This window comes from Rhipicephalus sanguineus, chromosome 1 (genome assembly GCF_013339695.2).
Source record: "Rhipicephalus sanguineus isolate Rsan-2018 chromosome 1, BIME_Rsan_1.4, whole genome shotgun sequence".
Classification (NCBI taxonomy): Eukaryota; Metazoa; Arthropoda; class Arachnida; order Ixodida; family Ixodidae; genus Rhipicephalus; species Rhipicephalus sanguineus.
In genome coordinates this window covers 137,857,870-137,929,958 of record NC_051176.1, presented here as the reverse complement: position 1 = coordinate 137,929,958, position 72,089 = coordinate 137,857,870, and the positions used below count along the sequence as shown (strand labels likewise).

Genomic DNA, 72,089 nt, shown 5'->3' with positions numbered 1-72,089 from the left:
CGACAGCTCGCCCGCCTACGGATCAAGAACCAGCAGACGACTGACAGCCGCCGCTACAACCTTCGACGACGCCACATGGAATACCAACCCGGTGACCGTGTATGGGTATGGACGCCAATACGCCGACGGGGACTTAGTGAGAAGCTTCTTCGACGATACTTCGGACCGTACAGGGTACTTCGACGCCTCGGCGCACTCGACTACGAGGCTGTCCCTGACGGCGTTACGAACTCTCAGCGGCGCCGTGCGCGACCTGAAGTCGTCAGTGTCGTGCGCCTCAAGCCATATTACGCGCGTTAGTGAATCTGAGGACTGTACTTTTGCTTATTGTTTATTGTACTTTCTTGCTTTATTCTTGTTATTTATTGTTGCATGTATTGCCCCCCCCCCCCTGTGTTCTGTTTTAAGCATCGAGGTGATGCTTTTTCAGAGTGGGGATATTGCCACGTGCGTTTCTTATTATCGCTTCTGCTGTATTCGGTTTTCACCCACAAGGACTGTCAGCAACGCTCAGCGCAACCCGCGCCTCATTGTTCGAGAAGCTTCGCGATCATTGTAGATCGTTTTGTTAAGATTGCGCCCAAGACGCGCACACTCGAGCTTATTCTAGAATTTGCACGACAGCCAGCGCTGGAATATTCGACGGCACATGTTTAAATGCCGACGCGCCTCACCGCTTGTCAGTTGATCGACGGTCGACGCTCTGTTCGCCGCTATCAGTGTATTGCTTTTCAGTTTCCCGGCCACAAGTTCGGCCAAATAAACAGTTTCATCTCGGACGTTCTGACTGCTGTCTTCGTCGACGTCACGACCACGTGACAATATTGTCACCAGTGGCGTAGGGAGAAATTTTTTTCGGGGGGGGAGGGGGAGGCACGCCCTTGATCTGACGTGGGGTCCAGGCAGGTAAGTGTGGTCGAGTGTCATTTCGTGCTCTGTAACACACGGCAGAAAAACATTTCGAGGGAGGGGGGCACCAGCCCGGTGTCCCCCCCCCCCCCCTGGCTACGCCACTGATTGTCACGACTGAAAGCTGGCAAGGCAATAGAAAACAACGAAGTGAGGGACACTATAGCAGCAAACACGGCTACTCTGAAGATTAAGAGGTTGGTGCATCTGCTCTTGTGAACTCTAAATATGGAGCTTGACCTTGTCGCACCGTGGTCCGGTGACCTGTTTTTTTCGCGTTGCGACAGCATGTGCTGAGCGATTTATGTTCCACGGATATTTTGCAGGGGAAGGGTAATTCACACAAGCGGGAAAGAAGGGAGGTTCATATATTTATTGACCCAAGTACTGCAGTACAACGATTCGCTTGTTCTTTAAGTTAATGGGCACTAAGGCAAACATGAACACCACACTCGATAACAGCGTACACTGACTGATGAATAGTGCAAACAGAACTGAGTAACGATATCGCGTTGCCTTCCGATTCATGAGGATAACACCACCTTTAGGAAGCTTGGAAACAGCGCACACGAAGCGACCAGCCATTTCGACTCGTTCGGCCATTGCTCCCTGCTTTGCACACTCCTCCGCTACGACCGTTGAGGCGCGGAACAAAGGCCCGGCCACTCCCACAGGGCTGACTAGAGGAGGTTTCAGAGGGAAGACTGAACCATGCACCCCCGGAATTAGAAGCGGACGCTCTACTACTTGGCCACCGCTGACAGTTGCATATTCTGAGGAGGAGACGAAGGAGAGAAGACGCATGCTTCAACCGTTTAAAACGTTTATTGCAAGAATAAACCCCTTTTATAACTTCAAATCATTCTCCCTCCCTCCAAACCGTCGGTGCAGTCGCCTCAATCCCCTCCTGCCAGGGGCGCAGACAGAAATTTTTTTCGGGGTGTTGGGAGAGGAGAGAGAAGGTGAGGGGACGCGCATGCGCTGGCGCTCATCGCGGCGCTGCGCAGGAGAGAATTTCGGCATGTCGAGCCCGCATTTCAGAGGAGTCAACCGAAGCAAGCGCTGGACTGAACGCGCGCAGCGCTCTACCACTTGAAGGAGAGGAGACTAGAGGAGGAGAGTAGCGCATGCACCGCGAGAGCAGAAGCGCAGGCAGGTGCTGGTAGAGAAGTGGAGAGAGTAACGCGCAGCTGTTGGATAGAGGGAAGGAGGAGAGTTGCGCATGCGTAGTGTGAGTGCAGACTACCACGCCGCGGGACATACCTCCAAGTAAGAGATACCTTCGCATCTAAAATATCGGTGTCGCCCTGAGTGACTTCCACGGTCGCAAATGGCACCAGCAAGCCTTTCCTAGTGTTTTTATTACTTGTGTCTTCGTCTTCTCGCGCAGTTTAAGAAAGTTTCCTAGTGAAAACGCGGTCACATGGAGAAAGGATTGCAACGGTGTCGCAGAGACCGGTGCAATAGACTGACACAGCCGTTGACGAGTTCGCAGGAACTGTGGTGTCGTCTTTGACGAGTACCTTGGTCGCAGTCGATGGACTGTCTGCCGGCGTCAAATCTAAGAATGATGAGAGCTCTGCTATGGCTGGTGCGCAATGAATTACGGCGTCGTGGCGGGCGAGAAAATCCCATCCCAGGATGACGTCGTGAGAGCATGAAGAAATTATGAATTCGACGGCGTACAGAGCGTCCTGAATGATGACACGGGCTGTGCATACCGCTGTCGGTTGAGTACATTGGGCGCTGGCTGTACGGAGGAGAGAGCCCAGAAAGCGGCGTCGTCACTTTTCGTAGTAGTCGGCTAAGTTTAGCGTCCATAACGGATTTGGCGGCTCCAGTGTCGATAAGGGCAGACGCGCGAACACCGTCCACAAAACCGTCTATCACGTTCTATGGGCTTCGCTGAGGGCTTTCGTAGTTCGATAGCGTCGCAGCCCTTGCCTCGTGGACTGCGACGACTAGTTTTCTTGGTCGCGTGGGACCGGACGTGGCCGCATCGGCGACAGTGAGCTACGTCGTGGAGACGGTGACTGGCGGGCAGATGGTGCGGGGAGGGACGTCGGTGACATAGGTGGCGGTTGGTCATAATAAGGGCGGTTTGATTGGCTGGTGAAGGGTGATGCGACCCGAGGTGGCTGCACGCGATTGCAATAGCGTGCGACGTGACCGGCGCAACCGCAGGCAAAGCCGATGGGGCGGTTGCCGGAAGAGCGCCATCGGTTCACGGGTCCCATACATGTCGCAGAATGCGATGGACGAGGCGGCTGCTGATATGACCGCATGGTGGGCTGCAGTCGGGGCCTGTGGATGACGTCGACGTATGTAGGCGGCACAGCCGCGTCGATGGCCTGGGGTCGGGCGACGGCTTCGGCGCAGTGCTGGGCAGTATCGAAGATACATGTATCTTAGATACTATCTTAGATACTCTTGGGGTATCTTGTATCTGTATCGCGATACGTCTCGCAAGATGAGTACCTGTATCTGTATTTCCGATACATTCAACAATGTATCGTGTATCTTAAGATACAAGATACTCCTATAGGAACACCACCCTACGAAACAATTATTAAAAGCTGGCTCAACTCCACTTCTCAAGCTGGTACTGGTGCCACTAAACCGCCTGAATAAAACTAAGGGCAGTGACATAATTCTATCGTTCTGGCAGAGTCCACCAGTGAGGGCAGGCGATGAGGCGTGCGCGTCCGTTTTGGTTGAGCAGAGTTACATGACACCGCTCACGCAGTCTCGACAGAACAAGAGCGAACGTCTATGCTTAGCTCACGCGCCTAGATTTTTTCTCGATTTTTTTTCTTTTTACTTGTGCCAGTGCCATGACACTTACCCTGATCCACTGTCCAGTGCCGCGTACCACAACGCATGCGGCGATTATCGCGCATATTCTGATGCCCCTCTCCTGCGTGGTGCTTCGTTACGACATCTGAGGCATAAGGTTGCTTTGCGTCTCGTGGCGTTCACACATCAGCGATTTGAAGGATTTTGTGGATGTAAGTTAGACTTATATGCGATTGACTTATGTGCAAATAAGATACTAATTGTAGCACCACTAGTACCAATGCTAGATCTAATAGAGAAAGCGTTTACCTAACAGAAAATATCTTCGTGTACCCTAACTTTTTCTTCCTGCTGTCGATCGAGGCCCGGCCGCGGCGGTCGCATTTTCGATGGAGGCGAAAATTGAGGCCCGTGTACTTCGATTTAGGTGCCCGTTAAATAACCCCAGGTGGTCGAAATTTCCGGAGCCCTCCACTACGGCGTCCATCATAATCGCATTGTGGTTTTGTGATGCAAAACCGCAACAATTAGTATTAAAATTATGCGCAAGGCGCGAGCACTCTAGTTCATTTGGGAGCTTACGCGAGCACCAGCGGTAACGCTGGAAGGTTCGATCGCTGATGTATAAAAGACCACGCGTTCCGCCGATGATGAGAATACCGAAGACCGACGACTTTTATTGCCGCTATCAGTGTACAGCGTGCCTTGCTTGTACTTCGAGTTACGTAGTTTTCTCGGCACAAGCCTGCCCAGTGAGCAGTTTCGTCTCGAACAGAGTGACTGCCGCCTTCTTCATCGTCCCCACTACGTGACAATACAATAGGTATTAGGCATTTCTGGAGTGCACATGTTCTCTTGTTGAAGAAAAATTGTTAAAAGATTGTACATTAGTGAATATATTGATAACGAACGCTTTACGCCTGCAGATAAGTAGAATATGAAAAGTCACTGCAGTTTTATGAGCTTTAAGTGTACACAATGCGTCACGAAAAATGTCGCTAGCAGCGTTGTTGCTGCTGTACACCAGTGATTCGGTATTGCTTAAACGGTCTTTAATAGACAAGGTAAAGCTCCACACCGGTATTTGCGCCATCGTGCGAAAGCTTCTTATTGAAGTTCTTGTGATTACCCGCTAGTTGGTCGGCAAGCTGAGCAGCGACTCCCATATATTACAAAAATGACAAGCAAGAGCCGCTGTCAGTGAAGAGCTGTCCTGTTAAGCAGCCAAAACAAACCCCAATAAGTTCTGTCGGAAGTAAACTAATGCATTTTGAGCAAGAAGGACAAAACTTTTGAGATACTAACAGACATTTCATTAAAATGAAACGAAATTGGTCACATTAAAGACATTTTCAAGCAAACCTTTTCGTGCATAGGCGGTCGCTACTACGTTATGGGGGTCTCTAATAACAAATTTGCGAAGGTATCGAAGTATCTTAAGATACAATTGGCAAGTATCATATCGGATACAATTATTGCGGTAGTATCTTGTATCTGTATCTCCAATACTTCTTGCCCGAGTATCTCGTATCGTATCGCGATACAATTTCAAAGTACCTTTGCCCAGCCCTGCTTCGGCGTAACTGAGCGGGCCAGCCACAGGAATGGCTGGGGGTGGCCTGGCTACAGCTTGCGCGTATAGCTTAGTGGCATAGGCACTGGAGGCGGCTGGTGGTATTCAGGAATGAACTCCGCGATTTCTTGCTGAATCGCTCGGCGGAGGGGAGGCAGAAGTGTAGTTGACGGCTGTTCAAGATGTTGCGGGTGGAGCGAAAGGTGGAATGTGGAATGGTCAGAAATGGCCGACAAGCCCGCGAGATCGGCGTCGCGTGATGGCGGGCGACGGGTCATCAAGCGTTGCCGGCGCAGCTCTTCGTAGCTTTGGCACAGCGTGATGACCTCTGCCGCCGTGCGAGGGTTTTTGGCCAGCAGCATGGTGAAGGCATCGTCGTCGATGCCTTTCATAATATTCCTGATTCTGTCAGACTCCGACATGCTTGCGTCGGCTTTCTTGCACAAGTCAAGGATGTCTTCAATGTAGCTCGTGAATGATTCACCGGCCTGCTGAGCTCGTTCCCGTAAACGTTGTTCGGCTTGCAGCTTGCGAACGACAGGGTGGCCAAACACGTCGACAATGGCGGTCTTGAAATCGGATCACGTCGGGAAATCGGATGCATGGTTGTTGTACCACATGCATGCGAAGTAGAAAACCAAATTGCTCAGTTTGCCGGCTTCGTCCCATTTATTGGGGACACTGAAAGAACGTGAGCTTGGGCATGTTGGCAATCCATCGTAACACCTATAGCGCACCGAAGGGACAGGAACACACCGTCGCTTCTTTGTGTTCCTGTCCTTCGGTGCGCTATAGGTGTTAAGATAATATTGGGGACACTCACGCGTTCGTAAATCGCGAGCCAGTCCTCCACGTCGCTGCCATCCGCGCCGGTGAAGACAGGAGGGTCGCGGATACGGTGGACACCGGGACAAGCGGTCGGTGTGGGAGGCGTCGTTTGCTGGGCGGCGTCTTGCGGCATGGTAGATGGCACGGTACGGGATCGTAGCTCCAGGGGCATCACATGGAGACCGAAGTTGTTTTGAGGGCACAGCACTCTCCACCAAATTGTAATGACGTTTATTAGCGGGCACTCGGCGACGATGCACGACAGCGACAGTCAAGGCGGGGCCGACTCTCAGCACGAGCTGCGTTCTCTCCGAAAGGAGTCGAAGAGGGCGACCCACTAGAAGGGGCAGGAGATAGCGACCCACTGCAGAGTTCCAAGGCTTCGCTACAGCCCTCAATTGTTAAAGAGCCCATAAACCACCCAGACAACGAAATTTAGTTGTGGCGTTGCAGTTGTGCACGAGTCTACAGCGAACGCGTTCGGCGGCTCGTCTGTCCACCTCTCCGAATGCGCTTCCTCAGCATCCAAGGTGAAAACGCAGGGAACGCGCGCATCTGCTAGCAGAGGAGCACGCGAGCGTCTATTGGTGGTTTAGGGGCCCTTTAACCTGGCGTTTTGTGTTTACGCCACGAAATTTTCCGACCAACGAGCGGCATTGTTAATCTTTAGTGGACCAGCGTGGTGAGTAGTGGGATTTGCCCAATTTCTGTGGCACATACGTGCTATAAGATGTTTGCGTTTACGCCACGAAATGTTCCACCAACGAGATGTACACAGCTTCGTTGTAAAATATCGTATCGAAAGCAGTTCGTCGATTAAAGGCTAAACAACGAACTAGTCGTTAATCGATTAAAGATTTTAATCGACCATCCCTAGAATAAGGAAGTCACCCACCTCTGGGCGAACAGAACGCGCGCCTGGTGGTAAATTGAAGTTTAATTCTCCCTCTCTCCGGAAGTAAATCCTTGGAAACGTCGTAAAAAGGCATAGAATTTGGCGAATTCTCGCTTAAGCTATCGTAATACGACCTGTGCGTCTCTCATAGTCATACGGTTTTGGGACGTAAAACCCCAACAATTATTACTATTAATACGACCTCCAAACAATATTCGCATGCACTTTTTTGGTTGACCTAAACCAAGGAATTTACAGGTATAGATAGGGGAATATGAACCGCATGTAAAACATTGCCAAACCTTGAATAAAAGTAACGAGGGTGTGCAATAATTACTGTCAAAGCGTGGTTAAGTAAGCCAAGTATCCTGTGTGTTCTCGATAGCATTAAAGTGCTCGTTTCGGAGAAATTTCGGTGTCGGCGTCGTTGGTTGTGAGCGAAAAATCAGCGTTGTCCGTGACCGAAAAATCAAGAAAGATGCAAATAAAAAAAATTCGTGCAGTTTGCACTAAGTCGCGCAGAGCTTGGCACAGCGAAGCACAGGCCGTCGTCCCGTCGACCGTCACAGCTTCGAGATGCTCGGCTTCCTCCTCTGGAGTGCGCACTTTCTAGGGGCGCCCCATGACCCTCTGAACGTGATAGGGCGCAGCCAGGATATATGCACTATAGAGTGGAGGTTGCGCGCGATGTCTCCGTCGGTGTGCGTGGCTTAGCTACTGCGCATGCGTAGCTTGCCAGGTGGTGCGGTATCTGGTCGCTAGACCACGCGATGCTTTCTTTCTCTTTCTTTCTATATTTTTTCTCTCTCTACTTCTTTCTTTCGTTGGTGTTCTCTCTCTCTTTTTCTTTCTGCATTTCTTTCTCTGTATTTCTCTTTTTCTCATTCTTTCTGTGCATCGCTTTACTCTCTCCCCTCCTCCTTTCCCTCCTCCTCGCCATCGCATCTCTCCCCCTAACGCTCACTTCACTTTCCCATCCCCTTTATACACTATACTATGCAAAGCTCTGCTATGCTCCCTTAGCGTGCCTGGATAGCCGAGTGGTTAGGACGCTCGCCTTCGGATCTAGGGTACGCGGGTTGGAATCCCGCCTCGCGAAGAATTTTTTTTTCGGCAAGAATTTTTCTTTCTTTATATCCGTCTCTCTTTCTCGCTTTCTTTCTCTCTCTCTCTCTGTACATGTTCTCAGGGTTGCTACAGGCCACGCCGTAGCGATGACTAGAGGGATTGGCCCAAATTCTGTGGCACGTACCCGCTCATGGTGATGATAGTTTTCAGGCACGGCCATACATCTTACGCCGAGCTGGAACAGCTTCGCGTGTTAAAATAAATAATAAAAATCTTTGGCTTTAGTGCGAATCGAAGTCAGGCCTTCTGCGTGGTAAGCAGGTGTTCTACCACAGAGCCACGATATTGTTTGAAACAGCTTCGAAAAAAACACTACATGAATATCTTGTAGGGGGAGGAGTCTTCTTAACTCGTTAATATTGCGTGGAAGAAGCGTAGAATCGCGCCAGTCGTCAAAACATGTGAATTGCGTAACGAGTGGGTGTTTTAAACGCCAACCTATTACAAAGCGCTCAGACACATTTAGTTATTATCAGCAGCAAAAGCATCAACAAACTGAGCAGCTGCGTATAGGTTCGCGTGTTGTCTTACAGACGCGTAGTGGGCCCTTCGCTGATTCGTGAAAGGAATAATTATGGCGTAGTGGGCACCCCGCAACTGTACTTGCAGTAGGCATTCTAGGATAGTTTGAAACGGCCAACGTTACGCGCACAGACGTTCGTTTCCTTGCGGCACGGTTGAGGCGTGCACCGAGAACCGAATTCCGGCTAGCATTTGAGAAGGCGATGCGCACGGGGCCTGATTACGCTATCGCGTTCTACTCTTGAAGGCGATCCTCAAGCGTCCTCCAAGTTTTTTGTCAAAACAAGACGACCAGAATATACTACAGCACATTCGTGCTTACAACACTATAGTGTTGTAAGCACGATAGCTGTCCATTTAAACCAGCTTTTGTTGCGATTCATGATATGGTCTTTTTCTATTTTAGCGATGATCGAACATCATGTTATACTTTTGTTTTAATTAATTCATAACTTAAATTGTAGCGAAATAATCATCTGGCTCTGTAAAAAGCTCCGATCAAACCGACAATATTATTTTTTAGGTCAACTCAACATTCCATTTTGTAAAAGCGCACAGGGTCCCTTACGCATTCACTTAAGACGACTGGAAGGCAAAAGCCATCTTCTTTTTCTTCTCAGTCGATGTACTGATCCCCCCCACGCCCTCCTCCGAAAGCTTTCTGCACCTAACCTGGTTTCGCACTGCCTCCAAGATCGGAGGCACCTCAGGTGGTTTTGCATTGCTTCCGTGATCGGACCACCTTTGACCAAGCTACGATGTCGTATGATGACGTCACCATGTGACGTTACGTCACAGTGACGTCAGGATGACGTCATAATGACGTCACGAATTTTGACTATCTGTGACGTCGCCGTGACGTCATATGGTGACGTCATCACGTGATGATGATCTTTTTTCATCACTCGTCTTCGACGCCGCGGGACGCAGACGCCGCTGACGCGGGAAGCCGACACCGACGGTCAAATTTCGCGTTTGATGAGGCATTTAAGGCTTCCGCCTTAAAATTTTGGCGCCCATTCCGGCATCCATTTAGCTGCTCCTGCATTGAATACCAAGAATTTCTTTAACATGTACGATGCATTTTTTTTGCACATTGGTGCCTCAGCTAATTATTTAGCCGGGCTCTGACGGAAAACTAAGCTCATGGCATACATGAATGATTGGAACTTGCCATACGCGTTTGCAAACAACTGCAACTTCTTTAGTTAAATGACTAAATGCGAAAGCCTCTTGACGAAAATGTAGATAAGTACAGCATCAAGACAATCAAGCAAAAATTGTTGACTTTAGCAATCATTTCGTTGCAGGATGACGAAGTTTCTTGTGCTGTTGCAAAAATGAGTTTCTTCACGTCTCTTGTGTGACTTTTCTTAAGAGGACTGGAAGTAATCGCTTTGTGAAGGCAATAAAAGCAGTACTCCACGAGTGTGCTTAAAGTCACAGTGACTGGGATTGAAGCATGAACTGTATTCATTACCGGAATCATTTCTTGCGTGATGACAAATCCGACCAGTTAATATTCCCGAGTCACAGTCTACACTTAATCCTTAGGAATGACGCAAGCATTTCGTCGGACTTCCGATTCCTAATATCGATGAGTGCAGAGCAGTGGCGTAGGCGGAAATTTTTTTCGGGGGGAGGGGGGGGGGGGGGAGGGGGCATGCCCTTGATCCGACATAGGGTCCGGGCAGGTAAGTGTGGTCGAGTGTCATTTTGTGCTCTGCATCTCATAGCAGAAAAAAATTTCGGGGGTGGGGGGTGGGGGGGGCACGGTCCCGGTGTGCCCCCCCCCCCCAGCTACGCCACTGGTGCAGAGCGCCCTTGAGGCGGAGTCCTCTCATTTGTCCCGTTCACTTCCAATTACCGTTTAAAGTCGCGTTCTCAAATATGTAGTCTGCAAACTGCAGGCTCCATGGAACAGTTCCCCCCGTATCCAAGCCACGTATCCAGAAACCTTTGGTTTTGTGTATTGAAAGTGCTAAATTAAATTGTGGGACCTGGAAACATACCTCAGCCGCCACGTTCTGACACCCCATACTCGAACACCAGCGGCTGCGACATCACCATATATTGATAATTTGGCTCGAATAGAGGGAACAAAAACTAGCCAAAAAGTAGCCAAGTAGCCAAGACATTTTTGCTGCCGCCACCGGCCTAAAAAAATAACCAAATTGGCGCAAAGTAGCCAAACCTGGCAACCCTGTATCGGACCTCACGTATACCGCAAATAAAGGCCGTTACAAACCGGAATACGCATTCCGCTGAATATCCACACAATATTTTAGCTGCTAAACCATGTAAATCCAATTAATGTGCTGTTTTTATTTTGTTTGCTTTTTGTTTCTTGTGTCCCCCAAGTTTGGCTTCGGCTTGTCTCGGGCTGAGACGAACACCTGGGTGTTGTGCAGCAATAAAGAATCTGAGCTCAGAAGAAAAGGAATTGATACAGTAAACGTTTGGGTCACCAGAAAGACATCGATTGTGCACTGGCGATTCCACACGATACTAACCCTGATACATGCCCTTCTGGTCCCTTTGATATATGCTACTTGACTTACGGCGGAAAACTGGCGAAGCTCGTTCCGTGGAACCTTACTACAGTTTCGCTCTGGCTCGAGCTACCTGAGATTAAAGTGATGACCTGTTCAATTATACCATACGCACTCAAAGGCTACTCACATTATATACATATTAATATCTGCTTCAGGCAATCAATGCACAGTAAGGATGTTAAAAGCGGCTTCATAGCACGTGATAGTGCAGGTGTCACTCGCAGCAACTCGGTCGTCTATTAACAAAGTCATACGGTTTAATTAACAAAAAATATATCCGCCACTACACCGAACGTTCAGTCTTATACCCTGTCACTGGAAGAATTCTGAGCTAGCACGATCCCTTGGCATTCCGCCGCATCGAAATCCTGCTGCCACGGCCAGGAAGCAAAGCAGCAAATCCTTGCTCAATAGCAGGAACGCCGCATCGATTGAGTCACCTGCGGTTTTGTATAGACTCATGCTCTTTGGGCTAATCACAACCATCCGGCGGCTATACCACTTCGACTGCGTAATGCCGTACTATAGCAAAGCAAGAGCCGCAAATGCTGATCAGCTTTAAACTTTCACAGCTTCTTCTCTTCATTTTCATTCGCGAACACGTTAAGATTTTTTTTTTCGCACGAGGCTATATAGAAGACTTGAAGAATGAAAGGAAAACAGGTGTTTTGCGTCGTTTACTACCGTCGCGGCTGACATCCAGGTGTTCCAAGCAGCGGCGCGCATCCCTCCGCCAGAGAATGACGCCGGCGGCTCTAAGAAAAGCCGCCGACCTTTCAGTAAAAGTAGAGAAGAAAAAAGTGGGATTCCGATGTCACAACAAGGACGCTGCGTTTTATTTCGCGCAGTGACACAGCCAGCCTTTCATTGAGAGTGTGAGAGAGCGTCGAACGTTCCGTAAGAGGGGCCGGACCACACGGGTCGGGTCGCCGCCGGTCGGGTGCAGCGCCCCCCGAATGCACGAAGAGGGGGCGCTGCGTTGGCGGCTCCCTTCAGAGCTGTCCCGGCGACTTCGCTTGAGGGGCAGCTCGTCATACGTCAACCTGTGCGCCGGACCTCGGTGTCACGTTGCCGCTCTCCTTTCCTCTCTGGAAGGCAGCGGACGATGGATCCGATACGATGATGTTATTGATGGCAGATGGACAGCGGCTTCAGTCGCCTCCTTTACTGTGCACCTCTAAACAGCGATGACGAAGGTGCGCACCAACACGCATCTTTACAAACCAGGAAGAAAAGAGAAGGAGGAAGAAGTACGCGAGCGGCCATATGCTAAATACTTGAAGCCGTTGAGCTGAATAAAATAAGATCTGTTGTTCTAATCTATCACTAGGTTCGGGGAGCAGACTGTATAGCGCGGGATAATGTTAAAAAAGAGCTCGACCTTATAGCTAACCGTTAAGACCTCTTCTCGACGCTGCGTATCTGTGCTTTGGAGAAATTAAATACAGCAAGCCAACTGAAAGTTATACCTTGCGTTTTGGGCAGCAACTCAGTTAGGAGTAATACGAGATATAAACTTGCCGTGGCAGCTTTCTTTCTCACTTTTTGTGCGCGTGTTTGACAGCTATACACCGTGTGCACATTTAGAGTTTACAAGCACGGCAAATATCCCAACCGTTTCTCTAATCCTCGAAAACTACCGAGAACCAATTTTAGTTTTGTTGTTATTGTTGTTCCGTGACCATCACACTGGATTTTTCTTTTTATGCATGGCGACAACCATGGTCACGAATGTACCAGCCAAACAGCTTGTTGCATGGTACGTGTTGAATCTGGGTACGTTTTAACAATGTAATCGTGAAAAGTTAGAGAGTGAGTACAAAAAATGGCTGCGTAGGGTATCCAGCAATACAAAGTTCGTACTGTCATTTCTGTGGTTAAGTTGCAGGTGCACGGATAAAGCCGCACGGAGTTCGCGTGAGATGACTAATTATCAATCGGAGGCAGCCTTCCCCCGTTGATCAGAGCCTCGATGTCGCTGGTGATGTCGACAGGCAGGAAGCCGGGGTCGTACCGGCGGAGTGGAGTTCCGTTTCGGTCGACGAGAATCTTCTCGAAGTTCCAGCGGATGTCATTGTTGTCCTGGGGAGTGTAAAATAGCCGGTCTCTCGGCCGGAACTTAGACACCGGCGACGGGCAGTGACTCTGCATAGATGAACGAAACGCGAGCAGATCACAGATCGCTGCCAGTGCAAAAAAAGAAAAAAAAGAAATAGAAAACGCACTTAGGCCATTCTTAAACAACAACCTTCAGAGGTATCAAATGGCGTGAGTTCACTGGGCTGAGCTGTCGGAAGTGTATGTATGATATAGATGGCTTGCTCTTGACGTCATGGACGCAGCTTCTGAATGTACTGGCACACCACGATGGCGGCTTTGACGGCAAATGGGTAGCGGTTAACTTGCTTCAGTGTGATAACGACAAGGCAGGCAACGCCTCTGTGCGTGAATAAAGAAGGGACCTGCATTTGATGCTTTGATAACAGTAATGTGACATTGCAAGCATCGCGTCCCCCCATGCTGGTGCTCATAGGCGTGCGCAGGGTTCCCCATCCGGAAGGGGGGGGGGGGGGGAGGGGGAGGGCAAAGGTTTATCGCAGCGCCGCCACCCTATTACGTCAAAGCATGGGGCAGATTTTGCCCCCCCCATCCTAGGTGACTAGGGGAGATTGACGCCCCTCCTACCCCCCCCCCCCCCGTGCGCACGCCTACGCTGGTGCTCCAACACGGCGGTTTCAGTGACGTCAATGCAAGCCATCTTGTGTTTATTAAATGCGAAGGATTTCTTAGCGAACCTCACGCAAATAAAGCTTTGTTAGTTACAAATCAGAATATGAGCTATGTGTTTTAAGAATGAATCCGTGGGTGATCATGAAACGGCTTCTTCCGACAAAGAATTCCATTCACTGATAGCTCTTGGGAAGAAGCTATACTTATAACAATCAGCGTAGACAGCAGGAGCACGAATAAACATTGAATGGCGATGTCTAGAAGTTTCACTGCGAAGAATATCAAAATAGTCAGCATACCTTATGTGAACATAATGATTAATAATTAAAGATATTTGAGTATTTCGCGTTTAGTCCTAACCTGCATCGTGGGTAGCTCTGCTAGTGACGTCAATGCTTCAGTGACGTCAATTCAAGCCATCTTGTATACACTCTACATTAACGTATACTGATCTTTAGCATAGCCGCGAGTGCACTGACACGGCTTTCTTGTCGCTCTAGTGACGCAGACGTTTGACGTTACGCAATCCAGAGCAACGGAAGCTACATTCCGGAAGCGATCAGCCTTAAGACTACCGCATGCATTGCCTCATAGTGACGTAGTATCTCAACCACACTTTTGCGTTATACCTCCCCGTCCCCGTAGGTCACTTTACGTTGAAATTTTCACTTTGCCAATGTGCTGAAGCTCTGTCTATGGAGTTAGCATTTAAACTTGGCATCGTAATTCTACCAATGAAACGCACTGCGAACGTACTCAGCATATTGTTCTCTAAAGGGGTTATGGCCCCGTTACTGTGCCTTAAATTATACTTACATATGTGGCGGCCAACTGCGGAAACGAAATAAAGGGCGGCGACGGACCAAAGGGTGTCACATTACGTGTTGAGGGATTCCTCTCAAACGCGCCCTTAGTCTTACCAGTCTAACCTGAACGACCAATCGAATAAATGTAGGAACCCCGTCCTGAAGGGGCGTGCAATAAACACGGTGTACCAGCGCACCACTTTTTGTTCTATTTTCTTTAATGCCCCGTGCGACTGCACTTTATCTGGTTATTTTGGATCGCCGCCAATACACTCCGCGCGTACGCAACCCAGCCGTGCGCCTTCCAAGAAAATATAATGAACGGGGCTGCGATTTTACTTCCATGAACCTCCCAAGTGTTTCAGTGAGGAGACAGCCAGCTGACTGACCTTGAGCAGCTCGAAGAGCGGGTGCTGAGTCTCCCCGTTGACGTCCATCTTCTGGAACAACGGAAAATTTGGCTGGAAGTTGTTACCGGGCCGCACGTAGCGGATGCCGTTCAGGATCTCCTCCCCCGAACCGCCCGGCTCTTGCTGCAGGGAGACAGAGTATACACGGTTAAAGTCAGTTGCTGACAACGCGCGTGCCCGCCACTTTCGTCTTTACACGGTATACTCTTCTCTACAAGCAAAGCTAAAGACGAAGAGAGAATGGACAGGGTGCATCGGAGAGTCACCACAGACTGTGCACATGCGCTTCAGGTGTTCAGCAGGAAAAAGCCGCGATAACGCTTTCACAAAGGCGCGACCACATGTTGGTGGCTGCGCTCTGGCATGCGCATGCATTTAAGTATGCTAAACGATCACGAATAGTTGAAAAGTTCCTCAATATGCAGACGTCACATACTCACTTTATTATTCTAGCACTCATTCAACTGGCTTTTACGAGATTTCAAACAGATTTGAAGACACCGCCTGTGGAGCTGACATGGTTTCTCCACTTCATGCGGTTTACGATAAAAACGAGCAACTTTATTGGGAAAATCGAGCTGCTGACCTAACTAAATTCATATTATAATTTTTATGTTTGTTCTAAGGTACATAGTTGAAGTGGCAGTCGGGCAGTAATAAAGTCATGTGCATTAGGCGAAATACTTAGCCTATATAGTGTCAGATTTGCGGTAACCGTCCACAAAGTGAGATACGGAACACATTGGCCTTCCAATTAATACTTCACACATACAGTTGTCCTCGTGCAGTGCACGAGAATAGCTACGCGGAACGCCATCGGTTATTCACACCATTGTAATACGGACACCTCAAAGCTAATCCTAGTCTATACTTTTGCTAAGTCTATCTGACTTCTTTTAACACGAAAGTGTTTTATGCCGGGGTCCACCAAGTACATCCGTCACGGATATGACGTTGATAAAATGGACGCCAACGTGTGAGAAAGAAAAAAACCGAGAAAAAGTTACCCCCGCTGGGAATCGAACCCACGACGTTGCGGCCACGACGGCAAGCGCCCGACGTGCTACCGACTAAGCTAACTCGGGCGATGGTAGACACGGCGCGAACGCACCTTATATCTTTCACACATTCTCTTTCGCGGCGGGCGGAGCGGGACGGTGCCGCCGTCTGTGAGATGTGAAAAGCAGTAATGCTTCACGATCGACACTTACTAGCGCTTACTCCGAGATTGCATGCGATATCGGAGGTCATGGTTAAAGCGTCTCGATGCCAGAGAGCTAGACTGGCTGCGCTGGCGTCGCCTAGGCACGCTTGACGCAGTTACGTTCTTCGCATTTGGCTTCGTGTTAGCGTGCATCGGCTCATCGGAGTAGTGCAGCTTGTACGTGCACCAACGGGATTTCTCCGCCGCCGACTGCTTCAATTGCGAGAGCACCGACTAACAAAACTGCTGCAATATGCGTCGCAGAAAGGGCGCGATTTCGACGGGGGAATTGGGGGAATGTCGTGCCTTGGTGGAGCGAGAGCAGCGCCTGCGAGACAGAGGCCAGCGGGACGCACGCGTTTGCGGCTCAGGCTACGAACCTCTACCTCCCGTGTTGCTGAAGCGCACTGTGTGTTATGTATGCATGAGCACAGGCGTCGGCTACCCATTACTAGAAAGCGCACGCCGTGCCGTTTCTCTCCTTAATTGACGACGCTTTGAAGAAGTGCATACCGGGTACCAGTGTTGATTATGAGCTTGTTAATATCATCCTTATGCGGGATTCACGATTCGCTGTGTCCAATTATATGTTCACACCGTCAGCTACCACAACGGTTTAATCACGATCATGGGCGTTAGTCGTCGCGATAGAGACATGCTGTCAACATGGGTGCATCCACGTCAAACGGTGCTATAGCTGCCAAACACGAATAGACATTGTACAAGCTCTCATATATCACTACACAATAAGCACTACTTCTGTGAAGACACGTTTCACTTTCGTGTTATACCGATTCCTATGTCGGAGGGATCAGCCATGTTTTTTCTCTTTACAGCTATCCCCCGAAAAAAAAAAGAAGGCGCAGTTTACACTAGTGGTGCAAGGCTGGAAGCAACAGCGGAGCTATCCATCATCGCTACACTTAGCCATCACCACCGTCACCATCAGCATCAACATAATTTCTCTTTGCAGTTCAACTTTATGTCCACTGAAAAATGAAGGCCTCCCTCCCATATCTTAAATTACTGCTGCTTTCAGTCCGTGCTTTTTGCCCTGTATGTCTGCAAATGTCTTAATCGCGCTCTTATCCCCTGCCGTCCCCAACTGCAGCGATTGGCATCCGTTCTGTTTCTCCTCGGCATCAGTTCTGTTTTCTCTACCAGACCACCCGTTATCTACTTTACAGATTACGTGACTTGCTCGATATGACTATATTTTGTCGTTACCTAAACAAGAAACTGAGCCACCACATATGGAGCGCAAGGAAGGGGGGGGGGGTCGAAGAAAACGGTTTTGTGCCTTGCTCCAACACTGAAAGCCACCTAGAAAAGAATGAAAACCACATGCATACGCAAAAGCAATCTGTCGGGGCTGTAAATTCTGTAACCATCCAGTTAGTTTTCTCATAGTTTTTTTTTCTCCTGATTCACTGTGTCGCGCTGCTAAGCTCGAAGGCGCAGGTTCGACTACCGGCCACGGCGTCCGCATTTCCATGGTGGCGAAATGCAGGACCACCCTTGCACTTAGATCAAACGTTAGGAACCGCAGATGGTCACAATTAATCCGGAGTCCCTCGCTACGGCGTGCCTCATCGTGGTTTTGGCACGTAAAGCCCCATAATTGTACTACATATGTATTGCTTTTTCTCCTCGAGTCATTGGCTAGGTTGGGAGCCTTCCACTCACCGTCCATACTTGCCGGGTTCAACGACTAGGTGCAATAAAGATTGACTCGAGAGACGAACCGTTACAACGTACGGCGTACCCCTGTGCTCGGAAGAAATTTCTCGCGGCATTTAGCTTCGACCCGCAAATTCTTTGCTCTCATAGCAACGCCATGCGATTGACGCGATTGCTTGAGCGCCGAGACGCTCAGTAAGCGTCTCCACTAAGCACCGCCCTCCTTTCTTTTCTTCTTTTTTTTCTTTTTCTTGGTTCGCTCCGGCTGCATACTGGTGCGGAGTTGCGATAAGCCCTTCGCGCATCTGCCTCGGCGTGCGTTGAGCAATCTAAGCTATACCGTGTGGCGATGATCTCTTGATTTCCATCGAGAAGTCCAAGAGCCACTTCACTCGCTTTACAGATTGTGTCTCTTCAGTGGCGGCACCAGGCAAAGATTTCGAGAGTTCTCTGTGGGTCGTCCCGATCATTCGGAAGTCGCGCGATGTCGCACTTCCTCTCAAGGAGTGATAGCGGCGCCCTGGAGGTCTTAGAGCCTTTGACTCAGCGTCTATACGATGTACTGCAGAGCAGACTGCATACGCAGCGGATTCTGAATCTTCTTCAGAGACTAGACACTTCTAAAGGCTGCATCCAGTTCTTGCGTCCACTTTTTTTTTATTCGTCGGACGACCATTATAGGAAACGCGCACTGAGCTTGGTGGCGCCGCGGTGCGGGAGTGAACGAAAGCTTTTGGCGTGCTCCGCACAGCAGCCGACCCAGGAGCGGAGCCGTGTCAGGTCGCTAGCGGTGCTTCACAATGTCGCGTATAAATTGCTGTGTCGTAAACTGTGCCAGTAACTATAAGAACTACGCACCTGGAATAAAGCTCTTCAGTTTTTTAACACAAAAGTGTTTTATGCCGGGGTCCACCACGGCTCCACTGACGCATATCCGTCACGGATGTGACGTTGTAAAATATAAAGACTAACATATGGCAATGAAAAAACTATAAGAAAAATTTCCGTCACCGGGAGTGGAACTTACGACCTCTCGACCGCCAGCACGCAGCGCGAAACGACTCCGCCACAGACGGCATGTTCTCTGCTATGCTAACGGCGAGCTATTTATGTACACCATTCGCCGGTGGCGGTACTCGGAGATCGGCGGTACAGCGTGTTTTCGTTATCACTAGCGAGATGGCGCGAAGGGCTCGAAGAGCGTAAAGTCCCTCTATCTACAGGGGCCTTAGAAGGGGCCTTGAATACACGGGCCTCAGAAATACAGGGGCCTTAGAATACGGGGGTCTTAGAAATACAGGGCCCTTAGAAGAGCGCGCTTTAAAAGTCGTCCCCCACGCGGGTTAGCGCGCGCCTCGACAGGGCGTGATCGCTCGTGCGGGCGCTTATCTCGTGATTTCGGTGGTTTGTACGTCTTGCGCTCTGCCTGCAAGTTTCCGTTGAGAGCACGAAGGTCACCTCGCTCACCTCGGCCGCTTTTGCGAAAGGAGCGCGCTGCTCACACAGAAATAAGTTACAACTGTGACAGTTCGCGCACATCCTGTGTATGTTCGTTCCGCGCGTCCTTTCTACTTGAGCAGCGCATTGCAAATTTCGAGCGGCTTGCCGTTCTTCTTCTTCGCGTAACATTACAATTTGATGCTGTAGCATTCATTCCTTCGCGCTTGGGGCGAAAGAATGCACAACAAACGCTCAACTACGTCTGTGAAAACACGTTTCACTTTCGTATTATACCGATTCCTATGACAGAGGGATCAGCCATGATTTTTTTTATCTTAATTCAATCTCTAACGCAATCTTGCCGCTGTACTTAGTTTTACGTCCGGGCTCGTTGCGCAACCTGACCATTTAAGCCTTCCTCTAAGAGGTCGAGTACGTCAACGCAGATTCGGAATGATTCTCACCGGCGCTACATGAGGGTTCCACTATAATTAAGTCCCACCTATCATGCAGTAAATAACTGCTGCGAAGATTTGTATAGTTGTTTGTAGAGAAAGGGAAACTCTCCGCTTTCGTCGGGAACATGGTCGCGCGAGTTTTACAAGACGTGAATGATAGAGCGAGAAATGATATACTTCGTCCCATTCGCCGAGCTCTGGAGAGAAAGAGAGAGGAGGAAGAGGCAGAAGGTTAAGAAGACGAGAATTTTTTTGTTTGCCATCCTACACTACGGAGAATGGAAAGGGGGCCGGGAGAAGAAAGACTGGAAGAACAGCGAAGACATAGAACAGACACGCTAAAAAAATAAAAACCGTGAGGAACGGGAAAATTGTATTCTCTCTGATGGGGCTACTGCCACATTTAAAATGTTCAATAATGCTTTGACCGGCTTCTGATGCGACGACAGTTTAGGTCGACATTTCGGGATTGTCTGCCCCGAAAGCAGTCTGTTAAGACGAGCCAACAAGGTAGAGAGCAGGGGCGTAGCCAGGGGGGGGGGGTTGAACCTCCCCCCCTCCTGAACATTTCAATTTTTGCGTATATACACTCGCAAACATACAAACGCACGCACGAACACACATAAAGTATGGTTGAACCATACTTTATGTATGTATAGGGGTATAGGACCCACTCCTCGTGTAAAATCACCGCCTTTGCGAAAGCAGGATGAACAACCGTCAAAGTGCGTGTGCGCGTGCGTGTGTGTGTGTGTGAACGTTAAGTATGAACATTGTGAAACAAATGCAGTATCTTAGTCCCGAGATTGATGCCGATACACATTTAAGCTACATTCGCTCAGCAACACCATAGCCACGTATGCTTGGTCAACAAAGGTGGCCCACAAACGTTGCAGGGCTCGTATATCGTATCGACGCGTTGTGTCGCTGTCAGAGGGAAAGGAACGTAGCATCCGCAAGCACGATGTCCAGCAACTTCCACTACTCATCGAGCAATCGTTATTTCATGCCTTGTTTCCTGCGATGAGAGCTCAGTCATACCCGTATATGAGTTACCGGGTTGTGACTGTGTATTGATATAGGAAGTGTTATGTTGTAGCTCTATAGTCTCGAAAATCTCCGCAAATTACGTTTTTTAACGACCTGTCGAACTATTAAACGCTCGCTGTAAAAAGTGCGCACTCGTTGTGATGGCGCGAGGCTCAGAGCGAGGTCATCGACTCCCTAAGCTAAAGAAAGTCCTTATATGTGAATGACAATGAAACAAATCACCGCTCTAAACAGTTTCCGCTGCTATTTTTGTTGGGGGGTCAGCTGCATCTCACCAAAGGCAGTCGCCACTGCGAATGCGCCGGCAACACCTGGCAAGCACGATAATTAGCTGCCGACAGAGGGGTAACGAATAGATCCTCAGCAATCACAACGCTTCTTTTCATCTAAGCAGGATGTAAGAAAGCCTCACAACTCATAATGCACTGGCCTTACGGCCCCTATCGTTCAGATTTCGTACGACTGTGTACGGCGATATATAGCAAGGAGCCATCCAGCGACACCTCCGGAGATTCGGATCACGGAGTCTGGTATAGTCCTTGAAGGCTTGAAGTCGGTACGCGTGCGTCCTAAAAAACGGTTTGATGTGTCAGCTGCCTTCAAGCTTGCGTGCCTCCTTGCAGCAACTGGCGTGTGCGAATGTAGCGTGTCCCTTAACGACGCAGTTCATCCGGCTCCGCCAGGAAGCGAAATGGCGCGTTAACGACAGTCGAGATAGTACATCTCTGAGTCATGGCTCCAAGCGACTATGGCACCGACAGAGGATTCGAGTAACTCTAGAAGTCACAGTAGAACGAAATACTTTGCTATCTGCTTTGAAACTCCAATCAATCGCTCCGATGCATGATGCCGCAGCCGCGCGCACGGTTAGCCACATGGCACATACGAAAACAAATGATCCGCGGCGCGTAACCGCTTTTGCGCGTGCGCACCCTGACAAAGAAGAGGCGAGAATTGAAAGGAATAGGGTGTCAGAAAGGGCTTATACATCGCATTACAACTAGGGTAGCTGTTTGGGCTTGTTGGTTTGGCATGACACAGGTTCAAAGCGCAAAAGACGCATTCGAGTCGCATTGCAGCGCTCGTGTGTGTCAAGCCTCTTCTCTGTCTTCGTCTTTTGCGCTTTCGAACCTGTGTCACGTATTACAACATTAACTTCATGCAAACCCGCGCACGGAGCGTATAGTAGCTTTTCGCAGAAGTATCCCGCGCATGGCGTGTTGTGGTGTGGTGCTGGGAGACGAACGCAAGGGGAGACGAATATCTTGACACAATCAGCTATATGCTGCCATCTGCCGGCTTATATCCTGCCGACAGCTAAATGGAGCTCAAGGGCACGGCCGGCTGTCGCTTCCCTTAACACGGGGAGTGCGCAACCCTCGCCCGTACCAAGAATCAAGACTTCGCTTATTTTTCTTCTTCATCCCACGCTCTCTCGTTTTACATGGACGTCATTGCCACATCTGACGCCACTCGAAGCATCTCTTGAGGCCTGACGGGAGACACCCAGTGGGCAGCCGACGTTTTCCAGTTCTCGTGCGGCCGCGAGGAGATGTGCGCAGCGCGCGGACGCCGACAGGAAACCCATTAGCAGCTAAATCCACAACTTGTCGCCCTGATTTCGCGTCGGCGGTGGCTGCCTCACGTTCTGCGCACGTGCTGTTTGAGCTTGCAAATGGTACAGCTGCATGCATTGAAGCAGTTGCAAAAGTTTGCGATCGTTATTATAATTGTTTTGTGCAGTTATAAGACCTATCCTAATTTGTAAATGCAGCGTATACAAGGTCTTGGTTGGCAGTTCTTTTGTTGTTGTTTTTTGCAAGAAACAACCATTCGCGCACTGTGCTCAGCACCAAACGCACTTATGAGACGGTGCTTGAAACACCGTCTCATAAATGCGCTTGGTGCCGAACTTGTTTCGCTTTGAACGGTACTTCAGTTGAAACTCGATTTTACGAACTGATGAGCACGCTCGAATTATTTTGTTAAATCGAGAATTTCGTAAAATCGATAAAGGGATTTTATGGTCCTTCGAAATCTAAAATTGTAACGTGGCGGCATCCAAAAGCTGCCACGGCATTGTTTCTGTCAGCAACCCGTGCCCGCGCGTCTGAAAAGTCCGCGAGGGCGGCCCGAGGGCGGCCCAGACATAAGGGACACCATGTCCGGGCGATGCAGGCCAGGTAGATGGTCACGTGGAGTTATGACAGCCTACCGATATGCGATGACGCGGAGAACGAATGCAGTGACAGTGTGAGCAGGCCGACAGAGAAAGGTGGGAGTCGATGATAAGTGCTATCCGTAGCATGAACCACGAAATAACCAAAGCAACCACCGCGGCCTCTAGCACCATACAGTACCTATAAGAACGCTATACCAGCTGCCGAGTCCGTTGTTCCGTGCACAGGCGCAGCGCAGCCTCGTCAACGCAAAGCTATGGGGCCGTAACTATGGCGCCTAGATGTTTTAACGCGATAGCGTTAGCGCGCACGCTCGAAGAAAAACCCGTCTCGGTCAAAATTAGAAGGAAATCACCGCTTTTTCACTCTGTTGTTTCAGAAAAAACTTAATTGGCTTTAGTAGCCAAATTGGTTCGTTAATTCGGGTTGACGACGACAATGAATCCTACACATATTTGCCGGGGAATGTAAATTTCTTCGTTAGATCGGAAACTTCGTAAAATCGGGTTTCGTTAGATCGAGCTTTAATTGTATATGTACTTGGCATCGCATGCCATTTAGCAAAACGAAATTATTTGAAATGATAAAAACGGCATTTTCAGGCGACATATTTTTCACGCCGGCATGTCTATGATGTGTCTTAGCACTTCTTAACCCTTTACTTATAGCTAAAGTTTAGTGGTATACACCTTTAAGCTAATCACCACAGGGGGGATGTTGTAATTGCGGTATTGAACTCAGTCATGTATTCAAGGCAAGGGCTTGAATCATAGGCGTGCGCGGGGTTCCTCATTAGGGGGGCGGGGCGAAGGTTCATCGCGGCGCCCCCCCACCCTACTAAGTCCATGTATGGGGCAGATTTTGGGCCCCCACCCCCTCTTAGGTGACTGGAAGGGTCAATGTACGGGGCAGATTTTGCGCCCCCCCTCTTAAGTGATTAGGGGGGGGGGGCCCCCCCCCTGCCTCCCCTGTGCGCACGCCTATGGCTTGAATAATGAGAATACAGTCAGCTTCCAAATACCCGTCTGCAAGCTTGGAGTGAAATGCAGCGATGTATTTTTCTCACAATTAGCATGAACAGAGCAACGTCGAATGCATTTGGTCGCATATCTCGGGGGACCAACACTTAGATACCGGTCGTATAATGTCAGGATTCCTACCGAGCAGACATTGCTTGAGCACTGGCCGGCTTTAATGCTGCCAGTGTATAACGACTCGCCGAAACTAACTCGGTTATTGAAAAAGGCGGATTCCGCGTTTTTCACGACGACCCCGCGCATGTGCTCTCCCTTAGCGGAAAAGTCGCGAAAGCTCTCATCATCTCGGAGGCATTTGCTTTTGGCAATACCAGTTGTCCCGGCCCCTACCAAACCCCTACCAAACGGCAGACGTCAGCACAGGAAAATGAAAGTGGCGGATTGACAGACTCATGAGTCTACTCACTCAGACTCAGACCGACCCTTGAGTCTGAATGTGAGTACCTCCCTCGCTCGCTCTCTAGCTAATTTATGACCCAATTGTTTGTGTCCAGCGGCGCGAATAACGTGCACTCCCCTCCCTCCTGTTCCTATCAAAGAAAAAAAAAACTTTCTCCTACTTTATTCGTTTTCAAAAAGAATTGAAGCATTGCCATTATGCAACCGATTGCTGAGCTCCGCCACCAATATTTCCATTAAATGCCTCGTACCGTCGCGAACAAATCCAGCGGGTTATTCCGAAACACGAGCATTTCCCTGATGGACTTCAAACAGCACAATGGCGACGTCGGTTTCCGCTGAGGGATGGCGCGTGTATCGATGGCACGACGAGACTCAAATGAAACACGCAATCATTTCATCTAGCTCGACAAACAACGACCGCAACTTCGCCGTGTGCTCGCAGTCTGTTCATATTCGCCGTTTGTATGTACTTCGCTTGTCAGTGGCAGCCATAATAGTGCGACAGCTCCTACCGCGTCGAAAGCATGAAAGAGCTCGAGAAAGCGCTGAACGCGGTGTGAGCGAAGCTCCTAAATAAACCTGGTCCGTCCGATGCTGCCGCGAAGTCACGACGAGTGATCTATATGACCGGCGCATGGAGTCGCAGAATCACAGCCGTGAGCTGTTCCCCATTGCTGTTGGCGTGCACCCGAGGCTTCATATATATACGGCAGCTCTCCTCGTAGGAGCCTACGAGGCTAATTATACAAGTATACCTGGTCGCCCTTCAAGAGCGGATGATCAGGCATGCTCTGGAAGAAATAAAACGTGTTAGGACAATGGCGGTAGAGTTATGCAACGTGCAGTTCAAATTAAGCGTCATTGTAGGCGTTTTCGTTGTAATTCGGCGACTCGTCTTCGCGCGTGTATGTCTGTAGGATACAGTTATGTAGGGCAGAACGTGTTCAACATGCACATTTTCATACCTGTTTACAAGTGGTCATCGTTGTTCGAGGGGAGAAAAATACTGCGAAGTTGCGTACGAGAAGCGAGAGATTTCGCTATAAAGTAAGACAAAAAAAGAAAAAAGAAAACAGTGGTTCTCCAGCGCGCCAGTACCCGAACGCCGTACAAATACCATACATTGCGATACGATAACAACTTATGTGCAGTTGGATTATGTATTACGTCGCTCGGGGCATCCTAAAATGCAAAAATACAGCGACTAAAGTGAAACACGCAAACTTATTGACCTTTTATAATGGAGATCAAGTAACGTTGTTCAGGAGAGGCTCGTAGTGACAGGTGTTTCATAATGGGTGCACTCAATCATATCGTGGTTTTGGGACGTTAAACCCCGAAAGTTGTTATTATTATTATTATTATTATTATTATTATTATTATTATTATTATTATTATTATTATTATTATTATTATTATGGTTGCACTGAAAAGCTCACCACCTTGTTGCCTCTAGAGCAGCGCGAAGGAGAGCTTTATATGATGGTCTTAATATGCAGAATTCCGTAGCAAGGTCGCACACCTGCTCTCGTCTCTCTCTCGCTGCAAGTTTTCAGCCATTTATCAAACTCTGCCACACACATGCGTGTATATTAAAGAGAGCGCACTTGCAACCACCGGAAACACAGCTAGCTGAAAGAAGTGTTCGGCTTGGTATGACGCTCTCTGTCCCCGTTTATATTACACCAGGTGTTGTGTTGTTGCGTATTTGGGGTTGTGCACTGCCGCCTATAATCCGCGAAATACAGAGTGAAATAGGAAAATTAAATCGAAAGGAACCCGGACCTGCCAAACTCGCATACGTAATCATGCAGACAACCATGCAACAAATTAAGGAAACATATAGCCGCATACACCCTATAGCAGCTGCAGGTAACCGCCAATTGAATACATGGGTCTGCAAACTCACTCATGAGTCCACTCACTGAGACTCAGACCGACCCGTGAGTCTGAATGAGTCCGGCTAAGTAAATTCCCTTTACATTGAGTCCAAGTGAGCTTGGTTGAGTAGGATTTTGGCGAGTCCGAGTGAACCCGGCTGAGAAAATTTTTGTTGTGTCTGAGTATGGGCGAGCCCGGTGGAGTATAATTTCGGTGAGCCTGAGTAATCTCTATCTATTTTGCCGATCTATGGTCGAATGTACATTGGAAGTGCGCTCATGGATTTGATCTAATGCGCTGCTCTTCGCTGAGCGGCATATGGGTGGGGCCAGTCACTTTCTTAAGCGTCCGTAAGAAAACAATGACACTTAATAGCAGGGGAACGAAAACTCGCGCCGCATAGTTGGAGCTTCGACAGGCAAGGCTGCCAATTATCGCTCATGGTATCGCTCATATAAGGAACAACGGGACGTGAGAACGCGCGTATCTTTACAGTCGCGATGAGATTACGAGCACGCAGCCGCTGTTCCTAGCTAAACACGAGGAAAGTTCTCCTTTTAAGCACGAAGGCATAGCAGGCGAAAAGAAGCCTTTAAGTATACATGCGAATGGGGCCGTGTCGACATCTGAGTAATAGGCCTCAACTACGGCATAAATTTAGCTCTGGGACCGGCCAGGAGATATAATAGCACGTGGTTCAGTCCGTATATGGCGATCTAATAGCTGTGCATGCTAGCCGTGGGCGTTCAGATGGCTGTTTAGGATTCAGGTACACAGCGCGGCCGCTAGCGACGGTGCGCCAACGTGCTACACCTTGAGCGGCTGTTCTTTGTGAAATGCGTAGCATGCAACAGTGCCGAAAAAAATATGCTATTCCGTGGGCGACCATACTCAATCACAGAGACCAACTAAAAAAAGAGGGTCATCTAAATTTACTCTGGTTTCGGTGAGGATATTCGAAGAGAAAAGGAGTACGAAACAATACAAGTACACATGAAAACCTCCGAGATCGCCGAATGCGCTAGTAGCATAACGACAGCGCAAGAAAGTATGCATGTGAAAGGAGGCGGTTTAGCTACCCTGCATGATGAGGAATCGATCGACAATATACTGCATGCACTGTACGGCGTGTTTCGACAATCAGAGTTTCCAAATGGGACAGACTGATGGGCCAGTTCGTATGGCATCATGTTGCGTCGCGTGTCCCGTCTTTTCTGTTGACGTCCGTGTTTAGCTATACGCAGCATACAGCGTGAGGTCTTCACTAAGCAAACTTGGGGATGCGAGACAAAATAATTCTTGCTAAAAGTAAAAATGCGATGACCGCCTCTATAAGCTTAAGATTGCCTAAAGTTCGCTGATTATTTTTAACCAAATAAGAATACAGCACATATTCATCTTGCGGAACTGAAGATGACCAGCGTTCCAGACGCGTCCATCTCAGTTGTAATTCTGGAAATAGCACCAACTTCACTAGTCGTGTTCCACGTAGCTGTGTCCCGCGTAGTTCAAGGAAGGCTTTGTGCAAAGAGGACACGTGGAACGCTAGTGCATTCCAGCACAAGTTTCGGGACGTATGTCTCCAAACTGGTACTTGTCTCAAGATTTCCAGGTGAACATGGCTTTATATCCTCGGTCATAAATTATCAGCTAAATAACCGCATAAAACTAATTAGTCAAAGACCGCATGGTTCCTGCCACAGCTATCAATTTCGGTGAGCGTGGGCAGTATAGATCGTCTAAAACCTTATATTTTTAAAAATTGATAGAACTCATCACTAAAACAGTTTTTTAATATATAATTTGAAAGATAATACACCGGTTGTTGCTCGGTGCTGTAAAAGTGACATCTTCCATGTGTCGCCGACCTTTTAGCGCGAAACAACAGACCCTGCGTTCTTCATGTGATCCCTTTTGTGCTATAGCTGAGTGAATAATGCGAACAGACGGTAAGGGAGCGCCCCTCTAACTTCAAGTGCATTTTCAGATTATACATATATTAGAACAGCAGCAATTGCATATTCTACGCACGACGATCTGTTAATCTGAGCGCACAACAGTGTGAAGTAGGTTCAGAATGTTTTACATGATTTTACGTAGTTACAATAACAGTGTTTCTAGTTTATGTGGCAGGTAAGAATCGGCTCGTACAGCGGCCGGTTAATATCGTATATGCGCGATAGTAACCGGCTTGAACAAAGCTTTTCACCGTTATTGCTGAGGTGTTTCGAGGAAAATATATAACATGGAGCCTAGGCTTGGCGTAAACACAGTGCCACCTTGTGTTTAGGAGACACAGGATTGTTTTATTAACTTACACTGATATAAGCGCAGTAAATAAAGTCACAAGAACATATGACGCCATAGGTTCGAAGATCATGGAGAAATGGACGAACTAGACACCGTTCCCATGCTTACAGAACGATCGCAGCGCCAGAGTTTCTTTCAGTAATTTTGGTAGAATACCGTTTTGATCGATGTATTTGGTGAAATCATCCCTTTATTTTGCCTCAACAAATGGCGTACTTCAAATCTACCAAGACTCGATAGTTATTCGACTTCGTTCAGATATATACGGGAGGCCTCAGCCACATCTTACAGACATGGTTTGAACTTTCGCTGGTCTTCAGGTCTGCATTTGGTTTAGTTTTAAAATCCCTTTTCTTCTTTTCTCTTGCTTCTGTCGTTGTCCCACTCATGCACTATTTTTCCTCTTCGTGTGCGCTCAAACACCTCATCTGAAGAAGCAATGCATTACAGATAGAAAGGCTTGAATTGTCAATTACCTTTAAACCTCTCTTTCTCTCTCTCAGCTGTGGCAACAGCTGCTTCGAAGTATCAGTACTCGAGGTGCAATAACTGCAGTTCCTGGAAGCGTTAAAAATTAAATTGCGGGGTTTAGCATCTCGATTTTTGCACGTCAATATGGAATACCAACTAGCCCGGTCACACACCTTGCTTTAGCATCTCGAAGCTGTGTAGGACACAGCGAATGTTTTTCCCAACGTTGGACGGGAGTAAGCATATTCTCGATAAATAGCGGAACGAAGTTCCGATTGTTTTTTAAGTTATCATGGGCGGTTTGGCTCAAAATCAGCGCAAGTGAGCGAGTTTGACCTGTTTGTTTGTTGTTGTTTCCGGGGAAAACAACAACAACGAAGACAATAAATACAAGGAAGAACATGACAAGACACGCTTGTGTGTAGTCATTTTCCTCCTCGTTGGCGTCGTTGTTTCCCACTATTGCGCCTTTTATTTTACTTTTATATTTATTATTGTTTTTTTAGAAGGTGCATTTCAATGAATCTTCATTGCGCGATTACACACCAAGCTCCGCACGCCGCACATTCCTTCAACGACTTGCATCAAAACGCATCCTCTCGCGAAGTAAAGCGCATCACATGATGTCGTGACTGGAAGCTTGCTCCAGTGGATACGCGCTAGGGTAACAGGACGAGCCAAGGGCGCGCGATCATCCCAATAAGCGGCTACATGAGCCTCGCGTTGATATCAGCGCAAGCAGCGCTGTTGTCTCAACTGCAGCGCTCACCTTGCCGAACTGGTTGCAAGGGAATCCCAGCACGGTGAAGTCCCTGGCCCCGAACCTCTCTTGCAGTGCATTCAGTTGTGAGTAGGTCCAGGTCAGACCTCAGTAGGTGGCCACGTTCACCACGAGGAGCACGCGACCCCGGTACTGGTCCAGGGAGACGTTCCTCGTGCCGAGCACGTCGGGTATCTGGAATCGGTACAGTTCTGGCGACAGCGGCTGACCGTCACAGTCGGCCTTCCGCGGCGCCGCGCCGGCCGCGCCGGCGGCGGCGCACATCAACGCCAGCACGAGTCGCGACAGCATCATTCGCCGTCGCCTCGCACGCACCGGCAGCCACGGCATCCGACTCCGGCTTTTATCCGGGACGCCGCTTCCCCTTCCCTCGCCGACACGTCACGAGAGCGGGGAGCTGAGAGTTGCTGGCGCGCGCTGTCATCTCCGGCGGGCCGTGCTGCGCGATAGCTTGGACAGCGCGTCTGTGATGCTGGCTGATTACGCATCAGTCGCGTCGCGATGCAATGGTTAATGTTATCATTGTTAGAAAAAGGCAAAAAAAAAAAAAGAAACAGTGGTGGAGAGGGGGACTGAAGATGTGACACGGCAGAAGTATAAGCAGAACTGCGACAAGGAATGCAGCGCGACAGCATACGTAAACAAGAAAATAGGCGCATTCACACAAAGCCGAAGAACAGCAAAGTAAAAGCATTAAAAGCAGACCAACTCTCATTACTGAGCCGTTCAGTCTAGAAAAGCCATGGAGAAACTAACGAGTCACAAACAGGAGGGTGGGGGTGAGAACATGTCTCAAAATTTTGCTAAATACGTATTATGTCTTTTAATACACTCTACCGTTATATTTCGTACATGCGTGTGTGTGTGTGGGGGGGGGGGGGGGGGAGGGTACGTGCTTGTTTGTCATTAAAATAATACATGATGCGTGTGTAGCTTTAGTGGTACTCTTTAGTAATTCTCATTCAGTCTACAGACACCCTTTTTAGCGTGTCAATTTGAAATTTCGGCAATGAACTAGTTTCTTCTTTACCAATGCCTTTTCGATTTTGAAGAAAATGTGCCAAATTTCGCGATTTCTGTATTTTTAAGGCGAAAGCCTTAAATGCCTAGGTTTCAGTGTCGTGTGAGGTTCAAGAAAAAATATGGTCCAACAGAGGAAGCGAGCGCGCCAGCTCTGCGTGAGCGGCGCCAGCGGCGCGTGTACTTCGTCCACTTTGCGCCGTGCGCCTGATCAGCAGCGCAGTGGTGGCGTGAAGAAGGGTGAGACGCTTGCTCCACGTGCACCATTTCTGCGGCGATGGCCCTCTGCCAAGCATGCGCGGTCTAGACGGGGGAGTCGCGTTCGCATCTTTTTTTTTTCTTTTTAACACGAAGGTGTTTTATGCCGGGGTCCACCAAGACTTCACTGACGCATTTCCATCACGGCTATGACGTTAGCAAAATGCGTACTAACGAATGAAAAAGACAAAAACTAGATGAAAAGTTCAGTCACCGGGACTCGAACCAACGACCTCTAGCTCGCGGTCCACTACGCTAAGTGCGTTTAACCTATTGTGCCACCGAAGCACATGTACGCGGCTTTACAAACGGGCCTTATGTCTCTCACACAATCTCTCTCGCCTGGTGCTCTTGGATTGCGAGGCGGTGTCGCCGTCTGTGAGCGGTGAAGTGAAGGTGACGACGCAGTTAATGCGTCTCGATGCCAGCGAGCATCGCTGGCCACGCTAGCGTGGAGGGGTCGCCGGGGTCGCCCTAGATGCGGTTACCTTCTTTGCCTTTCGCTTCGTGTTACCGTGTGACGTCTCGTTGTCGGAGTAGTGCAGCTTCCACATACACCATCGGTGTTTCTCCGCCATCTACTGCTTCGAGTGCGATAGCTCCGACTAATAAAACTGCTACAATAAGCGCCGCGGAAAGGCAACGATGTTGACGCGCGAATGTCGTGCCTTGGTGGAGCGAGACAGATGCCAGCGGGACGTGGAACGCCTTCGCGCGTTCACGGCTCAAATCAGAAACCTCTTTCTGGCGTGTTGCTGAAGCGCAGTGTGGTAGTGTATGCATGAGCACAGGCGTAGGTTACCCTGTTACTCGGAAGGTTACATCTTACCGTTTCTCTTCTCAATTGACGACGTTTTCAAGGAGTGCATATCGACTACCGGTGTTTATAATGTGCTTGTTCATGCCATCTTTGTGCCGGATTCACGATATGCTGTGTCCAGGTATAACAACTTCAGCTACCAGAACGGTTAGATCAGGATTCTGGGCGTTAGTCGTCGGAATGGAGACGTGCCACTAGGCGTCAACGTGGGTGCATCCACGCCAAACGGCTCTATAGCTGCCAAACACCAATATACATCGTACACGCTCTCATCAATGCACAACAAACATTCGAGCACTTCTGTGAAGACACGTTTCACTTTCGTGTTATACCGATTCCTGTGACGGAGAGAGCAGCCGTGTTTTTTTTTTACTATTATTATTATTATTCTTTGTTTTCTCTCTCTCTCTCTCTTTTTTTTTTTTTTTGCAGTCGGCGCCGGGCCCAATTTGGCGGCTGCTTCGGCTCGCTAGGCTGTGGGTTCTTGCGCTGCTGTAGCATTTATAAAACTCATTGCACGGTGCTTACGTCGCCGCGTGGCCTCAGAGTTTCATTACACACCACTATTGGGTCCATCTAGGCTTTCGCCTTCACATTCTTAGAAAGTTCTAAGCATCACCGTAATTTTTTTCTTCTTCGTTATTCTAATAACTCCATTTGGTTGTTCGGAATGCGTGAATATGGGCTTATTAGACTTAAGTGCACGAACCTTGATGATTGCTTGTCGGCTTAATCAGGCCCACCTGTAGCCCTGCTAACTTTCATAAACAAAACCTACTTGGCCTCGCGTTTATAGACAATTTTCCGTGCTACCACTTCTTTTTGTACGCGTCTGTGTTACTTGTTTTACTCTCCTCTTTTATTTTCTCTTTCTTTCCTCCTATATTCCTTTCCTCTATGTTCCCCTTTCCCGAAGGAGGAGGCAGGCGTTGCGCCCCTTTAGGTGGCAGTTGGCAGCCTGTTCTCTCCCTATTTCCTCTGTGTTCCTGCGTGTTTCGTGTATCCAAACCAAATATGTAATAATAACAATAAAGGTAAGGTTATGTTTAGCGGAGACTAGAAAAGATACTTAACACTGTATATCCACTCTGATAGGTTCTCGCGCAATTGGAAAGTACTCCGGATTTTCAGCACAAGGCAGTGAATTAGAACAGCACTTTTCGTTACAAACCTTCGTTCGTAGAAAACATGCTGTGAAGGGCCCTGTCGCACTGAACATAATGATTGCTGGGGTTGTACGCGCCAAAACCACGAAAGATTATGAGGCTCCGTAATTTCCATTAGTGGGGAGGGGGGGGGGGGGGGGGCAAGTTCCCCGTAGCTCACAACGGCCTGCCATTGGTCCCTGGGAAGTAAACAGTTCTTTGAATGCGACATCAGGGGTCCTCGGCCGCAATTATCATTAAAAAAAAAAAACATGCGTCGCCATAAGCCTAGCTGCTAGGGGTGTGCGAATATTTGAAAATTTTGAATAACGAATCGAATATTGTTCTATTCGACTAGGTACCCAAATCGAATAGTGCATGTTATAAATGCCTAATATTTTTCGAATAAGCAGCGAAGAAAAAACCTCAGAGGAACGAGAGGTTGGAACAGAGAGGGGTAACGTGTCTTGTTTTAGTCATCGAATTACCAAGATACACGCAGCCAATGGTTTTGTCGACGCTATATATATTGATTACGGGATGAAAACTCTAATGTCGCCGAAGCTGCAGAGTCATCAATCAACTATCTTCATCATGATATTCATGGTGATGTTGACTCATGAATATTGTTTGATATTTATAGTATATCACTTTTATTCAAAAGCTGTTGACAATGTGCTACCTTGAATACTAAAGCCACTGCTGTATTTCAACCTGCAGTTACAAAATATTTCCAAGGCGCTAGTTGCTGCTTTATACGAGCTTACCGCGGTTTACAAAAGTGCGGTATTTTTTTGTCGATTAAAAGTAATCTTAATGTTCCTTTGTTAAAGCTAGTGAATATTCGTTTCAAATAAATTGTGGAATTCTTGGGCTGTTTCGAAATTGGTTAAGTTACCATTCTAGGGCTACATTAAACATCATTGCCTTACTTTTCGAAAACTATTCGAATAGTATTCGATGCTTATTCGCATTCGATTGGGTCTCATGGCTGTTTGATTAGTATTAGATTCGGTTCTAAAATTGATTATTCGCACACGCCTACTAGCTGCACATTGAAAAATGACATGAAAGGTCCGATTGAGTAAAGGTATAAAGCTGAATTGCTCCCCCCCCTCCTTCTATGTACGCATACCTATGGGGGCAAGTCGTATGGAAGGATCCGTATAAGTTTGACCACCTGGGCACCGATATCGCACAATAAATTTCGCATCCAACGAAATGCTACCACCGTGACCGGGACGTCACCCTCGTCTTTCGGGTCAGCAGCCGAGCACCGTAACCACTGCAAACGTAACCACTGTAACCACGCCCGCCTCGGTGGTATATACCACCGAGGCGTACCCGGCTGGCGGTTACATGAATGTCATTTGATGCCACAAATGCTATCGGTATGCATTCAACCGTCGCATCATGAGAACACAATTTTCTTCCAACTATGCTCATGAAAACTGAAAACTTAAAAAATTATGTGCTCTTATTCTCAAAGCTCCTCTTAGGTAAATGTATTTCCTTGTTGATTCGTGGACCGTTCGGACGCCTGCATGCCACTCACGAAGGTGATCGCCGCCGTAACCAAACCATCACGTGGGTGGTTTGTTCACTTAGAATCGCGATAAGTAAACTGTACAGTCGATTCGTTAAAAACGCGTTAGCCACGCAATTATGTGCCTTGTCTGATTGATACAGGCATCTATACTTGCCTGACAGTCAATATATATATATATATATATATACAGCGCGTGACGAAAGCATTTGCGCTAATATCATTTTTGCATTAGTGATCATACAACGGCGTCGGCACGCCTGTAAAATTTTTTTGGCAAGCCATCGTTGACAAGGCAGCCACTGTCCGAGTGCACCTTTGGACTTTAAAAACATTGCTGTACACTGCTGAAATGAACTTGCACTTGGGGCGTGAAAGATATTGTTGAGATACAACACTATTCCGTACATCCCGCAAATAGTATCTATTGCCCGTATTTCACAACACGTAACGATATAATGCGAGAACACTGTGCAGCTGGGCGTATATACACTAGCGAGGGTCTATTGAAGTTATACTGATTACGCCGTAGGAAACCTGAAGCATTGGCTGATAATACAGATGCGTATACCCAAACACTTGAGCGCTACACGGATCTGCATTGTGAAACACTGTCGCCATGTGTGTGGGCGTACTTCATCGCACATGACGAGACGCGTTGAAGTGGAGCTCGACAGAGCAGTTCGCGAGCACTTCGAGATATACCTGTTCTTTTTTTATTATCTTTATCAGCCCAGCCGAACTAGGACACTTCATTGGCTTGATATACAGATACTAGGAATCACAGGTCGGCAAAAAATGTGGAGCTCACGTAGACTCACCCATGGAACATGTTTTGCCCTTAGGGCTCACTCGGACTCAGACTCACCAAAATGTTCCTCAGACGGACTCAGACTCGCTAAAATTTTTCTCGACCGGACTCACTCGTAGTCGAACTCACCTAAATATTACTCACTCAGACTCAGACTCACGGCTCGATCTGAGTCTGAGTGAGTCTGGTGAGTTGACTCATGAGTGAGTTTGCCGACCTATACTAGGAATTTACGACCGCTAGCCCATACGAGGCTATCTCAAGTCTAGCGACAAGTGCAACACCGTGGCGATTTCGTTATATTTGTAATATCAATTTATAATGGTGCGAAAAATGGCGCAAATGCAGTGGTGACATCCCTTGAACGGACATATAGGGAATATATTTAGGAATATATAGGGAATATATTTCCCATTTCATTCAAAATGGTGTCTAACGCTCGTACGAAAAGGTGTTTATACTAATACAGTATCACGGATCGATTCGGTGTTATCATTCTGCAATGAAAGTTTCGGACATGGTTGAATGCGCATACTACAGCCGCATGTTTCTGTTTCAATGGTTTTTCTGGGCTCGTATTCACAAAAACGTCTTACGGCAAAATTTTTCGTAAGAGAATATTTCAGCCAATCACGATGCGGGACATATCATTAACGAAGCCTGCTGACCACTCGGAAAACGCACTTACGAAAGAGAAATTTGTCAATTCGGCCCCTGAACCTCAAAGCCGATTTCTTTTTTCTTGTGTGTGCTTACTTGCTACAGTCGATCGAAGCAAGGGCCAAGAGCCGTGAATATACGTCTGTCCTCGTTTGTTTTGAGCTGAAAACCACTGAACATGTTTAACCACATACAACTCGCCCAAATGGCAGTTCTTCCGTGAATACCTAAGACAGGTATTGCCAGAAATGGAAGGAGGTCATATGAGCGCACTTTTTCGAGGCATCTTCTAAAATATAATAAACTTTCCGTGTCATGGATGTCCCCGATAAAGGCCCACAGAGAGGGATATTGTTCCCATTGCTTTATTTCTTGTGCATACTTGACATAACTTTAGAACCAATAAAAGATCGAGTTGCACGCATTACACGAAGGAGAACAACGTTGTGTATGTGTGCGTTTGTGTGTGTGTGTGTGTGTGTGTAAGTAGTTAGCCAAGTAGTTGTGCTTAACTATGCAAAACTCAAGTTTCTGATAAGGGCATAAATCGCACAATCTTAGAAAAAAGTTAGTAAAAGGTTAGTAAATGCTTGCATTTACTAGTTTCGAGCGTATTTTACTACCTTCGCGAAATCTATTTACTATCCAGCAGTTAGTAAAGGTAGTAAAGTGCTGCCTTCACTAACCAGAAAGTTTACTTGGTGTTTTTAACTAAGTAACTACTAGCCACCCACGCTGCCAGATCTTTCGTAGATGCGCAGTAAACTTTGCTGTAATCGTGACGGTCTTTAGCAAAATTTAAACAAACTTTAATTTTATTCATTACCTTGGAATTAAAGTTTCGTGCTACGTGATGGCACGCATAGAAGCAAATATAAGGGCACACGATAATGTGTAGAAAACATCAATTATTCTTCTAAATTTTATGGTTGCTAACCAGTACACGATGTGCTAGGTCGAAGTAGGAGCATAAATAGTCTTCAAGCCGCTGCTAGAGTAGATATCGGCTACGTAAAAGTCTTGCTATTCTGTGTGTGCGCTTGCGTGTGTGTTCTCATTCGTGACCAATTCATGCCTCTGTGTATGTTGCTGTGATGTGTACTTGCCATGGTAATTACATGAAGTAATTAGCGGCCATTAGTTAATGTACGAGGACAATGCCACTTCGTTTTTTTTTAATCCTTTAGGTACTTTCGTAATAGAATCATCTTGATATGGCAATGCACGCGCACATATAAACAAAATAGCCGTAAACCTCTAATTGGCTAAATGTAGTACGGTTAGTAAGTTGCTAGCGCGGTTACTAACAACTTAGTAATGGACTAGCCATTCGAGCTAGTACTATTCACTCACTAACTAGGTAGCAAATTTCACTAACCTGCATTTTACTACCTTCACTTACTAAGAGGCTAGTGTATTTTGTGACAAGTAAACGGTTAGTATCTAGTTAGTGAATATGCCGACCTTTTTTTCTAAGAGCGCACACGAAATATTGTACCGCGCACACAGGAACACCTAATAAAGTTATTTTTGTGACATTTCACGTGGTTCTTTCTGTCAGAGTTCTGGAGAAAGCGCGCGAGATATGAACAAATGACTTCATTTGCGCGCCTGCACTATAGGGTTACTGTATATATATATATATTATATATATATATATAATATATATATATATATATATATATATATATATATATATATATATATATATATATATATATATATATATATATATATGCTCCCTACGGGAACAATATTCTGTTTTCGCGCCGTGTACTTTTTTCTGAAGTCGGTTGCACACCTCCCTACCCCTTTCGACATTCGCACGCCGTTTGCAGGCCTTTCTATATTGGCTTGCCCCCAATGTCGCAAGTAGCTTGCAAGCGCTCTGTCGGGTGTTCATACACCCGACAGAGCCGTTGCACAACTGACCCGTTGCAAGGCAATTCATGCCTGATTCATTATTGTTCGCTATCGCATTATCAGTATTTGCGATACTGAGCGCCGTCGCGTCCTTTAGCCTTTATTATTGTTAATATTGTCTGGAATTTTTTTTTCGCGAACCGAAGCACCACTTACGCTTCTCTCCGATACGTCTTCTGTGCAGCCAACCACTTTTGGTGTTTATCGCGTCAGCTGTGGAAGGTAGTGCGACGAGTTTGTGTCACAATATGAGCGAAATGTGCTAAGGAAACATGGACGCTCAGTGGGCTGTTGGCTTTACCCGCTTCGACAACTTAAAGTCTTTCCATAATTTCATGATTACAATTGTGCAAGATTTGTACTCTAATAGCACCACTTTATATTGTTCTATTTTGTTAGTGTCCATGCATACATCCCATACAATAAAACGCTGCGCTTCCCCATGATTCCTCTATCAAGTCCCGCGGTGCTGTTTGTTTTTCTTCTATGCGGCATACCCGCCATAGTAGCTTAGTACGTAAGGTGTCACGCTGTTTCCCGGTCACGGCGGCCGCATTCCATCTGATGGGAGTGAAATGCAAAGACACCCGTGTACTTAGATTTAGGTGCACATTAAAGAACACCAAGTGGTCAACATTAATCCAGAGTCCCCCATTACGCTGAGCCTAGTAATTATATCGTAGGTTTTACATATAAAAATTAACTTTTTCAATAGGTTGCGTAGGTGGAAGCGCGTTTTTCAATCAAGCATCAAAATGTCCATTCCCGCGTGCCTGTCGAAAGCCGGCCAGTATGCTTGCCTCCGTGTTCAGCGCAGCGGTCTACTAAGTTTCGGGACCGTGACAGATTTCGGCCTTCGCAACGATAGTGTTGATAACAATGATGATAACGGACAGCGTGTCCAATCGCTTACTCTAGTCTGCGATTGTCGGATTTGTTCTTCTCATACGCGACTGAGACACGCAAACGCGTTCACACGCTCCTTTTTTTCATGTCTCGTGTGCTTTCTTCGGAGCATGAAAATAAATAATTTCCGGAGTTTTAACGTGCCGAAACCGTCGATATGATTAGTGTAGGCACTCCACAGTGTAGGACCACGGAAATCGGCTCTTGTTGTGAGCTCACAACAGCTTACGCACTAACATTAAAACGAGGATGAGCCTTGCGTAGACTTCGAGTATGAACTGGATCCCAACAGTCTTGGAAGACAAATTGAGATGGACCATGTATCAAACATCTACCGATAAAGCTAGCGGGCCAGAACACATCCCCATAGAATTCACCGAGGCACTCAGACCACAATCACTCAAGGTCATCAGTAAGCTATGCCAACAAATTTGGAAGACAGCAGAATGGCCGGGGGAATAGAAAATTCTCTCTCTCTCTCTTTTCACTGCATAAAAAAAGGGCGACGAGTAAGATTGCTCAAATTACGGAGCCATCGCCTTCATATCCCATATTAGTAAACTGCACCTCAAAGTATAAAAAAAAACAACGGATATGACCATATATAGGGTGAGAAATGGCAACAAAGCAAGCAGGTTTCAGAAAAGGTCACGGAACTAGATACCGCATTGCAGATATGAGATGGTTTTCGGGAAGCTTTAAATAATGCCAAAAGCCTTTGCAATTGTATCAAGCCTTTTGACTCCGTTGAGCACTCCAAGCACACGTTATATCTTAGGAATTTAAGAAGTCAGGCATGGTTGTATTCTTTCACCAGACATACTTAACTTATAAAATGAATATGTACTCAGAACTTGAGACATCGAAAACTGAGATATAGGAATAAAAATTGGTGGAACAAAGGTAACCAGCTTACTATATGGGGACGAGACTACAGCAGTAGCAGGAAGCAAGCAAGACTTAAAAGCTCATTATGAGGGCAAAAGATGAAAGCGAGAAGACTGGTCCTTTTCTAAGCATAAAAGAGAAGACCAAAGTTATGGCAACATGTGAAACTTAGAACATTAGGAGAAGTAACGAATTTACAGATGTATGTGTTGCAGAACACTACGGTTGCCTAGAATCCTAAATAGATGCTCATGGTAGCATAAAAAAAAGATACAGCGCAGAATTAGGAAATAGAGGGTAGACTTTCGAAGATTATGAAAGACAAATCTGTCGGCCTTAAAACTGAAATTCGCCGGTTAAACGCACTATTTTAAATCCGAAGCATTTCTTAGCGCACCTCATGGCACTTTGGCCGTTTCTATCTATCTATCTATCTATCTATCTATCTATCTATCTATCTATCTATCTATCTATCTATCTATCTATCTATCTATCTATCTATCTATCTATATATCTATCTATCTATCTATCTATCTATCTATCTATCTATCTATCTATCTATCTATCTATCTATCTATCTATCTATCTATCTATCTATCTATCTATCTATCTATCTATCTATCTATCTATATAGCCGCCTACGTCTGGGCGCTCTTCTGGTCGTCTCCATAGGTTGTAATATACCAAAATTTGCATAGCAGAGGATCAATGTATGAACAACACGATTCACTAGTCATGACATGAATAACGCAAAATACCTGTCGCATACGTCATGAACCCCTTTCTCTCGGTCACGTGTGGCATATACCCGAATACCAGAGTTCATGTTATGCGGGTATATGCCACAGGTGATACAGATTCTCAATCAACACAGTAACCGCGAACATACACATTGACACGCGAAGAAAGTGGTAACCAAATTTAACCAGGGTTTAACCAGTGTTCTTAACGTGCACTGACATAGCACAGCACACGGGCCTTTATCATTTCGCCTCCATCGAAATGCAACCGCCGCGGTCGGGATCGAGCCCGCGACCTTCGGCTCATCGACCGAACACCGTAACCGATACACCACCGCGGCGGACGCAATGAAATTGAGGGTGTTGAAGACAAAACAGCCCTGGAAGACGCTCGGTGACCATCCACTCGTTCACGTGGTCCGCAACGTGGACCTCGTGAATTGCGTAAAAACCGGGGTTAGGGCTTCCTACAGTAACTCTGCCGAGGGGGCCGGTGACTTGAACATTGATTAATCAAAACCCAACAGCGCCTGCTTCTTACACTGCATGGAAGACGGCTTGGATGCGACCACGGCATCACAAGACCTCGTTGCCATGTCCAAGACATGAGGCATCATAGATCATTTCTTCGTAAGAGGCATCCACGATTTCCACCCGCTGTACTATACCTTGCACTTCACTACACTCGACCCCTCGTAGCCGCGATCACGAATGAATTCGATAACAAGTCCTGTCCAGCTGCTGGTGTTCACTGATCACGGTGATGATGACCTTGTTCAAGAACTGTCAAGAACCCCTTCCACACATGCACACGAGTTCGTGAAAAGTGCGCGCGTTGTCCGTCATAAGGGAAAAGTATAAGCATAACAACTGAAACGCAACTGTAACAACTGTAACTGTGAGTGCAACGTACGTGCAGGGCGCCTGCGCGTGCCATTCGGCTGCGTATATCTGTAGAGAAGTTTTTCTGAAGAATGCTTAGTTGCGCGTACAGCGCCTGTCCTGTGCATCTTTGTTCCTTCTTTGTCCCTGTTCGAATCCGTGCCATCCAATATTGAAGAATATAAGCACTACATATCAGCTTTCCGTGTCTGGTTTTGGTAACACCCCATGTTGCTGTTGGCATCGTTGCGCAACTGTAAACAACTGGTTATATAATACATGTGCGACTCTTCAACATATATGTGTGTATACCATTTGCACATTTCTCTAGCGTCATTCCGTCACGTTTTGCTCAATGTGAAAAATTGCGCCACAGTCATTCTCCCGCGCATGCTTCGCATAACAACGATTCCTTCGGTACGTGGGATCTGCTGAATTTTTTTTCTTTCATGGCGATGTATATAAGTGCGAGTCGGGGACCTCATGGAAATATGAAACGAAAAAGCCAGTTTCCTTTGAGATACGGTGCTGGCATAAGGTTTTGAGAATCGCGCGGACTGCCTAACGAACAAATACATCGGTCATAAAAGAGATCACTCCTGAATGCTCTTTCGAAGCAAAAGTAATGAAACTGAAACTTCTTTTAGTTTGGTCATGTAATACGACGAGCCACCACTTCAATGGAGAGAAAATTCAAGCCAAATTGGATGGTAAGAGAAAACGCCCATACACAAGATGGTTAGATCGTAGTTTTGAGGCCACATGACGACGCCTAGTGGAGCTCGAAGGACTTGCATTAAACAGGTGTCAGTGGCGGTAATATAGCAAGACGGTGAGATGGGCTAGTTGGTGAACATTCATTTTGAAGCACAAAGCTTATAAGCGCACTTAAAACGAGGACCGAAGATATAAGAACTTGACAGGACCTGTCCTGTCAAGTTCTTATATCTTCGGTCCTCGTTTTAAGTGCGCTTATAAGCTTTGTGCTTCAAAATGAGCGGTAATATACTCGTGGCGACACCAAGAGCCGCTAGCGAATCGACAATACTTGCAGGATAAAATGCAGAAACCTGGAGGCTTACAAAGAGGGTTCAACTTACATTGAGGACGACCCAGCGAGCAATGAAAAGGAAAATGATTGCTGTAACGTCGAGACAAAAAGACAGCAGGATGGGTCAGGGAACAAACGGGTGTTAAGGACATCTTAGTCGAAATCAAGGAGAAGAAATGGACATGGGCACGACAAATAGCGCGTAGGCAGGCAAGATAACCGCTGGTCATTAAGGGTCTGGATTCCAAAAGAAGGCAAACGCGCGAGGTGGAGACAGAAAGTTAGGTGGGCAGATAAGATTAAGAAGTTTGCGGGTATAACTTGGCAGCAGCAAGCGCAGGACCGGGTTGATTGGCGGAACATGAGAGAGGCCTTTGCCTTGCAATGGGCGTAGTCAGGCTGATGATAATGGTGATGATGACGAAAATGCAGAACCTCTAGTCCGCAATGTTCTTGTGGCCACCCAGACAAATATGTGCATCATGTCCTCCGCGAGCACACAAAACGTGATTCACCATTAAGTGCAGTGCAAGCAATTTTGTTGCTTTTAGATAGAAGACCATTCACTCTAAGAAAATATACTTGGTCCATGGGCAACAACGGGCCTTCCAAGAACATTTGTCGCTTTGAAAATGCTTTCCGGAGAAACGAATATTTAAATGGACGTATTCAATTTCAATTTATCATGAAAGCTAAATGAGCTATATAGAAAAATTGCCTTACGTTATGATCGTATGTTTTACATTCTGTGTAACTATCTGTGTTATGTGTCTTGCTGTGTATTAAAGAGGCCATCAAAAATATTTGACATTATACATGCACCTCTGTCTTATCCGAACTCACGCAGAAGAGTTAGTGATTCATGTTTTGAGTGCGGTTGCATTGTGTTTACACAGTGGTGCTCTACTGGGTGCCATATTTCGCGAAATTTTTCTTCTTTGTATTTTTTGGTCCGTTTGCTAAGCGCCAAGCAGTAGCCGGTGCCGTCCGAAAGCTGCGAACCTCTCCTATTCATCATTTCAAATTTTAAAGCAACACTAACAACAACATATTAGGACACGTATATATCTGCTTCATATGCGTATGACTATGGTGTTAAAAATTTGCTAACGATGCATTCAAGTTCCGAGCAAACAAACAAGAAGGTGGATAGCGTACGCAAACTATAGAGTAAGAAAACCCAGAGATCCACTTAATGTCACTTTTGTGCCGCGCATACCATATACTGTATATACGCCGTACATAATAATACAAAGATCGCCAATTTATTTCGCACTTGTTTTTGCAGCCTATTGCAAAAAAATTGTATAGGCTATGGTCGACACTGACTAATTGGCCTTTAGTTCTTTTTGCGGTATTGTACGCAGCAACAGTAGTAGCGGGCTAAGCGTTCCTAATTGATTGCCAAGGCTTGACTGTCAGTACCGCGGATGCAGCACGTGCGCTGAACTATTTAATATTTAAAATGTTAATTAGTAGTACTATATTGATTGTGTAAGTGCATATTCTGATCTGTAACGCAGACAGCATCCAACCCTTTAAAAAAATATGCTGAAGAGGCGAAACTGCGCTATCTGGCACAGAATGGATGGAAGAACTTTATTGTTTGTCCGGCAGATTAACGGCCCGGGCTCAGGTCTCCCATGTCGGGACGTAGGCCTTGCCTCTCCGCCGCTTCACGGGCCTGCTGGACTGCCCAGAGTCTGGCGCAGAAATCTCTTTGGAGATTTGATACACGAGAAAAGCTGAGAAGTTTGCGTGCGCGAAAAGTGACGTTGCAGCGGCGAAGCGATTTATAATAGTTAAAGCTCACAGAACATGTCAATGGCTTCGAGAGTCCCTTTGCCTATTCTATTGGTCTGTTAAACAATCGACAGTATTAAATCATTGTGACATCGTTTTGTATTTCCCAAAGAAACAGCTGGCTTTTTGAACATTACCCTCAGTTTACACGTCTCCTCGAAATTTAATTTCTTTATTTTTCAGTTCGCATTTAGACCACTGACCCCTATAATTAGTTTGTCTAGAATGTTCTGTTAAATTCTGTCAGCCGGTTTGACATAGCCATAATCAAGACAGCACGTAAAACGGGAACGCTAGCTAGAGAAACGTTTATGTTATTAATTTCTCCTGACAGAGCAATATTAAATGCATAATGTGGGCATCAATCTTTCGACGCCACATGGCACCATATGGGGCCTCTTAAGCTTGGCCAATTTTATCTAAATACTTGCAAACCGATAAAGCGGTTTCCTCGCAAAACACTGCATCAATTTTTCTATTTTCATTTGCATTCATTCATTCTTCATGAATTTTATCTACTGTATTCAAACTAAACGTTAAAATCCAATGCCAGTAGGAAGCATGTTTTCAGCTTAAGCCGTGACATGTTTTTTTTTATTTGTAAAACTGCACATTTTTTAAGTAGCTGCTCTATAAAGTTTACAACTACGGAAGTTAAGAAAACGATATCGAAATTCTGTAAAATGAATACAACAATACACCTAAAGCGACGAAATTGATGTATTGTATACCGCTTCGGTGGAAACTATGTATTATCATAAGGTCACAGGTGCAAACCTATCTTTTTTTTTTTTTTTTTGCTATTAGCTTCCGGGCTTAGGTAGGTACCTTGGATAACGTTGGGCAATCGAAAATATCGACAGAACAGCATAGGGTCCAAGCATTCTTAAATTGCAGACTTTCCACTAGTCTACTCGCTGAAAGTGGCAACTGCATACGACCAACGAATTAGAGCTGGCATTGACAACAAAGTCCTTTCATGATATGTCCGCTAACCGCCGTTGTATCAATCACAGCGAAGTACAATGAGACGCGAGCGCAACTTCTTCGTTTACATAATGCACGACAGCTCGGTGCGGCACACGCGTAAAAACAGCAAGGTGCGAGCAACCATTAACGCGCAAAAATGTCACTCAGAAGCGTTCATGAAATACGCTGGACATAGGTAGAAGAAAACGCCACGAAAGCACCCGCGATACAGATCTATAAAGCGACTCTCTTCCGGAAGAAACAACGTGGCGGCGTGTCTGGACAAGTAGCAAGTGGTTGTTTATTGAACGGCAGTGGGTGTGGGAGCGCATAAGGGCAGAGAGAGAGAGAATGGAGGAAGATTCGCAATCCGCGTGTCTGCATCGTCTGGATGTGGAACCGCGCTCGGCATCAGTCAAGCTTCAGATTTTTACCAGTGCATAGGCCTATTCCGATTATCGAGCTGGATTCGCTGCGGATCGGTATTACTTTCATAGGCGCGCGCACAGAGGCGGGCAGGAAGGGGTGAGCCTGGTCATCTAAGGGGGCCGGCACGTCTGACCCGTACCTTTGCGTAGCCTGACCCTGTCCCTTTCTTGTTTGAAGTGCAAGATTGTGGGCATGCAGGTTTTTGACGATAATGGCGGCCGAGGACCACTGATGTTGCACTCCAAGAACGGTTTACTTCCAAGCTTCAACCCCGAAAAGTCTCGGGACCAAAGGCAGGCCATTGTGAGAAGCACGTCATGGCTTAATCTTCTTTTTTTTTGCATGCATTGCTAGGCTCGTTTTCTTTCTTTATTGGCCAATATGAATTGGGGGGTGAAGGAGAGACTGCGGGGAAACTTTGCCCCCACTAATGGAGACCTTGCGCACGCCTATGATTACTTTCGTGGTAACATTAAAAATGTACTAATTCCCATGAACAAGGTTGGATGGGGGGTGGTCAGTGTACGCATGCAGTATACAAGAGAGAGGAGAATGACCAATTTCGTTCACCTTTTGCTCGGTCGAAGCTCCAGGTGATGGATTAGAGAAAAGGCGCTTATGTCACGCCTTATCAGAATAATCGAATTACTTTTCTTAGTTCTCTCGCAAACTCAAACTTTAAATCTGGATTGTGATGCGGTGGCGAGCGTGTTACCTTTGTTATACTATGTTGGTGTTATACATGGTGTTTTTTTAGACAATACAGATCTTTTTTATAAAAATGCTACGACAGTCAGACACCTGTCGTCTCGGCACACGAACTCTATGTCCAGGCCGAAATACATTGCCGCTGCTAAAGTTTCATTGAAGTGACAAATTAGCAAAAACTTCTTTTTAGTTTTTCGATTATCAACTTGAGGCCAGTCGTTCATATGAAAAAGTTGTAGGGCATCACAATTTATGCCATAGTCATCTTTAAGAAATGATAAAAATCGCACGTAATTGGAGATAGTCATCATCTAAATTCAACGGCGATATCGAAACAGCTTGCCGGGCGTGCTCTGTTACGTCAGACCAGAACTTTCCGTGACGAGGAAGTGCCGACATTTTAATCAAGGCGCATCGCTTCGGCATCCTGTCGTAGAAAGCGGCTATTCATCTCACTTGCGCCAGCATATCGCCTTACCCTTGTGCGCTGTGGTTGGTCCTTATCTGCCTCCTTCACGCTGTGCGCAATAAAACCCCAATTTCCACATTTTCTTTCACAGTACAGCGTAAAACTCGGGGTGGGGGGTGCAGCATCTGCTCTTCTTCTTGCAGACAGCGCGACAGATGGAAGAGAGCTTCGCGCCTATTTGCAGTTTAGGAAAAAGCAGCTAAGCACCATACGTCACACGCAAAGAATAAGCGGTCCACTCAGACAACTTGCCATTTCTCCTGAACAGATTCTCCTGCGACGCGCCCTCATTCAAAGTTCGTCACGGGAAGTGCCGGTCGGACGTAACACAGCGGTCGCTTTTCCTGAGCGCCCGGAGGACTCGGTTTCGATATCGGGGACCTTTAATGAATGATGAATGCATATCAAATAACGTGCAATTCTTATTACTTATATAACATGAGTGTACCATAAATTGTGGCGCCTTACAACGCTCCCATATTAACAACTGCCCACAAATTTTTAATAAATGAATAGTTAACAAAACCTGTTAATTAACTTTCTAAGTAATTTTAGCAATGGTAAAGTATTTCCGCCTCGACGTACAATTCGCCCGTGAAGACGACAAGTGTATCGCTGTCACAGCGTTTTTTACATATAAAAAAATCAGCTTTGTCTAAAAACAACCTGTATGTTGCCTTTGTTATACTGTGCATTGGTGGGAGGAGATGGAGAGTGAGCACGAACTGATACATTTTGACTGCTGCCAAATTCTTCCTCACCGAACCACCAGAGGATTCTAATTTCGCTTCCTTGTTTGGAGCATAGTTGTGAGACTTTCGTAGCTCCTCTAAAGGCATGACGTTAAAAAAAACGCCAGGCCTGCGCGGAAAGCGCAGCCCAGTCACAGAGAAAGCTAGAATTGCGGTATTTCTAGAGCCCGTTATAAACTCTCTTGTGGCTACTAATACAAGTAAACTAGCAACGTACCCACTATGCCACAAATCATAATTTTTGTGAAGTTGGGAAGCACCTACCACGACATGATTCGTCATTCTTCGGAGAAACGAGCTACCACATGTAAGGTATTACGCGCAGTTTGTTGATGCGACGGTTGATGACGATGAAGAATAATGGCTGAGCCATTTGTAATGGGTTGGAAGCTCTAAACGACCCACAATTCACATCGTGTGACGCCCGGTCGTTATTTTACTCTCCCACCACGCTATACAACATAGGTCAACGTGAGAAAGAGAGAGACAGGGAAAGAACTTTATTGAGACCCTGAGGAAATGCGTCATGGGAGCCTTATGGGCTTCCTTGGCAACCTATAGAAGTCAGTCAGTCAGTCAATGAACTTTATTTATAAATTGTCCTGAGCAGCCGACTCCCCTCAAGAGGGAGGGTCGGCTGCGGGCCGCGCCCACGTGGGGACAGGAAGAGCGAGCCCCTCCGCCAAATTGCGGGCCCTCTGGACAGCCCCGGATTTGGACCTCCCGGTCCGAGCTGGTGATTGCCGTCCTCTGTGCTGAGATTCTCGCAATCGCGCAGCGCCGTGCATTGCCAGAGCATGTGGGCTAACGTGCACCGTCTCTCATCGCAATGAGGGCAGTGCGGCTTTATGCTGTCAATAAATTTGCTGTACACTAAAGGCGACGGGTAAGTACCCGTTTGCAGCATTCTTAATGTGACTGACTGGGTCCTAGAGAGTTGCGGGTGCTGGAGTGGAAAGCTACGCCTGGCCAATTGATAATGTTTGCAGATCTCATTAAAGGTGAGGAGAGAATCAAGCTGCCGGATGCCATGCACTTGCGAGGAACTCACTACGCTATAAATGATCATAATTTTTTGAAGTAGGGAAGCAGCTACTATTTCATTTTTCGTCATTCTGCAGAGAATCGTGGTACCCGCTAAACACCTTTAAGGCATTCTGTGCACTTTGTTGATGCTGCGGCTGATGACGATGAAGATGCGAGAGCCCTTTGTAATGGGTTGGAAGCATTCAACAACCCACTCGTTGCGCAGTTCGCGTTGTTGTGACGCCTGGTTACAAAATTCGCGTTGTGTGACGCTTGGTTGTTATTTTACTCTTCTACCACGCTACATTGCATGTGTTAATGTGGTTCCTTCACGACATGAAGCCTGCATACGGTCTTTTTGCAGCGCAGTTACAAGCACCGGCATGGCTCCGAGGTAGAACACTGGGCTCCCACGCAGAGGGCCCAGGTTCGAACCTCGTCCCATCCTGTAAATTTTCTTATTTCGTTTTTTTTTTCTTATTTCGAGCGATAGTGGTTACTGACACCGGCGGCGGCGGCGGCGGACAACTACGGCGCCAAAAACGGCCCTTGCTGTGATCTCATAACAGCTTTCGCTGTAAAATATGACACTGTTCCAGATTCAAAAGAGAACCAGGGTCTGTATCCACAAAGGCGTCTTACATCATATAGAATTTCACGCAATTTTTTAGCCAATTCTGACTGTGGGCATATCATTATCGAAGCTGGTTGGCCAATGGGAACGAATAGGCGTGAAAAAAAAAAAAAAAAAAAGCTTAGTGAATACGGCCCCGGATGTCCATAACCACTGCACCACGATAGAACGCCAGTATAGAAATAATCATCAGATGTACACAGAAAATATAATTGCACTAAGCGCAAAACGCATAAGATGACTTGAATGCCACACAACATATGCGTTTTCTTTTATTGTTGAAATATTTATTGATTTTGAGCCACCGGGGCATGGGGAATCTGTGGGAAATGTCTGAAAGAACCCGACAATGTGGTGGCTTTTCACTCCTGCGCACACCTGGTAGTTTGCTGGCACTCGCAATCGACAAAATGATAGATAAATTTATCGTGATATGAAGGTCGTCACTGAAATGCGTAAGCTCTATACGAAGATTTTGTGCCATGTGAACTCTCTCGGTGTGCAAGATGCAGCCGACGAGGAATACCGTGCAGGGCACCCCCGCGGTCGTCGGGAGGCGTAAACTTATCGAGAACACGCGAGAGCGTGACTGACACGCATGATGGCCGAAGCACCGAAGCTGCGCCTCGTGGCCGGTGCGCAAACAGGCGGCAGCGTGCACGACGACACAGGCATACAAAGTGCGGCCGACGCTTTCCGTCGTGTCCTCTGCTCTCGCGAGTAAGAAAATTCTATTATGCATGAAAACAGTTCCTTGAAGGATTGTTGATAATCAGTGATCGTGAACTATGAACTCTGCACCGAGTATCCAGAAGCACAAGAATGTATCAGTTGAATACGAGAGCAGACCGAGCAAAAGCGGGCCAGACGCTTCCACCACCGGTGGCCGACAAGGCTGGGCACCACCCGCACCGTTCTCGCTAAGTTCCACATTTGCGAACGTATAAGTACTGAGCGAAGAAAAGAACATTTGTGTATTTACCTCTCACTTTTCTTTCTCTGTGCTCTTCCATTTAACTATGCCCTGCTGTCAATAATATTATTTGTTTTATGCACAACAGGAAGTCCCCTCACAGCCTTGTGCTGTGGGACCTCTTTCGTTATCTTCATTAGTGTATACGACATTTAGTGATTGAATAAAACATTATTCTGATTGAGCTAGATGACTCCTATGTCTATATACACATTTGCTAATTCCTTCGCCGTAGAGGACAAATAACAGCGCTATACGCCACGCTATACTGGACTATCGCCCATTCTCCAAAACACTTGTACTGGCTGGAATCGACGAGGTGGTCAGGCTTCGCGTCAGTATTGCGTGAGTGGCTGCAAATGTTCCTCGTTGCTCGCGTCGTCGTATGTGCGCTATCAGTTCGTTGTTTCTTCCCGCCCATTTCCTTTCACTCCCTTGCTTCCTGCCTCCACCTGTTTACGGTAAACGGCCAAAGCACTTGTCACTGTCTACCACCCTCCCCCCTTTCTTTTATTACTGACATGGAGAAATAGCAGAGGTTGGCGTCATTCTTTGGGTGGCACCGGCTACTTCTTGTCACTTTGGAAACAAGACAAAGGGAGAGAAAAAAACGTTGTCGCGAAATATGGCAGGTTTTATAAATGAGCCTCTCTCTTTGACAGTATATACTTCATCACGAATAAGCCCGCCGTGATAGCTTAGCGGCGTCGTGCTGTTAAGCTCGAGACCGCGGGTTCGATTCCGTGTCCCAGAGGCCACATTTCGATGTGGACGAAATGCAAGAACACCTGTGTACTTAGATTTATGTTAACGTCAGAGAATCCAGTGTGGTCAAAATTAATCGGGAGTACCCCACGTGCCGCATAATCATATCTCGGTTTTGGCACGCGAACCACCATAATCCAATTTTTAAAATGTTTTTCATCACGGTAAAGAAAGCTTAAACACTCTGTGGCTTGTTTTTACCCCCAAACAATAAAAACACTGCTCTCGTTTTTTTTTTCGTTGTTTTTTTCCTGTCAATACTATGTCACGTCGATGCGGCCACGTCGTTTGTGACCTGAAAGTATGGCTGGGCGTGCAGCGTTGAAGGAATAGAGGACACGTAAGACAGGAAGAGGGTCGTGCTTCGCTGGCTTTGATTACGAACACTATGCGACCATTCTCGTTAGCCGCACGCCCCTGCCGTCAGAACGCTGCCCCATAAACTCGCTCAGCGTGTGCCATGTTCGCTATGATTCCACGTTTTGTTTTTACACGTTGCCGTAACCTCCCGTCGCGGAATAAAATCTCCAAGCGGAACGATTATGACTGAATGTCGGGGCAGCATGCGTCAGCCATCATGCAGGAAAATGTCTGCGCGCCGCATGATGATGACGCACTAAGCGAAAAAACAAAACAAATAAAGGAACACGCACGCTCATACACGCAAGACAAAACTTTCGCAACGTCACAGCTAACATGCAAACTTCCTCGGCCGCTTTGTGCTCATTAACTGGCGTTGTTACTTACACAAGCTTCAAAGAAGAGATTTCGCCTACGACTGCTTTTTTTACGCTTATATTTTCAGACGGAGGGGAAATGCAGAAACGCCCGTGTACTCAGATCGAGGCGCGTTAAGGAAACCAAGGTGAATTTAATGAATTGAAAACAACTTTATTTGGTCCTGCGGAACGCAACGCGGTGGTCAAAATCGATCCGTAGACCCCCACCCCGGCGGGGCTCATAATCATGTCGTATAGTATAAAATATATAGTTCAAATTCAGCACGCAAATTCTGAGAATTTAGCTTGTTTACCCTTGCATTACTCTCCATATCTTTCTATTTCGTCCTCACTGTTTAAAAAACTACTTGGCATCTTTACTCCTGCCTTGTTCATGCAGAGAAACCTTGCCGCTGGAGTGGGGAAGTCAATACAATATTATGGCGAATTCCACAGATAGAACAGTAGAGGCGTAGTGCAGCGAGGTGTAGGGGGTAGAGCACTGAGAGCAGGGCCACTCGATCTGCCACTGGAATGCGGCACGTATCCGGAGAGCAGGTGAGGGGGTGACGGAGAAATATACCATGTGATCAGAACATTCGAAGCCCACCGCACAGCGCTGGCACACACTCGACGAGCACGTTGTGTTGCCCGAAAGAAAGCGTCTGCAAATGTTCAGCCGCATAATGCGTTTAAAAATTTTAGATGCGAAGCATCTTATGGCGGAGTTCAAACCGGTGGTGGTGGTGGTGGTGGTGTTGTGCGGCGTGACCACCCTTACTGCACATGCGCGAACCCTCTCCCCACACCTGCTCTCCCACTTCCCCTTCTCCCACTTTCCCCCACTCACTTCACCTCTCCCACTTCCCCCTCTCTCACTTCTGTAATTGTGGTGAAGCTATTCATATTTATCGATACTGCACTGCCGTTACACACAGACACGAGCTATCAACGAGAACAGCATGCTAATGACATCTAAAGGAGCACTGTTAATACATCAACAAATCTTTTTAATACACCTCTGCTTTAAACATGGTTACGAAGAAGGAGCTGATGAGTCGCTTTTCGCAATGGCACACTTTCAAAACGTCGACAGACTCAGTGCCGCGGAGTCTTTGTAAATAAGGAAGACAAAGAGTTTGTAATTGCGTGTATACAGAAGAATGGTCATGATGGTCAAAGTGCTGAGTTATATAGCAAATTTTAGGAATTACTGTCTCCTTGACCATTTTAAGAATCTTATAAACACAACGAGCCTCCCGAGTTGATATCGCTAAACAGCGTCAATTGCAAGATATTTGCAAGAGTACTTGCACGCACAAGTAGCAGCAATCATCACTTTATTAGAAGGTGATCATTGAGAAAGTGTAAACCAAGACCGCTCTATGTACAGGGTGGTTTCTTTAGTAGACAGCTTAATGTTTGCGTGCGATGGGTGGTGCCTATCTGTTTCTTTCTTAACTATAAAGAGGCGCGAAAAATTATTTTGCCTGTCTGCAAGAAGAAGCGCCGCAGTGGCCACCCCTGAGTTTTATGCTTCCCAGACAAAGAAAATGTTGATACTGCAGTTTTCTTGTGCACAGTTCGAAAGAAACAGATAAGCACCGAACACTACGCGCAAAAGTAGGCGATGCCAGGGCACAAACGAGATGACTTGCAGCTTTTTAAGGGAACATACGGCCGCGGCGTGCCGTCATTCAAATTTCGTCCCTTCCATGTCATGGGTAGTTCCGGTCTGACGTAGAAGAACGGCCGCGCTTCGTGCGCGCCGGGCGCGATCAGTTTCGAATTCAACCTTAAAATTTGATGATGAATATCTCGAACTACGTGCAACATTTGTGATTTCTAAAGAATAGGTGTGCCATAAGTTCGCACGCACTGCAACTTTGTAATATAAACACCTGTCCTCAACTAAATAATTAAAAAGTTAATTAACAAGTTCTTGTTAATTAGTTACAACAATGTCATTTTAACTCCGGCAAAGTATTTCCGCCTCGACGTGGAGTTCGTGTGCGAAAACGGAAGGAGCCTTACTGTCATAGGATTTTAAAAAAAAGCTGTATTGTCTAAAAAAAAACACCCTGTATATATATAGTAAAATATTCAAGTAAAGCGATCCAGTGCCCGAACACACTGGAGGTCACGTATTTCTCTAGGTTGACTTTGCAGTTTAGCACATCATGACAAGCGTCTGTCATTACATGATGAACATTCTTGTCATGACAGCCATCTATTTCAGGCTTAAATTCCAGGAACGTGTGGCGGCCTAGCGACATTTAGCCACGCCGCGCTATGCATCATGACCCTGAGGAGTGCATCATATTGAAATGGGGAAATTCAGCTATTGGGGAATGCAGCCATGAGGGACGCCGTAGTGGACCCGAATACCTATGGGCGCTTAAAGCCTTTCTTGCATACTAGCTCCATTGTAAAGCGACGCTCCGAAGAGATATATCGGCTTCGCGAGTGGAATAAATGGTTTTCTGATAACCTGAGAAGCGCTGCGTGCCACTCTCAGTTTTGAAAGCCACGCCACCGAATACCCCAGCAAGTTCTATGCTAGTCAGCAGTAACTTGTAAGGCGTTGGTATATTTTGAAAGTCTTGTCTAAGAACATGCGGTTTGCGAGAGTATATATAGTGCTTTATTTATCTGATCACACGTTAAACAAAGCGCACTAGAAAACTGTTGCGCCAATAGCCGTAGCTATAGTGGAGGATCATGATTACACGCAAATTGCTGTACATAAAAAATTAGGCATCACATGCACAGTGACATGCATGCATCATATTTAAGTAACGAAAAAAAAGTAACCAAATAACAATAAATCAGTCGTTACATATAGACATACAGACTTCTACCATAACACACACACACACACACATTATATATATATATATATATATATATATATATATATATATATATATATATATATAATATATATATATATATATATATATATATATATATATATATTATTTGTGTTTCTCATTTTTCTATCCTAACAACTATGTGGAAAGGGGTAGCCGTCACCAAGCAATGGTGACAAGAACTCCTTCATTTATTTTCTATTTCGTTTAAAAAATGTTCAAGTTGCGCTGCGCACTCTCGTGTCTGTTCGACCTTTGGTTATAGTTCAAATACTTGAACGTCGTTTCAAGGGCAATAAAAATTAAAGAATTCTTGTGTTTTACATGACAAAACCACTACCTGATTCGAAGGTTGTGGGTTCGGTCCCCACCGGCAGCATTTTTAGGCATTTCCCTTTATGTCATAATTACTAGACCGCAGTTGAAAAGTACAAATAATGTCTTTTATGTTTTCCTTTGCTTCATTAGGCTGCGCATAACAAACAAAGAAGCCCTTCGATCCATTCCTCATATTTCGTACCTGATTATGAAGCACGCCATCGCGGTAGATGGGACTCCAGATTAACTTTGACCACCTGCGGTTAACCCATATATGCCCAGTATCCTACACATAGGACGCTTCTTTGATGCCCTCTAACATCGCTATTTCTTCAGTTGATGACTAGCGCCACCTACAGCACATCAAGCAGGCCTCCTTCTCAACGTGTGCAAGCCTAGACATTGCTTGCTTTTCATGCTGCCACGTGCCGACCGTTTTCTCCGGGCAAACGCGTGCTTTCTGTGAAAGACGTCATCGAGAGAATGAAGTGCACGCGAAATGCCGACCGATTTCTCCTGAACGCGTGCTTTGAATGAAATACGTCATGGAGAGGAAGAACTGCAATGTTGGTGTGCACATGAAATGTATCATGGTTTACCACACCCGCACATAGCACCCCTAATGCCCAGTGTCCTCTATGTATAGGACGGCTTGAAAAACAGTGTTGCGTTTATCTGGCAGTAAATAAAGAACTTGTGCGTTCTTTTGAGGGTAGAAGTACACTTTTTGTGAAAAAAAAATATTTGTTTTGTCATTTTTTCTGAGTTTGGGCATATATGGGTTAAGAACGCGGGTACATGAGTTCGAGTATACGGTAACGTTTATTTGCATTTCACCTCCATCGGAATGAACCCAATGCGGCCAGGACGAAACTTGCGACCTCGAGCTCTGCTGCTTAACGCCACATAGACCCTAAAGGCTACCCCATTGGATAAAAAAAAGGAGGGGGGGGGGGGCAGGGTAACCGCAGAAAGGGACGCGTTCCGCCATAGTGAAAGTGCCATGATATAGTGGACGATACCACCTGATTCATTATTGCCTCGCGCTGCCAGTACAACGTCATTTAGCGGCGTCTCGGTGGTTTCGACGTTCAGCTGCCGCAAATGAGAGCGCGGGTTCGAATCCCAGCCTCGGCGCCCGTCGCATAGCGACAGGGCACTATATGGTCGAACGGCGCTATGCCCGCGTAACGTATACACTTCGCGGAGCGCGCGTTCGTCCATTTATATAAGCCATTTTGCACAGGAGGTGCGTTTCCAATCCAACATGCGGAAACTGAAGCGAGTAATAAAAAAAGGCCCAAATACCAGACCGCGGCGGCGTACCCCCTTTCAAGCGCCCAAGTGACGAACGAGCCGAGTCACATTCTTCGGATATGTTCAATCTGAACGAATAACTTCCCCACAGGACTCGCACATGAAATAAATTTAAATGTGACGCAGGCTCCCACCCGGTCAGAGCAGCTTTCACTGTGCCAACATGCATGATTCGGAATGAGCTAATCTGATATCGCACAATCCGATTAAAGCTTGACCAGAGAGATTAAAGTTTAGAATACTGCGACGACACTCTACCTGTACATATGTTACGGGGAAAAAAAAAGTCCAAACACCGTCGTAATAAGGAAAGTACACAACTCTGTTTGTTTGAGTTTGATATGAAGGCATAACATTAGTTGCCTTGCTTTCAAGAGCTGTGGCTGATATTTTCCTTCGCTGATATCTCTCTGAAACGCGAGCCGTCGTGTTTCTGTGGTTCGGATGAAGTTTTGGGCTTCGTTGCGTAAAAGGCGGATTTGATATCAGTCTTCATGCTTGTGATGCGCTGCCGGAGGACACGGACCAGAGAAAACGAGGAAAACAACACAGGGTGATGCGCGAACTCACAACTACTTTATTTCAATCATGTACAGCCTTGTGTACGTGCAAGAAAGAAAGGAACACGAAAAGACGGGGGGGGGGGGGGGGGGAGTTCAGTTAATTTCTTTTGGAGAAAGGGCGATCGAGGGTGTGCTCATGCACCCTTCGCTGACATGCATATAAAATGCTTCGGTGATTTCCCTCTCTGTCTGATCGAAAGATCGTGCCAAAACTTTTCTGTCAGGAAACATCGCCGTGCACTTACATTCTGCGCAGTGGGATGTTTCCTGTTTCGATGTTCCCTGACACAAAAGTTTTGGCACGATTTTTTCGATCAGACAGAGAGGGAAATCACCGAAGCATTTTACATGCATATCAGCGAAGGGTGCGTGAGCACACCCTCGATCGCCCTTTCTCAAAAAGAAATTAACTTTTTGAAGGAAACCGTATCACCACATACGTAATTTTTTTACACGTTTCGGTGACATTGTTTGAAGTCCTGATATGTTTCTTTCTTTTTTGTGTGTGTTCTACTGCCTTATCACTGAACCCCCCCCCCCGTCTTTTCGTGTTCCTTTCAGGGGCGTAGCCAGAAATTGTTTTCGGTGGGGGGGGGGGGGGGTTCAACCATACTTTATATGTATGTTCGTGCGTGCGTTTGTATGTGTGCGTGCATATATACACATGTAAAACTGGAAAATTTCGGGGGGGGGGTTTAAACCACACCCCCCCCCCCCCCTCTTGGCGACGCCCCTGGTTCCTTTCTTGCTTGTACGTATACATAAAGGATGATTGAAATAAAATAGTTGTGAGATTGCGCATCACCCTGCGTTGTTTTCCTCGTTTTCTCTGGTCCGTGTCCTCCGGGAGCGCATCACAAGCATGAAGACGTACCAACTATCCCCTATTGCCGCCTTATAGAATTGATATCAGTCTCAACGTGTCGTCATACGATATCGCGACGAAGTTCTTATTTTGCGCCGAAATAAAACGATGCACGCAGTGTACAACTTTAAGAGGCCGATAAATTTGGTCTAAAATGACACTTGGTTCACGTTACATTCTTTCTGTCTCACAGACTCTATCAAATGCCTATTATAAAATCGTGGCATCTAAAACGACTGCCTTTTTTTTTCATTGTTAGCCAAAATAACAAGATAGCTATTTAAGAGAAAATAAGTATAACCAAGAATTCATATCAAAGCGCCCGATTTTGTTTAGTAAATCGGAAACCAGGAAACCCCATTTCGACACCTAAAACAAAAGCTGCACAACGATTTAGACTTAGCTTAAGTATTCCAGAAATGACCAGGAAGCAGTGAAACAGCCGACTCGCTGTGCGTCCATTTCAAAGAAAAAAAATTGCGAGTATCAACAATTTACTGTTCTAAAGAATTACATGAGCGCGATCAAAAGTCGTCAAGCAGAATGACCGTCCTGGCTTGACATGTTTGTAAGGACAGCTTCAACAATTCGCATCGGAGTTTCTTCATCCTCTTTTATTTCATTACCTTGACAATTCGCTGCACCCACATAACTGTGGCACTTGCGACACGGGTAAGCAAGCCAAAGCACGCCAAGAGCCCTGAATTTCTCTCGAGGAAGGTTTCTCTCAGTGCGGTTAGGCCGGAGCATGTCCGTACATAGACTTTAAAAGGGCGTGAGATCGAGCCTTTTGGTACGGTTTCAGTACAGTAAACAGCGCGAAAAACGAAGACACAGGAAGAACAGACAGGACCAAGCGCTGCCCGCCTGTTTTTCATGTGTCTTTGTTTTTCGCGCTGTTTTCAGCAATGTCCATATAGCAATACGGATATGCTCCGGCTTAACCGCAGTGCAAAACCTCTGCCTTAAAAGAAAAGTCACGACTCTGGCTGTTATTTCAATGATATTCGATCACAACCACGCAAAAATAGCTGTGGCAGTACACACTTGACAGCTCTGATGAAAAATAATAACAGCAGAAACCACCTATCCATATTTGTCACACGCTCGTCGCTGACGAAGTGCTTCTTAAAGGCGCCCTGCAGCACTTTTTCAGAATTGTCAGAAAACGCTGCCGATCGGCAGTCTAGGATCCTGAAAACATGTGAGCCAAACAGCAGCACGTGGCCAGGAATTTACAATTAATCCTCAAAGTCAACTAGGAATCGTTCCCTCTTGACAAATAATGCCATAAATCCAAATGAACGCGCCATATAAACACAAAAGCACACGGCCATTGGCCGGTTTAAGCACCGTTAGCTGCATATATAGTGAACTAGAACCAGGGGCGTAGCCAGAAATTTTTTTCCGGGGGGGGGGGGTTCAGCCATACTTTATGTATGTTCGTGCGTGCGTTTGTATGTGTGTGTGTATATATATGCAGGCTAAACTGAAAAATTTCGGGGGGGGGGGTTGGGGAGGGTTCAAACCCCCCCCCGAAATTTTTCGGGGGGGTTGAACCCCCCCCACCCCCCCCCCCCCCCCTTGGCTACGCCCCTGACTAGAACATGTATCCTAGTGGTGCGAACGGAGGAGCCCATGGCAGTGCAGCGGCTGAAACCGAACGCGTCGCCTCGCCGCAAGGATCGCGGCTGCACATTTTTCTAGCGCCCCGATGCGTTCGCCTATAGTGGATTAACTATGCGTTGCTCTTTTTGTTGCCACCCCGCAGTTATTATTATTATTTTTTTTACAAGCGTCTAGTGCTGACAGCACTGCTTGGCGCCGCCGTTGAAGAACGGTGAGACGCCGTGAGCTGGTGTATCACTGGCGTCTGAAATATGGTCGCTGCGCCTTAGTCGAAGCAGCTGTAGTGAAATATAAAGAAAAACATGAGTGTAATAATAAATTATAACGATTCCAATTCACTACAGACGCCGCTTAGACACCGCAGTTGTACGTCCTCACCCGAAAGCGCTTTAATTTTTCTTTCTTCTAATGTGTTGACCTGCAAATAATAAGGACGAAAATTATCATCCCCAGCGTATGGTCCACTGTTCGATCTCACGCACTCGCTGCGTGCAAGTTGCTTAAAATTAGAATGAAATTATTCTCAATCGCGGGTACAGTTACATGTGTAAGTTGTTTCAACCTCCTGAAACAGCCGAGTACGATATTTCTTGGAAGTTAGTGGAAGCGAACGGCATACACGTTCTCTGTTAAACGCGTTACACAGTTTTATTTGGGCATCCGCAGCAGCTCGCCAAGAGGAACGCCTGAACTTCCCGTTCGAGCCACTAGGAAGTTGGTTCTAGTTCACTATTGACCGCGAGATCGACCTATATGTGGCAGCACCGTCGCTGCGTTAGTGTGGAGAGGCGGTAGGAGGCACGTATACAAATGCACACAACGGCGCTTCGTTGTGAGTGGTTTGAGCCGATTGTCGGCGAATAATATGCGTTGATTGCAGCTTACTGGTAATATATACGCTCGTCATTGTTGAATCGATGCACGTAGATCATCCAACGTTACTATTACTAGTGAGAGAAGCGCAATCAGCCGATGAAGGGGATGCTCGCCCTGGATGACAGTCTGCGCTTACGCACTATATGACGTTTTTTTGTTGTTTTATCTGTACGTGTTTAGCTTGTGTTTTGTGTACTACGCACTGCAGTAGCCCGGCTGAACTGCTTAAGTGTTTACTTCTTGTTCATTTGTATACCAGCCCATATTCCTGTGCAATGAGTTCAATAGCACTGTTCACGCGAATAGGCATATATACGCAGGTAAGAGTTTTGCACAGAGCTTTCATCGATTGATTACGTGCACGACAATGATGCAACAAAGGTCCGGTTATTTTATGGAACAAGTGTCTTTTTTTTTTCAAACTAATAATCATCCTTCCATCAATTTATAACAACTCCACACAAACGCTTAAGATAATGTAAAAAGAAATGATTAGGTTTTGCGTGAAATTATACGACATAGATGTAAGGCACGCCGTCGGGAATAATTTTAACGTTTGGGTTCTTCAAAGCGTACCTAAATCTAAGCACACGGGTGGTTCTACATAAATTTCGCCCCAAGTTAAAATTGCGCGCGGCAACTCCGTTTTATCACTGCCGTGTCATTCCGCTGTCTGCTTTTTTTTTTTAGGGGACAGTTTGAGTACCGAAGTGTCAGACTTCACTTGATAGAAATATTTCGCTGTAGCGGGACCACGACCGTAGAATAAAAGGACATCTTAAGTACAACCACAGCTCATCATGAACTACAGTGCCGCAGTTATACACCTAACAACAACGCGAAAGTGCATGAGCCTCGTTTTTTTACCACCGAGTCGCTAAAACGCTGCATTCACACGCTATTTAATGCTCCTCATGTTTGGGACTATGCCAAACGCACTTTAGTGTGTGCTTGAAGCAGAAAGCGGCGCCAACACTGAAATCATTCTGGCGAACGAAGGATACGACACCAATACACAGCCCTCTCGAAAGTCGCACTCACTAACCTTATTACAATGCGCATGCAGCCGAGCAAGCCCGTTTGCTTCTGTACACCATGTTAGGTATACGTACGAGCAGTTAAACTCGCGCTAACATAACAGAACAAACCGCCCTTTGAGAAACTGCATGACGTACGCGCACATGCAAACACGACGTGGCTAGCAGGCTGCAGACGACGCAGGGAGCAATCCACACTAGGCGCGCTTCAGTCAGTAGCCGCCAGGCGGCGACTCCGCTCGATCTCGCGGCCAATAGCTGCATAGTTGCCACGACCGCTGCGAGATGCCGCCACGTGCTAGCGCGCGCTAGAGTGCCTCGATGCGCACGCGCCCATCAAGGCACCCTAGCGCGCGCGCTCACGAGAACGCTGAAAGTAAGCCGCGCATTTGAAGAAAAAAAAAAGAAAAATGCTCAAGGTTATGACGCGCGCTGACAAAAGGACACATCTCCTTGCCCCCCCCCCCCCCCCCCCCCCCCCCCCCCCCCCCCCCCCCCCCCCCCCCTGCGTAGCTAACCGCGCTCGCTGGTACGAAAGGAGAGAGAAAGCACTTAGATGTGCGACAAATCCCTGTAACTCCGCTCGTACTTGACGGATCCTAAAACATTTTGCGGCGGTCAGTTCGTGAGGCAACAAGCTCTATTAATGGAGCCATTCGACGATTACTTGGAAATGTGTTGCAGGGCCCCTTTAAAACCCGTACCCTCGTTCGAATGAACGGTGACACTTCGTCAGGGTCGTAAAAACGCGTCAAGCGTCTCGACACGCTGGCTCGCACGAATACTGCAGGAGGCCATCAATATTGTGGAAAACGAACCAAGCGTCAGAACGCACCTGCTTGCACGCGTGACATTTTTAAAGAGGTTCTATTCCATCTGATGAGACATGCGTATGAGGCTCAGTGTTTAAAGCTTCGGTGTTAGAGGCCCGATGCCATGCCAGTTTTGACATGTTTATTTATGTTAATTTGTTGTATACGCTGCGCTGAAGTCACTCAAGGCTAGATAGTGGGCCGGTCGTACCGAAACAGCTGTGTCCACAGAGTTTCCTACAATAAGTAATTACTAGAGGGAGCTCTGGCACTGCCATCGCTCAGCTGCATACCATGGTAATTATGGTTAGTACATGAATTTTTGTAGTCTTCGTGCTGGCGGGTTCAATTATTCTTGTGGCTTTTTCTTCTTGTTTCAGAGACGCGAGCAAGACTACTATATAGCTTTTTCGTTTCGCGACAAATGCAGCGACTGAACCTTGGTAGAGCATCGGCACCTGGCTTTTATTAACATCGTTTGTAATGCTGACATATTGTCCCGTTTGTCTCGCTCCTGTGTAGAGGTTTTGGCGACAAAAATTATTTGCAACTTTGTTGGGGAACGGAAATGCCCCAGATTTCGCAAAGCTCAGCAGCGAGATTTAGCTATTTTTTCGTTTTTTGCATCGAACGCGGCAAAAGTTTTGTGACCGCTTTCACGGCTACTATTCATTCTGCGTAAGAAGGCTGTTCATGAAAGCTACAGCTCGTACAGCACTTCTGTTGCTCTATCAGATCAACTCAACGCCGAGCTAACGTGCCTATTATCGCGCCTGGCAGATGCCGACTGGACGAAAAGCAGACGCACTCGCAGAAGACGTTGAAATAGTGGCTTCAGACGCAGTTTCCAACGGAGTTCAAGACAAGAGCTTTTGCGACCATTTACGAAACCATTTACGAAACACTAAGCGGATTTGCTGTTCCTTCGAGACTTTGAGCAGCGCTTTTAGTTTGTAAAAATGCAGTGCAGCACCTATTCCGCACTAATGGCAGCTAAGGAGGGACTTTAATGGCAGCGAGCGGTTACCAGTGAGACATTTAGGAGGTGCATAAACTTTTTCACGTTCTTTAAAACACTAATGCATCATCTACAAGCGAAAAAAACGGAGCTTTGTATTAAAACACAATTAACATTAATACTCATAGCTTTATAAATGGTTCAAATTCCAGGCACCAGTAAAGGAGACAACGTTAACAGTCTATACCACATCTTCCTACATTTCTGAGCGATCGTATTTCTTGAACCGCGTGAAGGCAGTAGGTGTTCGTACATGCGCACAATCATTGCAAATTTTCGCGTTTACGACGTAATATTTTGTCGTAAACGACGCATTAAAGTGACAAAGCCACGTGAGGCCAGAAGAACGAAGCTTAGACAAATACATGTACCATGCATACCATGCTGGCTGAGCCGCCTTGTTTGCTGCTACCAAAGCACGCTATCGTCTGAGTTCCCTATAGTAATTATAGTAGGAAACTATATGGCTGTCGGTAGCTAAAGAGATGTTACACGCATTTAAAAAGAAAGCGGGTGATAATATGAAGCAGGCGCGAAAGCTGAAATGTACGAATACGTTCGTGCGTGAAGAGGCACGTCATATTCTCTTTTATAAACGAACATTAGGACAAACGACCATTCGCAAACCAGTTGATCATTCGCAAACATCTCCGCCAATGTTCGCGCTAGTACGGGCTATTTATGCGAAACAGACAAATCTACAGTCCCTCGTTCATCCCTTGTACACGCCTCATACCGGCTGCAATGCAGACATTTCATCGTTTGTTTACAAACCTGACAGGTTTCATTCCTTTTTTTTCTTTTTTCTATTTTTTTCCTCTTACAGAGGAGCTGTTAAGCGTTTTTGTTTTGCCGTGTGGCGACACCCGAAAATTATCATCATCACGAACCGGCACGCGCTCTCTTTGTCCTCTTCTTCGTATTCTGCTTCACTCCCAGAACACGTGCGCCTATTTGACCGGCGTGGGATGCAACGACTCTGATTGGTTAGAGCAACGTCAGAGAACGAGTACAGAGAGACAGAGAGAGAAAGAAAGAGATAGAGACAAATAGAGAGAAAGAAAGGGAAGAAGACAGAGAGACAGAGAAAGAAATAGACGGCGAAAGAAAGAGATAGAAAGAAACACAGACAAAAAAAAGAGCTAGAAAAAAGAGAGAGCAAGCACAGTCATGTATAGGGGTGGGAAAGGGAACTGAGGGTTAGGAGGAGAGAAAGGAGGAGGGCGACGCTCCGCTGCTTCCTCAGTATTCGCACCACTAGTGCGTAGCTGCCCCCCCCCCTTTTTTTTTTTCTTTTTGTCTTCAACTATTGTCGTATGACGGGTCAGTGTGCAGTGACTGCCATCAATATTTCTTTGTCCTGTTGTTGATAACGAAAGCACATATACGAAATGTGGCGGTATATAGTTGCGTTTTTAACGTGGTTCTCCTGCGCGATGTTGTGACGTTCCGGCACCTAAATGGGACGGGGTTTTCCAAAGGCGACAGTAGAACGTCCGGTACACCGCTGCGTACGACGTATGCGTTTGGCTGAACGGTTTTCCTTGTGTCGGCGAAGATTCGGCGCTTGTGGGATAAATATCGGCGCCAAAGTTTCGTTGGATTTCGCCACCACTGATCAAGTCAGATAAGTGCGGAAAACGGCGGTTAAAGGATGAAAACTGACCCGGTTTGGTCAAACCACATTATAGGTGATAGCGGGGCCCGCGTCCAAGAGTCGTCGACATAATTGAAAAGAAAGAAATAAGCGACTTTCCTGCTCTTTCTCCTGGCCCGAAGGTCACGGTATCAAATCCCGGCCGCGGCGGCCGCATTTCAATGGATGTGAAAGAACCTTAGGTGGTCGAAAATTCCGGAGCCCTCCGTTACGGCATCCCTCATAATCATATTATCGTGGTTTTGGGACGTAAAACCCCAACTATTAATTGTGCTTCCTCCTTTTCGAAACCGGTAATTTTTATTTACTTCGACGAACGCGATCGTGAATACGGCTATGCCGAATTTGTGATACGTACACAGCGGAATATTAACAATTAAGTAATTTCTACGCTGTCAAAATGAACTTATATATCGCTTGAAATGCTGCGCTGGTTATATGTAACGATTTGTATGCACTCTTATGTATACGTACAGTGCAGTCATTCGTTGGTTGTATAAGTGGCTGCGGTCGAATGCTTTCGGTCACTACATATCCGCTGCCACCGTTCCGCGTACGGTCAAAGTGCCGCCTTTACGTAAGGGTACATATTTATACATATCTGCGAGTGCTCACTTTATCGCATACGCCTAGGTGTAAATGACAACCGGTCATAACGACCGAATTTAGCTCATTCTTAGAGCATGTTATGAGTGGATTGCGACGTTCAATAAACACTGACTTTATAGACACAAGTGCTGTTTATTGCTTGGACAGCCTGTTGGTTACACTTATCAAGCAGCCGTGTCGTTCAGTTTTCTATGGAACAAAATAAATTCACGCGGGTCCTGGGTGCTTCGCTAGAAAGCAGTGCAGCCAGCCACGTTGCATGCTATGTCCGTTACCGGAAAAATGGGTAACAACTCATAACATATGTTCGCCCTGGGGGAAGGACGCAGCGTGATGCCTATGCGCGCACACGAAATGCCATATTTTTTTTTAATTTTTTTTGTGAGTGTAAGGAACTTCCTCGGGACAAGAAACCAACGGCGCACTTTGACATTTCGCCCTTATCAGTTTCTCGTTCATTTTTTGTTGTTAATTGCAACCCGCGCCTTCTTTCGGGGGCAGGTGGAATCCTAGGATGTAGAAAGCGACGGCAGTAGAAGCCGACGAAGAAGTGCGTGTGCACCAGAATAAAAGTATGGCGTCTGAGCCAAACCACGTCTCCCATTCATCACACACACGCACACACACACCCATACATATATATATATATATATATATATATATATATATATATATATATATATATATATATATATATATATATATATATATATATATATATATATATATATATATATATCGTCGACGTCACCACAAGGTTGTGACGTCGACGAAGGCGGCAGTCGGCGTGTCGAAGATGAAACTCTTTATTTGGCCGGACATGTGGCCGGGAGACGCAAAGTCAAACTACAGCAATACACACTGTACACTGATAGCGGCGAACAGAGCAAACCGCTCATGGCTGGGACGCGCCGTCTTTTATACATCATGCATGGAACTTTCCAGACTTATCACTGGTGGTTGCACAAGCTCTGGAATAATCTTGACTATTCGCGTCATGTGCGCAATCTTGACAAAATGATCTGCTGGGTGTGTCCAGATAAGATCGAACACGAGGTCCCGGTCACCATTCCCGATTGTGATGAAATTTACTGTAGGTCTAGGCATTACACCCAGAACAATGATTTCGCAGTTAGTTTTGCGAAAAAAAAATTTTGTTCAACTGAAAAAAAATATACAACTTTTGGCCGCAAAAAACACGTTTCCGTCAATTTCGCGATTTCTGAAATTTGAGCGCACCTAGGGAAAAAACGGTGCACTTCTTCTTCACAATATTTATTCCTCTTAAAGAACAAGTGAAATAAAATCTTATGAGTCTATTATTTCCCTTGCTTGTCGAAGCACATCTGAAGAAAAAAATCACAAACTTAGCAAATCGCACAAAATACCTCTATTTCAGGAATTTATTGCTGCAAGCGAGTTAAAGTGAGGATAATAAAAATCGGTACATATTAACTTTGATACTTTTGCTCTCTTTTAAAATAATTTGCGTGGTTTTATCCCGCATCGTTTTACTCGATAATTGGGCTGAAACGTAAGTGATTCACCAAAAACGCCGAACTTTGAAAATGACTTTCTCAAAAAGGTCATTTTTAATTTTTTTTTAAATCCCTCTGATTGAAGTCAAGGACGTCATCTACCATTGTGCAGAAAAAAACTTTTGCATTATTTTGGTTGCTAACAAGTTATAGTGCGTCAAATGTGACCATGACAGCCTAGCGGCCGCGTCGTTCGTTATGGACTGAAACTCGGATATAAGATGCTAAAAATACTTGTACGTGACATAATCACAAATCAGTAGCTCCACACCAACAAATGCACAGCCCGGTGTCATGGTTCAGCAAGCTTTGTCTTGCGATCAGCCGCTTGACAAACCCGCAGCAGCGGCCGCTCAATGCTTCGGGCGCTGACATTACATGAGTGCCGCTTCGACTGCGGATGAGCTCCTCTTGAGCGCCAAACTACGCTCAGAGGACAAACGAGAGAAGGAATGCATCACTGTGAAAGTTAAAGGCTGTTAAGTGCCAACAAATGTCATAGTATGCAACGAAAACTCTACCGGTGATTTCCCAGTGAGCGCCTTCAATACAGCACGGATGTATTTTTTTTTCCCTGCTGTTATGCCCGAAGCCGCATAATATCGTGATAAACGCTCGACTTGCGTTGAATATTCTATCTGCGGACGCACAACAATACAGTATTGTAAAAGCGGTTCTTTAATGAAGTAAAGGACTTGGACACACTTCTTTTCACAGCCGGCTGACACAAGTGTTCTGGCACGAGATGAACAACTGCAGTTTGAGTTGCTCGACCATCGGAAGCAAGTATGACAGCTTTCTTTAGATGTCAATGGCTTGTTTTTGTGTCATATGTTGCTCATAGAATGAACCTAATTATCTTTAGGCCACCCGAAGAGAGAAAGCAACACATGCGCGCACTACTGGAGGCGCTCACTGGGAAATCGCCGGCAGAGTTTTCGTTGCATACTATGACATTTGTTGGCACTTAACGGCAGTTAACTTTCACAGTGATGCATTCCTTCTCTCGTTTGTCCTCTGAGCGTAGTTTGGCGCTCAAGAGGAGCTCATCCGCAGTCGAAGCGGCACCCATGTAATGTCAGCGCCCGCAGCATCGAGCGGCCGCTGCTGCGGGTTTGTCAAGCGGCTGATCGCAAGACAAAGCTTGCTGAACCATGACACCGGGCTGTGCATTTGTTGGTGTGGAGCTGCTGATTTGTGATTATGTCACGTACAAGTATTTTTACCATCTTATATCCGAGTTTCAGCCCATAACGAACGACGCGGCCGCTAGGCTGGCATGGTCACATTTGACGCACTATAACTTGTTAGCAACCAAAATAATGCGACGTTTTTTTCTGCACAATGGTAGATGACGTCCTTGACTTCAATCAGAGGGATTTAAAAAAAAAATAAAAAATGGCCTTTTTGAGAAAATCATTTTCAAAATTCGACGTTTTTGGTGAATCACTTACGTTTCAGCTCAATTATCGAGTGCAACGGAGCGCGATAAAACCACGCAAATTATTTAAAAAGAGAGTGAAAGTATCAAAGTTAATATGTACCGATTTTTATTATCCTCACTTTAACTTGCTTGCAGCAATAAATTCCTGAAATAGAGGTATTTTGTGCGATTTGCCAAGTTTGTGATTTTTTTCTTCAAATGTGCTTCGACAAGCAAGGAAATTAATAGACTCATAAGATTGTATTTCACTTGTTCTTTAAGAGGAATAAATATTGTGACGAAGAAGTGCACCGTTTTTTCCCTAGGTGCGCTCAAATTTCAGAAATCGCGAATTTGGCGGAAAAGCGTTTTTTGCGGCCAAAAGTTGTATATTTTTTTTTCAGGCAAACAAATTTTTTTTTTCGCAAAACTAACTGCGAAACCATTGTTCTGGGTGTAATGCCTAGACCTACAGTAAATTTCATCACAATCGGGAATGGTGACCGGGACCTCGTGTTAGATCTTATCTGGACACACCCTGCTACAATCTGGAATGTTCCCAGACATTCTGGCGCGGCCCGTGCAAGACAGCGATCACACGTGCAACGGACCAAAAACATAGGAAAAGAAGTGCGCGTGGCATTGCCCCCCTCTGAAAAAAGCATAGACCCGATGCTCGTAACAGAACATAGAACGGGAAGAAAAAAAAAGTGCATACACAAATAAAGTACAATAAGGTTCGCTAACGCGTATAAAACGGCTAGGCGCACGACATGGACGACTTCAGGTCGTGTGCGGCGCCGCTGAGAGTTCGTGATGCCGTCCGGGATGACCTCGTAGTCTAGAGCGCCGAGACGTCGCAGAACCTTGTATGGCCCGAAGTATCGCCGAAGGAGTTTTTTTGCTAAGCCCACGTCGGCGTATCGGCGTCCAGACCCAAACACGGTCGCCGGGCTGGTATTCCACGAAGCGTCGTCGAAGATTGTAACAGCGAGTGTCGGTCGTCTGCTGATTCTTGATGCGTAGGCGGGCCAGTTGTCGGGCTTCTTCGGCGCGCTGAAGGTAGACAGTCCCGTGGAGGTTTTCTTCGTCGGTGACGTTGGGTAGCATGGCGTCGAGCGTCGTTGCTGGGTTCCTTCCGTATACCAACTTGTATGGCGTCATTTGCGTCGTTTCTTGCACGGCCGTGTTGTATGCGAAGGTCACGTACAAAAGGATGGCATCCCACGTCTTGTGTTCGACGTCGACGAAATGGCCAGCATGTCGGCGACGGTCTTATTTAGACGCTCGGTGAGGCCATTGGTCTATGCTGTGGTCCGGCGATGTCTTGTTTCGCTGTATTTGAAGATCGCTTGAGTAAGGTCAGCATGCAGTAAAGGCCGTACCTCTGTCGGTGACGAGGACTTCTGGGGCGCCATGACGCAGGACGATATTCTCAACGAAGAACTTGGCTACCACGGCGGCACTGCCTTTGGGCAGTGCCCTTGTTTTGGCGTACCGGGTGAGGTAGTCGGTAGCTACGACGATCCATTTGTTTCCGGAAGTGGACGTCGGGAACGGCCCCAGTAAGTCCATCCCGATTTGTTGGAACGGCCGGCGAGGTGGCTAGATCAGCTGAAGAAGTCCGGCTGGCCATAGGTGTGCGCACAGGTGGGGGGGGGGGGCGGCCGCCCCCCCTAATCACCTTAGAGGGGGGGGGCGCAAAATCTGCCCCGTACATTGACCCTTCTAGTCACCTAAGAGGGGGGGGGGGGGCAAAACCTGCCCCATACATTTACTTAGTAGGGTGGGGGGGGGGCGCTGCGTGAACCTTCGCCCCCCCTGATGGGGACCCTACGCACGCCTATGCGGCTGGCCTTGTCGGCGGTGCAGTGTTGTACGGAACGGCGTGCCAAGGAACGCCGTTTCAGGAACTAGTGCTTTTTTGGAGGAACGGAGGAACGCCACCGTTCCATTATAGGTCGGTGGAACTGTAACGGTAACTCGTTACGTTTACGCAGGTACGGCATAGGAAACGGCGTTCCTTCTGTAAACGTTCCTCGGCATTGAACAGGCGCCCGCACACAGGGTGGATGGGCGACCGCGTAAGGCGCAAGAATCTACCGCTCGCCTGTCACTTAATTACTATGCTGCATTCTGGTTTTCAGCTTAAGGCGCCCGCCGGGGGCGCAGGGAAGCGCGCGATGCCCAAATCACAAATTAACAAGTACTACATCGCAGTGGGTTTCCTTATAAACATGCTATACATGAGATCGTTTTGTGCATATTCATGAACAATATTTTTTTTTCAAAATTTCCTAAATTTCGCCTGGAACTTCCACAGGTGACTGCAGCTCAGCTATAGCACGAAATTTTGATCAACAAATTATAGTGACAGCGACATTGGTCGGCAAACTCACTCATGAGTCGACTCACTCAGACACATTCAGACTCAGATCGGGCCGTGAGTCTGAGTCTGAGTGAATCCGGGTGAGTAATATTTTGGTGAGTTTGAGTGAGTCCGGTTGAGGAAAATTTTAGCGAGTTTGAGTCCGAGTGGGTCCGGTTCAGGAAAATATTGGTGAGTCTGAGTCCGAGTGAGCCCTAAGCGCAAAATATATTTCTTGGGTGAGTCTGAGTGAGCTCCATCGTTTTTTGCCTTCCTATATGGTTTTATCTATTCATCTTCAGCATTACTATCAGCCTTATATCGCCTTACGTTTACACTCAAGTCTACTCACACATATCTCAACGCACCAGCGTTCATGCGCCATCTCAATATTTATTGATCACAGGCGTGAGTTTGGGGGGAGGGGGGGGGGGGGGGGCTGATTACCATGACTTCCACCCGCAAACTCCTTCACGGGAAGTTCTTAACAAAAGTGTCTTGTGTGAGCCGCGTATTTCATAAAAAGCTTCTTACTGGATTAAAACCGCTGATAACTGGCATTTGAAGGTGCAAGATCAAAAGGCTTATCGAAGAGCACCGATTATGTGAGATATTGGCGTTAAAGAGCATTGACACCATGATCGAAAAAGGTAATTTTATGCTAACACTCATGAGTCGACTCACTCAGGCCCACTCAGACTCAGGTCAAGTCGTGAGTCTGAGTAAGTCCGGCTGAGTACTATGTTGGTGAGTTTGAGTCCGAGTGAGTCCGGTCGAGAAAAAGTTGTCCGGTTGAGGAAAATTTTGGTGAGTCTGAGTCCGAGTGTGGTCTCAGAGCAAAACATATTTCATGAGTGAGTGAGCTCCAATATTTTTGCCGACCTATGGACAGCGAGCGCACCTCTCTCCTGAGTAATAAAGCAATTAACCTGCACGTGTAATAAAGCAATAAAACCTGCACGTGTAAGATCACTTTGTTGGAATCCCTAAATTACACGGGTTACTTAATGAACTATGGTATGATATTCAATTGCCGTTGATTTTCTTGGACTGATTATATATCGGATACCACCTATATTGTGCGATTGTGTACGTTACACTGGGTAAGGTCTCGTCCAATGCACTATAATCGGCACATGACACTGTGACACAATTGGCACATCGAATGTTTAAATGTATTAGCATATGCGTCATGTTCTTTGTGGACATACCTCTCATCACCATTCTACCCTCGACAGGTGTC

The 72,089-nt window shown here is 46.7% G+C and overlaps 1 protein-coding gene across 1 annotated transcript; it reads right to left on the bottom strand.

The window, feature by feature from the left end:
* Positions 1 to 12,012: 12,012 nt before the first annotated feature.
* On the bottom strand, positions 12,013 to 30,391 carry LOC119398913 (glutathione peroxidase-like). Its single transcript, XM_037665729.1, has 3 exons — positions 30,035 to 30,391; positions 15,132 to 15,275; positions 12,013 to 13,351 (listed from the first exon to the last, which is right to left on the bottom strand). The coding sequence occupies exons 1-3, from the start codon at positions 30,374 to 30,376 to the stop codon at positions 13,133 to 13,135; spliced, it is 705 nt and encodes a 234-aa protein (XP_037521657.1). The 5' UTR covers positions 30,377 to 30,391; the 3' UTR covers positions 12,013 to 13,132.
* Positions 30,392 to 72,089: the final 41,698 nt, after the last annotated feature.